The sequence below is a fragment of the Camellia sinensis genome, chromosome 4, assembly GCF_055761805.1.
Source record: "Camellia sinensis isolate YWXY chromosome 4, ASM5576180v1, whole genome shotgun sequence".
Lineage (NCBI taxonomy): Eukaryota > Viridiplantae > Streptophyta > Magnoliopsida > Ericales > Theaceae > Camellia > Camellia sinensis.
The window spans coordinates 145,315,493-145,375,697 of NC_138964.1; the positions used below are offsets into that span (position 1 = coordinate 145,315,493).

The following is a 60,205-nucleotide window of genomic DNA, read 5'->3' on the forward strand; positions in this document are numbered from 1 at the left end:
ATTGCGCCAAACAAGCCCTTGCTTTTCAAACAACTGCTTCCAACTTTCTTAGAGTTTTCTATCAGCCTTCCATATATCTGAGTCATAGTTTTGTACTGTAAATTTTCATTCCAAAGCAGCCCTCTTGTAAGGTTTCTACATATAGACATGGTTATTATTTTATATGCAATTTTCTCCCTGTAACTTCTATTCAATTTTGCTTTGATAAACTTTTAAAACTTTTCTTATTAATTGATCATCATTTTGTTTTTCATGTAATGTGATTTCATTTCATGTTAATTCATTTCGTCTTATTTGAAGGTGAGATTTTGCTCGGTGGAGGACCTCAAAAAGGAGTATTTTACAGAATCTACAGTTCCAGCCATCTTTAGAGACTGAAGATGTTCTTTATATCATTTTTTGAAGGTACGAAAGTTTCATGAAGTAAAATACTTTTTTGTGTTTTAATTGCTTCATCGGGTAAATAATATATTTGCATATGATTGCAAGTCAATGATCTCACACCCGATCCATAGATTATTCAAGAAATATTTCATCGTGGTTACAAGAAATGATAAAGAAAAACTAGTGAACAATAATGTTCATGTCTATTGTATATTTGATCAAATGATGCACAAATATGGTATAAATTTATCGCTCATGTTCATACTGAGAATCATTTATCCCTGATTCCATGTTTAATTTATGCAGGAATTTTGGAATTAACTGAATAACTCAGTTGGGTTTTGAAAATATTGTGGAGCTTGATTTCCCGGTTCCTAAGCTGCAGAAGGGACATAAATTTGGAGCTTTGACACCAGAAACAATCTGTAACTAATGTCAAGTCTCAATGATCATCCCTTCCCCTCCATGTAGACAATAAACCTTCTTAGGAAAGAGAATGCCCAAGTTGTATAATGCAAAAAAGTTGTCTGTGCTTCAGTAATTGTGTCTTGTGTCAATTTTTAGGGTAAATTACACTGACCCCGTAGTTTTGGTATAATTATATTTTCTTTTTAATAAAGTTAAAGAGACCGGTATTAATGCAGATTGTGTGAAAATACAAGGATATACAGTGAAAATATACATTTAAGTTTAAGTGTAATTATGTCAAAATTGTGAAATTTATTTTTCCGATTTGTTCTTTTCTTTTTTTTTTCAATTTGTTTTAACTTGGAATAATAAATAAATAAAAAGAAGATAATTTTTATAAATAACAAAAAAATCATTAAAAAAATCAAATTTAATAAATAAATAAATAAACTAGCTAAGACTTTTGATTATAAAAAAAATAAAGTTTGTAATGTTCTCATGCCGTTGTGGCAAGATGGGGTGTAACTACACCTTAAAGTGTAGTGAAGAAAGCTCAGGGGTTTAAACTGATGGACTAGAGGCGATCTTTTTAAGTGATACATTTCTGTACACTAACTTTACCAACTAATCTAACTTTCTACAAAAAAGAAAATATTCCCTATGTTGTAAAAATTAGATAAATAGTGTTAGCTTTATACAAATAGCCTGTTCTGAGAATTACAAATGCTCTTTTATCAAAAAAAATAAATAAATAAATAAATAAATAAATAAATAATTAACAAAAAAAACTTCTTAACCACTCTTTCATGTAATAATAAAATTATCAAAATTATTAATTAAAATATATTTATGAGAAAATTAAAATTGTTAATTGATTTAATAATTTATTATTAAAAAAATATAATTGTTATGTAATTAAAGTTTAAAAGAATAAGATGTGATTTTTAAAATTATGAAAGAACAGTATTAAAAGAGATTATTTATAATTTATCCAAATATATATTCCAAAAGAATGGTAGTAAATGAAAGGGTGTATAAGAGCATCTCTAACCATTGTTGCTATAATGTCACTGTTATTGCTATAATTTGACAATGAATAGTGTTATTTTGTCAAATTATAGCAATGGTGCTCCAATGGTCATTTGCTGTTTTGGCAAATCTCAACCAACTTTCCCTCCAAGTTTGTAGGTGTTGTTTGGATATAATTTTTATTGTGATTTTATTTTTGTTTATTTTTTGTCTTTTGTGACATTTTTTGAACTATTTGTAAAAAAAATTATATATTTATATTATTCCCGACTAGACAAATATAAAAAAATTAAAAAAATTAAAAAATTAGAAAAAAAATTAAATATAATTCATCCCACCCAAAAACATATCACTACATATTTATTTTTGACACAAACTGGTGTTTGTTTTTTTTTTTGTTTTTAGCCAAACAGAGTACAACAGCTCTATTTGGTTTTATCACCACCGTCGACCTGTTTGTTGTTATTTTTGTTTTTTGTTTTTTTTTTTAGCCAAACAGAGCACAACGATCCTATTTGGTTTCATCACCACCGTCCACGCGTCTCTTCTCTCTCTCTCACTCTCAGTCTTTCTCTCTCTCTCTCTCTATTTGGTTTCACCATCACCTCATCTCTCTCAGTCTCCGTCTTTCTCTCTCTCTCTATTTGGTTTTACTATCACCTCCTCTCTCTCAGTCTCCGTCTCTCTCTCTCTCTCTCTCAAATATTATCTCTTCTCCTTCCATCACCGAAAGTCTCTCTCTCTACTCTCCGTTTCTCTCTTCTCCATACATCACCAGTCTCTCTTTCTGCTCTCCGTCTATCACTTTTGCCTCTCTCTGCTCTCCGTCTCTGTCTTCTCCGTCCATCACCTCCGCCTCTCTCTATTCTCTGTCTCTCTCTTCTTCGTCCATCACCAGTTCCCTTTGAATCGATCATCCATGTCTCAAAATCTCACAAACCCACCTCCAAATCTATCCCTCTCCCTCTCACTGTCGTCTACCATCATCCCTCTGTTTCTCTCACTGTATCATCTGTATCAAAGAACAGAAAGAAGATCACGTATATGTATCATCTGTGGAATCATCTGTATTAAAGAACATAAAGAAGATCATCTGTCTCTCTTCTCCCTCTCACTGTTAGGTTTTTTTTTTTTTCTTCACTATGTTCATTTTTTAATTTTTTTTTTTTAATTTTGTTTGCTTCAAATTGGTGAAACTGAAATTTGGAAAATTGAAAATTTGGTGATTCTGTATTTGGTATGTTGAAATTTGGAAAGTTGGAATATATTGTTCCATCTCTGGTAATAATTTCTCCAAAAATCTATTGTAATGGCAAATTTTTTGTTCCACTGTGTTTTTTTTTTAATTTTATATTATTGTTCCATCTCTGGTATATTATTATTTCACAATGTTTATTTCTTCCATGAAAATTTTGGAGCCAAATTCTGTTTATTTGGATGATGTGGCAAGTTTGGCAATTACCAAACTTGTTACCAATATTTGCCAAATTTGGCAGGGGTTATAGTAGTCCATTGAAGCAACATGTTTAAAATTCTTGTCAAATTTATAGTAGTCCATTGAAGTAACATGTTTAAAATTCTTGTCAAATTTTGAGTAGCTTGTCAGTGGAGATGCTCTAATATATGTAACTTATAACTAAAATATAAAATGACATAATTTTATATTTTTCGAGACATAATTACATAAAAAAATTATAACTAAATACTATACTTATCAAAATAATATCAAGGTCCACGTGACAAGGGAAGGGTGCATATGACAAGGATACGTCGTAGGATTTTCCGTAAATGAAATAGTTGTGCCTATTCTTTTGGAGATTTATGCGTATATCCTATTAAATAAATTTATTATTTAATAGATTCTATAATAATTAATGATATTTTTTATCATATATTATTAAAAAAAAGTCATTAATTATTAATTTTTAATGATAATTTATAAATTTTATCACAAAAAATATCAATAATTATAAATTTTAGTGATAATTTTAAAAAATATCACAAAAAAATTACTAATTTTTAATTTTTAGCAATAATTTTAAAAATTCATTATAAAAAAATTACTAATTATAAATTTTAACGATAATTTATAAAAATCATGATGAAAAAATCTCCAATTATTAATTTTTAACGACGTATAAAAAAATTATGGCAAAAAATTATTTTTGAAATAACAGTCGATGGGAATTGCACTTATTGGTCGTTAGATTATCTTTAGATATTACTTTTTAATTTTTAATTTTTTTTAATAAAATAAATTGAGCTGTTAAATTATGTTTAAATGAATCTTAATCATTGCAAAGAGGGAGTTAAGTGGAGATGACAAGCAGGGAATCCTTGCTCATCCTATTTTTAGCCCCCTGTGGCTTGGAAGCTACTGAACTGTATGCGAATTGAGAGAGAGAGAGATGGGGGAATCAAGGTTGTCATTGATGGTGGTCTTCCTCTTCTTCGTCTGCTTAGTGGGTGTTTCAAAGGCGATCGAATCGCCACAGTACACGGCAGTTCACAAGGAATCTGAATTCGAGATCAGAATCTACAGAGACTCCGCTTGGATGTCCGCTTCTGCTAACGAGATCTCCTTCGAAAAGGCCACCAAAGATGGCTTTCACAGGTTGGTAGCTTAGCTACTCCTTGTTTGTTTCTTTCCCTTCCCCACAAGAATACCCTCCAAAAATTATTCAAATAAAACTGAAGCTGTTCAATTTATTGACTTTATTATGGATTTTGCGTAAATCATAAATTTTGTTACTCAACTAAACCCAACCCAACCCAACCCAAGCCGGAAAGGGAAATTTTCTCGGTAACGAAATAGGCTCCAAGGGAGAATAAGTTTTACAACAATCATAATACCATGAAATGAAGATAAAAATCAAAGCTTTTGGTTCAGAAATGGTGCGAAGGAATTTGGCTTTTATCGGCCACAACAATTGTTAAAATGAAGCCTGTTAAATCAGAGGTTGATTGTGATAGAAAACTTTGCTGAGTATAAACTGAAAACCATTAAGGATTCAATTCTATACATGAAAATTATACGAATTTCTACGAACAATTCTCCTTGCTTTGTTTTTGCTCCGCTCGTGCGTGGCACTGCTTGCTCACAGAGCGGCATACCAAAAAAAGAGTATATAAATATCTTGATCCATGATAGTATGAAAATCGCTTTTGAGAAAAAGAAATCTTGAATAGAAGACCTTGATCTTCAAGTTTTTTATTTGTCTAAGATTTTCAAACCACTTCTTTCTCTAGGCGAGCCTTCTTGTGGTGACAACTTGAGTTTTTGTGATGGAGAGTGTGGTTTGGGACCTTATACTATTTATACTAGTATTCTTCCCATTAAAGAATCTATTCATTCAATGAATTTCATTAAATAGATTAATATATCTTTTACATTCATAATACATAATTCATCTTCTATATTAATGAACTCATTAGATAGATTTATGTATTTTCTACATTCATAATAGATACACAATACATTGACACTATCTCTATTAGTCTTCTATACATTATGTATATATAGGTGCATTCATCAATGATTAGTCACCATCTAATTGATGTACATATATCTTACTTAATGAAATGAATCTAATATAATTATGTATAAGCAACATCAAGCCATATTTAGGAAAAATTCTTATAGATTGTAGATGTCCATGTAAATTATTGTTGGAAATGGTGGAAAAATTCTGGTAAAATCAGAATTTTTTCTCAAGTTTGGTCTATTTTTTAGGTAGGCCCCGAGTATCGATTTACTCGGGTCAAAGTGGTAACGTGTTCTATGCCGCGTTGTGATTCACGTGGTATATTTGGTTGCTCAAAACCATTACTGAGTGAATGGGAAATTGAAGCCAAAGTGTGCTCCATGGAAATGGAGTTATGGTGGAAATTCCTTAAAGTTGTAAATTGGCTTGTCCCACATTGATTTGGTGGGAAGTTTTGAAAGGGTTTATAAGGCTTAGAGTGAGATACTTGGGGTGTGCCCCAAGGGGTACCCAAGTGTTTTAGAGGGAGAGGTTATGGGCAAAATGGGCTAGACCCATTGGACCCAAAAATCACCACGTGCGCGCCGCCGTCCGGTCGAGTGGGCTTGGGCGCTGGTGTGTGGTTGGGTTGAGCTTCTAATCTTTTTAGGCCAAAAACATTTGAATTTAATTTTATTTTTTATTAAAATAAAATCCAGAATTCAAATTAAACTGGTTTGGATTTATTGTTCATCCAAACAGGGCCCTTCCCGTTTTCAAACAGAATTAAACTGTTTTGGATTTATTGTTCATCCAAACAGAGCCCTTCCCGTTTTCAAACAGAATTAAACTGTTTTGGATTTATTGCTCATCCAAACAGAGCCCTTTCCGTTTCTATCTGTTTGAATAAACAGATTCAAATCTGTTTAAATTTGAATCTAACAGGTTTCATACCTGTTCAATTCAAAACCAAAAACCACCTTTACATCTATAAATAGACTAGCCTCCCATTTGGATTTTACTCAAATTTTTCGTACTCCATCCTCTGCAAATTATATTCTTCATCTTGCTGCATTTTATTTCCGAAAGAAAGAGTGTAAACACTTAGTGTGTTCGTAAGGCAAACAATTTGTAGTGCTGCTATTGTTTGTGGTAAGATCATTTCATCCTAGGAGATAGACGTCCAAATTCTGAGAGCACCGTGGAGAGGACGAATCTGTCTTAAGGACACAGTGTTAAACACTGGACTTGATCAGAAAAGTTATTCAAATAAATTAACCAAGTAAGTTGTTTAATTTTATTCTGTTTTTATTTATTTATTTAATCAGATTTTATTTTTATTTTTATTTTTGTAACAAAATAAAATCTGTGGTTTTATTTATTTATTTTTATTTCGAGTTTGATTTTTGTAATCAAACAAATTCTCTCCTTTTCTCTATTTCTTTTATTCTTGTTGTTGTTTTGTACACAACAGAATTTAATCTTTTTTTAAATACAGTGAAGATTGTCCAACAATCTTAAGACAGACTCTTCTTTTTGGGTATCTTCATTGTATTTAATTTTCTGTGTTTTCAAATTAATATTCTGGTTGGAAAAATAAATAGTGATTTATGCTATTTGACAGATAGTAGTAATATACTGTCTCTTTTCTTTGACAACAACTAGTAGTACGATACTGGTGTCATTAACAATTCAGAATATTATTTGGTATTACAGAAAATTCTTGTAATATTTTATTTTTCTAGTTTTAGTAACAAGGAAAATAAAATTATTTTGTTGTTATAATTTATTTTCTGGTTTTAGTAACTAGAAAATTAATTTTGTGTTTTAATTTTGTGTTATAATTATTTTGTGTTTTAATTTTTTCTCATTTTTGTAATCAGAGATTATGGCTACTACAACTGAAACTGCATCTGGCAGCGGTACTCCTATTGTTACACCTACATCGGTCCCTATCCAGAACCATGTTCATGTACCAATCAATCATGGAGAAAAACCGAAAAAATTTAATGGTACCGAGTTTAAGAGATGGCAGCAGAAGATGCTGTTCTATCTTACAACTCTTAATTTGGCCCGGTTTCTCCATGAAGAGGCTCCAGCACTTAAAGAGGGTGAAAGTGATCGGCAAGTTGTTGCCGCTGTAGATGCTTGGAAACATTCAGATTTCTTGTGCAGAAACTACATCCTAAATGGCCTTGACAATATGTTGTATAATGTATACAGTCCTCTGAAAACAGCAAAAGAATTGTGGAATTCTTTGGAGAAGAAATACAAGACAGAAGATGCCGGCACGAAGAAATTTGTCGTCGGTAAATTTCTGAATTTTGTTATGGTAGACTCCCAAACGGTAATATCTCAAGTTCAAAGTTTTCAAATAATTTTGCATGATATTCATTCAGAAGGTATGTCTCTTAGCGAGTCATTCCAAGTCGCTGCTTTAGTGGAAAAGTTACCACCGGCTTGGAAAGATTTCAAAAATTATTTAAAACATAAACGCAAAGAGATGACTATGGATGAATTGATTGTAAGATTAAGAATTGAAGAAGATAACCGAAAGGCTGAAAAGAGGAATGGAAAAAATCTCATTGAGTCCAAGGCTAATGTGGTTGAACAAGTTTATAAACCACATAACAAAAAGAGGAAGTTTACTGGAGATGGTCCTAAACAAGGCGATAGTAGCAAGAAGTTCAAAGGAAAATGCTATAACTGTGGCAAAACTGGACATCGAGCTTCTGACTGCCGCCGCCTTAAGAAGGATCATGGAAGTACAAGTAAGAAGACCACCAATCAGGCCAATGTAACAGAATTGGATTACATCTCTGACGGAGTGAATGACATCAACCTCTCTGTTGTGGTGTCTGAGGCTAACTTGGTTGGAAATCCCAAAGAGTGGTGGGTTGACACTGGAGCAACTCGTCACATTTGTGCGGACAAGAAGATGTTCACTACCTACAATGAGGCTGCAAATGGTGAACAACTTTTCATGGAAAATTCTTCTACTTCTACTGTGGCTGGACAAGGGAAAGTGATCTTAAAGATGACATCAGGAAACGAACTGACCCTCAACAACGTACTGCATGTACCTGACATCCGGAAGAATTTAGTTTCTGGGTCTTTGTTAAGTAAAAATGGTTTTAGGCTTGTATTTGAGTCTGATAAATTTGTATTAACAAAGAGTGGTATGTATGTTGGTAAGAGATACATGAGTGATGGTCTCTTTAAGTTGAATGTAATGACAGTTGTACCGAAAGTTGCTATGAATAAGAATAACACATCTTTTGTTTATATTCTTGAGTCAAATTTATGGCATGGTAGATTAGGACATGTGAATTTTGATGCTTTGCGTAGATTAATTGGTTTAGATCATATACCAAAGTTTGAAAATAATCCTAATCATAAATGTGAAATTTGTGTAGAAGCGAAACTAACTAAGGCTCCATTTAAATCGGTTGAAAGAAAAACCGAACTTCTAGAATTAATTCATACTGATGTATGTGATTTAAAATTTATTCAAACTAGAGGAGGCAAAAAGTATTTCATAACATTTATCGATGATTGCACAAGATATTGTTATGCTTATTTACTTAGAAGTAAAGATGAAGCCTTAGAAATGTTTAAACTCTACAAAACAGAAGTTGAAAATCAACTTGGTAAAACCATTAAAATGGTTAGAAGTGATAGGGGTGGTGAATATGATGCACCATTAAATGAATTTTGTGCACAACATGGCATTATTCACCAAACTACAGTCCCTTATTCTCCACAGCAAAATTGAATTGCTGAAAGGAAGAATAGAACCCTAAAAGAAATGATGAATGTCATGTTACTAAGTTCAGGCTTACCACAGAACTTGTGGGGGAAAGCAATATTGTCTGCTAATTTTGTTCTTAATAGAATACCCCACAAGAAAACCAACAGCACTCCTTATGAATTGTGGAAAGGTCGATCGCCTTCCTACAAATACTTAAAAGTGTGGGGGTGTTTGGCAAAAGTTGAAGTTCCTATTCCTAAAAAGACTAAGATTGGACCAAAAACAATAGACTGTGTGTTTATTGGTTATGCTCAGAATATTAGTGCATATCGGTATCTGACTTATAAATCAGAAATACCTGATCTAAATGTGAACACTATTATAGAGTCAAGGAATGCTGTGTTTTTTGAACATGTCTTTCCTTACAAGAAAGGATAGGAATTAAGTTCACAGAAAAGAACTTATGATTGTACACAAAGTCAAGAGACTAATGACAATCAAACAAAAGAGACTAGTAATAGTCTCGACCAACAGGATTTAACTAATGATGAACCAAGACGAAGTAAGAGAGCAAGAACATCAAAATCCTTTGGTCCAGATTTTCTGACATACTTGTTAGAAAATGAACCTCAAAGCTTTAAGGCAGCAATGACAGGTCCTGAAGCGCCTTTGTGGAAAGAGGCTGTTAATAATGAAATTGAATCCATTATGCAAAATCATACTTGGGAATTGGTGGATCTTCCACCAGGTTCTAAACCTCTTGGATATAAATGGATATTCAAGAAAAAAATGAAAGCAGATGGTTCAATTGACAAGTATAAAGCAAGACTTGTTGTTAAAGGTTACAGACAAAAGGAAGGTCTGGACTATTTTGACACATATTCCCCTGTGACAAGAATAACATCCATTCGCATGCTTATTTCTATAGCAGCGTTGTTTAATTTAGAAATACATCAAATGGATGTTAAGACAGGTTTCTTAAACGGTGATCTAAATGAAGAGATCTATATGGAACAACCCGAAGGGTTTGTAGTATCAGGGCAAGAAAAGAAAGTTTGTCGACTTGTAAAATCCCTTTATGGATTAAAACAAGCACCTAAGCAATGGCATGAAAAATTTGATCATGCAATGCTTACTAATGGGTTTAAGATAAACGAATGTGACAAATGCGTCTATGTTAAAAACACTGACCAAGGATATGTCATAGTTTGTCTTTATGTGGATGACATGCTTATTATTGGAAGCAGTCAAAACATGATCAAATCAATTAAGCAAATGCTTAACAAAAGATTTGATATGAAAGATATGGGGGTCGCAGATGTTATATTAGGAATGAAAATTACTAAAACATCTGACGGATGTGCATTATCTCAATCACATTATATTGAGAAAATTCTTGGTAAATTTATCAAGGATGATTTGAATTTAGCTAGAACACCTGTAGACATCAGTCTTTATTTATCGAAAAATAAAGGTGATGCAGTGTCTCAGTTAAAATACTCCCAAATCATTGGAAGCCTGATGTACCTAATGAATTGTACTCGTCCTGATATAGCTTATGCTATCAGTAAATTGAGTAGGTACACTAGTAATCCCGGAGAAGACCATTGGAAAGCGATCATTCGGGTTCTTAGATATCTAAGATTCACCCGTGATTATGGTTTGAACTTTACTCGATATCCAGCAGTACTTGAAGGTTATTGTGATGCAAATTGGATATCGGATACTAAAGATTCAAAATCCACTAGTGGATATGTCTTTACTTTAGGAGGCGCTACTATTTCTTGGAAATCTACCAAACAAACATGCATCGCACGATCCACAATGGAATCCGAGTTCATTGCTTTGGACAAAGCAGGAGAAGAAGCAGAATGGCTTCGTCACTTCTTAGAAGACATTCCAATGTGGCCAAAACCTGTGCCAGCTATTTGCATTCATTGTGATAGTCAATCTGCAATAGGCAGGGCACAGAATCATATGTATAATGGTAAGTCACGACATATTCGTCGTCGACATAATACCGTAAGGCAATTGTTGTCAAACGGAATAATCTCAATAGATTATATAAAATCTAAAGGCCCCGTTTGTTTCGTTGGATATAAAATAGAGGATATAATATGATGTGGGATTTAGTCAGGATATATAATGAATAGGATATAAATATTGGATAGTATATCCCCCAAGTCATGTTTGTTGACTTGATATATAAGATTGGATATATGTTATGCATGTTTGTTTTACAAAATATATTGTGGGATATAACAAGTAATTTCCAAGATTGCCCTCATAATATTATATTATATTAAATTAAATTAAATAATATTATATTATATTAAATTCAAAATTTATATTAAATTAAATAAAATAATATTATATTAAATTAAATTAAATTAAATAATATTATATTATATTATATTATATTATATTCAAAATTTGTATTAAATTAAATAATATTATATTAAATTAAATTAAATTCAATAATATTTATATTAAATTAAATTCAATAATTATATTATATTAAATTAAATAATATTATATTATATTAAATTAAATTCAATAATATTTATATTAAATTAAATTCAATAATTATATTATATTAAATTCAAAATTTTATATTAAATTATATTATATTAAATTCAATTCAATAATATTATATTAACTTAAATTAAATTAAATTATATTATATTATATTATATTATAGTCAAAATTTGTATTAAATTAAATAATATTATATTAAAGTAAATTAAATTCAATAATATTTATATTAAATTAAATTCAATAATTATATTATATTAAATTAAATAAAATTATATTATATTAAATTCAAAATTTTATATTAAATTATATTATATTAAATTAAATTCAATAATATTATATTATATTAAATTCAAAATTTGTATTAAATTATATTATATTAAATTAAATTAAATAATATAATATAATATTATATTATATTAAATTCAATAATATTTATATTATATTAAATTCAATAATATTAAATTAAATTCAATAATTATATTATATTAAATTCAAAAAAAAATATTAAATTATATTATGTTAGATAGAAAAAAGAGTGAATTGGACTTTTTACATCATATCCCCACCAAGGGGATATGATATAACGGGGGGGGTGTGGTATTGTATATCCTCCACTTTTGGGGGATATACAATCCCACCGGATATTATATCCCCTTCAAAAAAAAATTGCAAACATGGGATATATGGACCCCACCGGATATAATATCCAATCCCAATCTTTATATCCCCCAATCAAACAGGGCCAAAGAGAATATTGCGGATCCGTTAACAAAAGGTTTGACAAAAGAGCTAGTGTATAGTTCATCGAAGGGAATGGGATTAAAGCCTATTACATAAGAGTCGTCATAATGGTAACCCTACTTATATGACTGGAGATCCCAAGAACTAAGTTCAAAGGGACAACTAAGTTATGTATGGCTCACCAGAAATCACCAAGGGATTAAAAATTCCCTACTCATTCCTATGGTGAGAGTGATATCTGCAACATATGTTGTATGCAGGGGTATAAGGATAAGCTTTGCTTTTAATGATTACTTATATCTTGATTAAGGTATAAAATCAAGACGAGTATAAGGAGATACTCACAACAAGAATCACCTATATGAGTGTCGAACTGGGGCCGTTTCTATGAGAATGAAGAGGCTAAATTTTCTAGACACACTTATGAAAACCAGGCGCGTTCAAGGCCAAAATGAACACAACAGTGAGAACCACGATGTGTTAGAAGATATTTTGTGTGAAATCTATTGTCTTGGCTTACACAAACGGTTGAACAATTCAAGGCATCGCGTCCATTGGTTAGCCAGTAAGTCCGATAGGTTATCACTAGGGAAGGTTCAAGGCCGAAAACTACCTATCCTGATGCAAAATATTTTCGACTTATACTCTTTCGTTAAAGTCTGCATATTGTTGCATTTCCGTTGTCATCAAATTCCATTCATGTGGGGGATTGTTGGAAATGGTGGAAAAATTCTGGGTAAAACCAGAATTTTTTCTCAAGTTTGGTCTATTTTTTAGGTGGGCCCCGAGCATCGATTTACTCGGGTCAAAGTGGTAACGCGTTCTATGCCGCGCTGTGATTCACGTGGTATATTTGGTTGCTCAAAACCATTACCGAGTGAATGGGAAATTGAAGCCAAAGTGTGCTCCATGGAAATTGAGTTATGGTGGAAATTCCTTAAAGTTGTAAATTGGCTTGTCCCACATTGATTTGGTGGGAAGTTTTGAAAGGGTTTATAAGGCTTAGGGTGAGATACTTGGGGTGTGCCCCAAGGGGTACCCAAGTGTTTTAGAGGGAGAGGTTATGGGGAAAATGGGCTAGACCCATTGGACCCAAAAATCACCACGCGCGCCGCCGCCGTCCGTCCGGTCGGGCGGGCTAGGCTGGGCCTGGGCGCTGGTGCGTGGTGTGTGGTTGGGTTGGGCTTCTAATCTTTTTGGGCCAAAAACATTTGAATTTAATTTTATTTTTTATTAAAATAAAATCCAGAATTCAAATTAAACTGGTTTGGATTTATTGTTCATCCAAACAGGGCCCTTCCCGTTTTCAAACAGAATTAAACTGTTTTGGATTTATTGTTCATTCAAATAGAGCCCTTCCCGTTTTCAAACAGAATTAAACTATTTTGGATTTATTGTTCATCCAAACAGAGCCCTTCCCGTTTCTATCTGTTTGAATAAACAAATTCAAATCTGTTTAAATTTGAATCTAACAGGTTTCATACCTGTTCAATTCAAAACCAAAGCCACCTTTACATCTATAAATAGACTAGCCTCCCATTTGGATTTTACTCAAATTTTTCGTACTCCATCCTCTGCAAATTATATTCTTCATCTTGCTGCATTTTATTTCCGAAAGAAAGAGTGTAAACACTTAGTGTGTTTGTAAGGCAAACAATTTGTAGTGCTGCTATTGTTTGTGGTAAGATCATTTCATCCTGGGAGATAGACGTCCAAATTCTGAAAGCACCGTGGAGAGGACGAATCTGTCTTAAGGACACAGTGTTAAACACTGGACTTGATCAGAAAAGTTATTCAAATAAATTAACCAAGTAAGTTGTTTAATTTTATTCTGTTTTTTAATTTTATTCTGTTTTTATTTATTTATTTAATCAGATTTTATTTTTGTTTTTGTAACAAAATAAAATCTGTGGTTTTATTTATTTATTTTTATTTCGAGTTTGATTTTTGTAATCAAACAAATTCTCTCATTTTCTCTATTTCTTTTATTCTTGTTGTTGTTTTGTACACAATAGAATTTAATCTTTTTTTAAATACAGTGAAGATTGTCCAACAATTAGTAGATGCTAAATATTCATGTGAAGATGTGAAAATCAATGTGTAATTTTAATCAGTGATGTATGGATCCTGGTGTCGTCTATTCCATTAGACTCAGAAATGATACATTGGAAGAACATTGATTATTCTCCATTCTCCAATTGCAAGAAGATTGTAGGAAAAAGGAAAGGGGGGAATGGGCGATGTGTGCAATGCTTTAGGAACTTTTGCTTGTTGGGATAGAGGGTGTCCTAGGTGAGGTAATATGAAGGATTCAGATGTTGCTCCGTTATGCCTTATTTGGTACATTTGGAGGGAGAGGAACTGTAGATGTTTTAAGGGGAATGAGAGTTCGATTTGTGCTTTGACATGAGCAACGTTGGCATCCCCCTCTCTCTCTCTCTCTCTCTCTCTCTTTGTTGTTGTTGTCGTCTCGTCGTCAGCTTAGGGATGATTCTCCCTATGGATATATAGACAGTTTTGGATATATTTTGTTTTGCATTTTGGTATACCTTCTGTATACAAGGTCGCGTGGTGCGTACCCTTCTGTGTCTTTAACTATAATATACTCTTAGGTATGAAATAAAAAAAAAATTAAAAACAAAAAGAAAGGGTGAAATTGGTATCTTTCCACCTCATCACCATCCCTTTGAAGCATTTATTCTTTGTTACCTTCTCTCTGAATTCAGTAATGGTAATCGAACTTCTTTAGAACATTTACTTTCTCTGTCTTGCAGGTTGTTCCAGTACATCCAAGGAGCGAATTTGAACTTCTCTCGGATTTCAATGACAGCACCCGTATTAACAAGCATTGTCCCTGGAGCCGGGCCCCTACACTCATCCGCCTACTTTGTCAGACTATACTTACCCGTCAAGTTCCAGTCCACTCCGCCACTTCCTCTCCCTGAACTGAACCTTAAACCCGATTCATGGTCCAGTCGCTGCATTGCCGTCAGAAAGTTCTCTGGATTCGCAAAGGATGGTAACATTGTGAAACAGGCCGAGAAGCTGTCGATCAGCCTGAGCAGGTCTCCTTGGGCGGACTCAATTTCTTCCAGAAGTGAATATGCTTATTCGATTGCACAGTACAACTCTCCCTTCAAGTTAATTGGCCGCGTAAATGAAGTTTGGGTGGAATTGAATGAATCTGCATTAGATGGATGCAAATCTAGTGGAGTAGCAACATACTGAAGTATGGGTGATTTGGTGGGTATGGTTATGTAAGTTTCTCATTGTGTATGAAGAAGCTATATATAGAATGTTACTTCATGTTTTCATACCTGCATCTCAATGTAAATTTGTAAGTTCTCAAATTTGAACAGTACCTTGAACAACTTCATGTTGTTTTCTTTTTATGTAATGGTCTTCCACTTCTGTTCGGTTTGTACTACCATGATGTGCCTATGAACTGGATTGGAATTTTTGGTTTAGTTTTTGAAAATTGTTTTTGTATTTTGAATTTTTCATGTTTTGTCTTTAACAAACATTTATATATATATGTATATATATTAAATCCTCCTAACCTAGATGGACCTTTCTTCTCTTTTCTTTTCTTTGCTTTCTTTTCATTGCTTTTCTTTCTTTATTTTTATAGTGATTTTCTGAAGATTTTTTATACAATGTTCCATTTTTCAAGTACATTTAGGTCAGGTGAATAAAAAGTGAAAAAAAATTAACTAAAACAAACACCATTTATACAAGCAAACTCAAACAATCACCATATGAGTTGATCTCTCTGTCAAAACCGTTTTAAAATTTCTCAAACTTTTCATCAACCACTCCCACATGATCCTTTTAACAATCACCGCTTAAAAAGAATATGTAAACTATGACTGTACAGGAAAAAAAAAATAGGTTTCTTACATTACATCTACCGCAAAAATCAGTTAGGGCAGCGTTTTGGAAAAATGTAAGATGGTAAAGACGGCCCAACAGCAACAACCTTCTTACTCGGCATAGGCAGCTTGACTTGACTACGATAAACTAAAAAAAACAAGAAAACAAGAAAAATAAAAAGAAAGACAGTCGACGAAATTACCCCCATATTCTTTAAAGTTAAAATGTTTGTCTGAGCTCTAGAAGAACCGAGCCACAAGAAACCCCCGTCTACCAGTGCAGCTCCTAATGTCCAAGAAACGTCTCCAGGGCCAAAAATTATCTCCTTATCAGTAAGACACAGAGCATCTTCAATAAGTGATGCCATATAGGGCACGTGGAAACAATATTGTGCAGCATAATTTTGGCTTTTAGATGTACTGCTCAGGTCAGCCCATGATCTTGAACATAGCTCCTGGCCTTTTTCCCAAATCTTTGTCAAATTTGCTCTTGGGTTCAAATTTAGTGTAGTGTAAACAGCAAAAAATCCAGATAAAGCGTGGAAACGTGGAATGGATTGGGTGATCATTGTCAAATTGAGCACGTTACTGCCTGCAGAAGAGAAGAGGAAAGTTAAAAACCAACATTCCTGTATAGTCAACTACTGTTTTTACATTCTCCTAAATTAAGGCAAAACATTATAAAGTAGCTGCAACAAGCATTAAAAGTCCAGCAATAAAAATGTCAAACCTATGGTGGAATAAAATAGGTAACATACAGTGATCATAGACCATTGTCATATGCTTGGCCTCAATTTACAGTGACGATGCCTTAGTACAGACCACAAATAAGAGTAGCTTAAGAACATTAATTTACATTTTCATTGATACATAAGAACACAAAATATCGAAACCTAACATCTAATGTATGACTATAACCAGTAAAACATCAATTTGTAGTCATAACAGAAAACAATGAAGGCTTAGCCTGTCTTAGTTGTGGCTACAAGTAATGTTGTAGTTCTTCTGCCTACCTTAGTGGCCATTCTATAGTAATTTGTCTCATGTCATATCCAGTATGTTATACAGAAGTCTAACATTTACTACCAGTCTAGCCTACACTAACTCCTTGCTTCTATCTGGAAACTATAGAACTATAGCCCTATTTTGATTGCTGTTGCATTTTACTAAATAACATGTTTTACTTCTGCAAATTGACTCTCCTGGGAATTCACCTAAGGTGTTTTTTCATAAGAAAAAAAGGAGCATGAGTATCCAAGCTTATCAATGGACATGCCTACATATTGTGCATGTACAAAGGACTCGTGATTCAGATGACACACAACCTTTATAATGGAAGAAGTCAAAAGATCACATACTCAATAATCAATATACATCAAAATATAAGAGAGAGAGCCATTTTCTAAATCTTAGAACCTAACTTTTGCTGTAATCAGACCTGAAGCAATAAAATGTCGTTTTCTGCATTGCATCACCAATTTATTTTGTGGGAATAGAAAATAAATATATATATTTTTTAAAGTAAAGATGTCTAAAATGCAGAGTGTTTTAACAACTGAATACCAAAGCAATAGTAATGGAAAACAAAAAACGAAAAAATAAAACACGGAACTGACCATTTAAAGAAGCACAGCTTGCTTCGCACTTTGAACCATCTGTTAGCAATGACCAATCTGAACCACTTGAATTAACGGCAGCAGCCCTTGCGAGTACTTTGCACCGCTCCCAATTCGGCTCACCAACCAAAAATATTGAATTTAACTCATTTCTCTGCACTTGACTATGCAAACTTTCTGAGTCAGACGGACTTAGCCCAAAGCAACCTTTGCAAGTATAATTTTGCACAAAATTGGAACTCAGACAAGGATGACTGACTTCAAATGTACCCCATGAACCTTGTCTGAGTGCCTGCGAATGACTGAGCATAACAACTGTCCTATCAAACGCCTCATTTAAACCAAAAGCAGACCATGAGGAAGCAAAAATCAGATGTTCAAGGGATCCAATCTTTGATCTCAGAAAGCATTCATCTTCTTTCAACTCATCTATTTCTGCCACCACCTGTAACGAGGAACCCCCTAAATCAAGAAGTCCCAAAGTGGGCAACCTCGTGGAATTGTTAAAAATCCCCAATTTATAGTTCAAAGCAACCCAACCATAATAAGCTTCCTCTTTCCCACTCAAAACCCTAATCCAACTTTTCCTATACATAAATGCGTGTTCCTTCACAACAGCCTCGATATCCTCCAAAACCCACCTAGCATCCTCACTCGGCAACCTCCTTAGCCCGGCAGTAGCTAGAACATAAATAGGAGTATCCCTATGCCTTTCAAAAGGAACCCATTGTTCTGCCCATAGAATCAATGGCTTCAACGCCGTTCTAACCCCAGAAGAATTCCCAACAAATTTATCTAACCCAGGTTCGGTTTGTATGCAGTGATACTGACAACTGCCTTTCCTTGAATGACTATTAGTCGAATTGTCCGGATAAGCATTGATCAAAATAGGCAATTCTCTATCACTAAAACCACTTTTTATCATCCACTCATACACACTCACTCGTGTGCCCGTGCTACCACAATCTACAACCACAGTAAAATATGATCTTTTCAATCCAAATCGAGTCTTCCATGGTTTTGAACTAACATACACACCAACCAATAACAACAATAGAATGATTAAAAGGGTCAGGCCAATTTTCAATGCTCTGTGCTTGTAAATGAAACCCATAATTGGAAGTCTAGATTTTGAAGGTGATCTGGGTTCCATTGCCAAACTAACAACATGAAGCAATTGGGAATTTTTGCAACTAGTTTTGAATCAATCACTTCAAAGAATTGCACCAATCAAAGAATGAATATATATATATATATACAGTAGATTTGACCAATTTTTGAGTTAATTCACATGAATGATTATAAAAATGACCCTTTTAGATTTGATTAACGCAACAGAGAACGTTGAAGTGAAATCCGCTTACCCCTTTCTTCTCCAATACCATGTGCATCCGAATACTACTCCATTGCCGTACTCTCTCTCTCTCTCTCTCTCTCTCTCTCTCTGCATGTGTGTGTATAGGAGCGAGCGAAAGGGAAGATTGTGAAGATCAACTGGATTCACTGCGTGGGCACAATACAGATCTACAGCTGAGGGATATAGAATTAGCTCCGGTAAACGACGCCGTTGCCATTTGTATGTTCCTTCCATGAATTTTGTAGACGGCCATTTATATTTTGACCTCTCATTTTTGTATCCCATTTATAACTTTTAAAATCTTTATAATTTTTTTTCTCCACCCAAATAATATCAAAATTATTCTTATAAAAACATTTTACTCATTCAATTAAATACATATCCCTACATCTCAAAAAAATCTCTCTTTCAAAAATCCTAACAAAACTCACAAAAAAAAAAAAAAGAGCCAAGTGTGATTACTGTTTGTGTCGCCTCATCATTTACTTCGGTTTAACCATTATCACAGTTAGTATGCTCTCTTTCTCTGTGTTGCCTCATCATTTTCTTCGGTGATTAATGTTCGATTACCTATTTCTGAACAAATAATAAATGCTCAATTACTAGTTCCCGAACAAATAAATAATATTCAGGCATGTATTCCTGAATTTCGATCATATGTTTGGGAGTTCAGTTCTGAAAAAATTATGAACATATATTTATTATCTTTGCCATCTTTTTAAGAAACTTATCCTTATAAAGTAAATCTCCTCTTAGTTAAGAACATCATCAAAGCTATAAAACCACATCTAAATTTTATGTTGTACTCCACTCGTCTCATGGAGTTGTGATTGCCGAAAAAACTTTCACTCGTTGTCATTGCCAGAGAAATGTAAGTAATCAAATGATTGCTACCGTTACCACTAGAATATTGCCACTAAAGGGTTTTTAAGATTTTGAGGGTGGATAAGTTTTGAAGGAGATATTTGGGGAAGATAGATGGATAGTGATGGAGGAGGGTGCTCTCATAAACCCTAATTCATGATGCAGGGGATGTGTGGGTTTAATTGTGAGATGATGTATCAAAAAATTAATGATGTCCTTTTTAGTAATTTTATTTGAGATTATTCTTGTAATAAAAAAAGTTACAAATTGAGGGATCCAAAATAATTTATGAGATGCTAATAGCAGTACTCATTTTGTAACACCCACCCACAATTCTTTGGAAATTTGTACCGAGCATAGCCCTAATGACACTAACTACCTTTGTTGCCACTGATGATATCATTTCCTTCTGTCTCTGTCACTACCTTTCCAGTCCTCACTTTCTCTGGCTCTTATCGTCTCTCACCAATCTCTTCCCTTAATTGTCACTCCCTTCTTAAAGTCTAACTCCACATTCCCATCATCATGACTCGGCATTTTTATACATAGATTTTTTAGAATATTGAAGGAAAAAAAAACAAAAGTTTTTAAATATAAAGTTTATAGAGGATAAAAAATAACAACAAAAGAGATGAAGAGGCTGGGTTGTGAAAGGTAAGAAATATGGGATTGTCGTGGTTATATGATAAGAAGATAAATAGTTATAGTGGTTCTATGAAAAGGGAAAGGGGTTGTAGTCGTTCTAGAGAGACAGAATGGCAGTAAGAGTAGAAAAGGACTATGATGATGAGAGAGGGATCATACTAGAAAGAGATAAAAAGAAAGATCACGGTTGTGAAGGATGGAGGGGGGGCTCACGCGGTAAAGGCTAGTAAGGAGGTGGTGGTAGCTTGGGGTGGCAACAATTAACAACAAAAATAACAAGCAACGACTAGATTTGTACAAAAACAAAACAACAAAAAAAAGGTGTGGGCCATTGCCCAGATAATAATTACTTTGATGGACAAAAATTTTAGATATCGTAATTGAAAAAATGGCATGTGTTGAGAGAAAATGTAATGTGCAATACAAGCTTCTAATTTCTTGAAAGTCTTACCTTCTTTTTTTTTTTTAATAAAATTTTATCGTAATTTTACCCTCATAAAAATTCATCTAAACCCTACTTTAATATCCTCTACCTTAACCATGAGACATCATGCATTATCTTCGACCGTCACATTTGGCCCATTTTCTCTTCAATTGTCACTACTTATTCATTTTTAACAATCACATTATTCTCGACTCTTTTTGCTTCGCTCTTTCAATCTACCAACACCACACCAATCCTTCTCAAACCACCGTGACTCCACCGTCCCGATCCTCACCACTCTCTATTGATCATCTAATTACTACCCAGCCAACCAAACCAAGCCTTGAGTCTCATCAAATGGGATCGGCTACATGACTCTTTCTTCTCCACGCGACTCTATCAAAAGCAAATTCGTTAGTCAAATTAAATAGATCTATATCTCTATTTACAACGCTAACCAACGTTAATCTAGGCCTACCCGGTCCCCTAACACTTTCATCTATCGTCACTGCATCGCATCTCTTCACTACTATCTCTATTGATCTCCGTTGAATATGACCAAACATCTAAATTGATTCTTTCTTAACTTATCTTCTATCGATGTCACTCCTACCCATTCCCGAATACACTCATTCATAATTCTGTCTTGTCTAGTTTTGTCACACATCCACCTTAGCATCCTCATCTCGGCAACACTCATCTTATCTACATGTTATTTCTTAGTTGCCTAACACTCCGTTCCATACAACAATGTTGGTCTAATAGCCTTTCTATAGAACTTACCTCTTAGTCTAGTGGATATTTGTTTATCGCACAACACCCCATATGCACCTCTCCACTTAAAGCCATCCTGCCTTAATCCTATAGGCTACATCTACGTCAATCTCCTTCGCTGTTGTGATAATCGACCCTAAATAACGAAAATGTTTACTCTTAGGCAATTTTTGGTTCTCAATCTTCACTTCTTCTCTACTTTTATTGTTACTGTTACTAAATTTACACTCCATGTATTTTGTCTTAGTTTTATTTATCCGGAATCCTTTAGATTCAAGTGTTTTTCTCAAAATCTCTAACTTTGTGTCAACTCCTCCTCTATTCTCATCCATTAACACGATATCATCTGCAAAAAGCATGCACCATGGCATGTCATCTTGAATATTTCTTGTCAACTCATCCATAACTAACACAAAAATATAAGGACTTAAAGTAGATTCTCGGTATAACCTACAGTGATAGGAAATTCATTTGTCTCTTCACCAGGTAATCTAACAGTGATCACCACTCTTTCATACACGTCCCTAATCACATCAATGTAACCTTTTGTCACTTATTTATTCTCTAACACCCATAATATTATATCCCGAGGCACTCTATCATATATTTTCTCAAGATCGATAAACACCATATGAATGTCTCTTTTCTTTTTTTTATACTTTTCTATTACTCTCCTCAACTGATAGATCACTTCCATTGTTGACTTACCAGGCATAAATCTAAATTGATTCTCTAACACCTCTGTCATATCTCGCAATCGGTATTCCATTACCATCTCCCATACTTTCATTATATGACACATTAGCTTGATTCATCTATAGTTGTTGCAATTATAGGCATCTTCTTTATTCTTATATACTGGCACTAAAATACTATTCATTCACTCATCCGACATGTTCCTAGTCAACAACATTTTACTAAACAACCTAGTCAACTAAGCAACCCATTTTTTATCCAAACACTTCCAAGCTTCAGTAAAGATATCATCGGGTCCTAAAGCCTTATTTGATTTCATTTTCTTAAGTGCAATCTTCATTTGAAAGTTCCTAATCCTACGATAGAATCTATAGTCTTTGACGTACCTCCATGTTCCTCATTTAATAGTTTCTCAAAATAGTTCTTTTATTTTTCCTTAATCTCTTCATCCTTCATCAATACCTTAGAATCCTCACTATTGATGCACTTAACTTAATTAAAATATATTATTTTTCTCTCTTGTATCTTAGCAAGTTTGTATATCTTCTTGCCTCCTTCTTTATTATCTAGTCGAGTGAATAGGTCATTATAAGCTTTCAACTTAGCATCTCTCATTATTTTTTTGACCTCCTTATTAGCCAATCTATAGCTCTCAAGGTTTTTCTTAGTTCTATCATTCTGTCATTTTTAAAACACTATTTTTTTGTCTTAACTACCGCTTGAACCTCTTTCCTTTACCACCAAGTTTCTCCAGAGCTAAGTCCCGTTCCTTTTGACTCTCCAAGCACTTCCCCTGAGATTCTCCTCATACAATTGGCCATCAAGTTTCACATAGTGTTATCATCATCTTCTAAGTCCCAAACACCTTCCTTATCCATTCTATTTTAAAATATTTATAGTTTATCCCCTTTTAGGTCCCACTATCTCGTCCTACAACGCCCACCATCCTTCATAGCTTGCTATTGCCCTTTAAAACATAAATCTAGTACCAAAATCATATGTTGAGAGGTCAGGCTCTCTCTATGAATCACCTTACAATCACTGCATTTTAGGTGGTCCACTTTTCTCACTATAAAGTAATCTACTTGTCTCTTAACTGACTCACTCTTAAAGGTTATCAAATGTTCTTCCATCTTCGTATACATAGTATTGGCTACCGCTAGGTCACAAGCCAACGCAAAATCTAAGATACTTTCTCCAGCCTCATTTCTATCATCAAAACCGTATCCACTATATACCCTTTCATGGCCTAGTTTATCTATGCCTACATGGCCATTGAAATCTCCACCTATAACTAGGTACTCTCCTACGGGTATCTCCTGTAAGATCTCATCCATTTGCTCAAAAAAATTCTTTTTCGTCTGATCATCTAATCCTATTTGAGGGACGTATGCACTAATAACGTTCACTATATTCCCTCAAATAACTAGTTTAACTAACATAATCCTATCCCCTTTTCTAATGGTTGCCATTACATTTTTCACAAGACCCTTGGCAACTATGATTCCTATCCCATTCCTGCGTCTATTATTACCACTATAATACAGTTTAAAACTGATATCCTCAATTTCCTGAGCTTTTCACCTGTCCATTTAGTTTCTTGTACACATACTACACTAACTCTCATCCTAATCATAACATTTACCAATCCCATCGTCTTACCAATTAAAGTTCCTATATTCCAAGTGGCTACCCTAAATCTATAGTCTTGGACTAGCTTATTTACCCGCGCTCGTCCAGAAAAACACGATAACTTTTGCTCATTTTTCACCGCACCCGAGCATCGATGCGGCGCCCCTTGCTCATTTTTCGAAACACTCGGAGGTAGGCGCAACACGTCACTTGAGGGGAATAACTTAGCATTTAATCGATCCAAAGTAGAATTCATTGTCATAAGGGATCTGAGCGATTTTTTTTTACGTATTGACTGCCTACTACCTAACACACAACCCTTCTCATTTACCTAGGCTTGAGACTGATAGAGTTGTTAACCACCCGACAGTGTTGATCATCTAATTACTAGGCTCCGTTTGGTTGTGTTTTGTAAACGTGATTCCACACCTATATTCACACATGATGTTTAATAGGAGTTTTGGAATCGCGTTTTCAAAACTCTGCAGAGAGCTCTGTTTCAGCCGTGCTTTTCAGATTTTTTTTTTTTGTAAATTTTGCCTAACCGGTCGTCCGGCCGATTGACCGGAATATTAATTTTTATTTTTTTCAATTGATATGTTAATTTTTATATAATCGAAAAAAATATTTTTTTAAAATTTTTAAATTTTTTATGTGTTTTAAAATAATTTTGAGTTGTATATTTAGTTATGAGTTGTAAATTTTTATATCAAATACCAAATGTCACATCAATAGTTTCCTACTCAAATCAAAACTCTTTTTAAAATTATTTTCAAAACTCCTTACTAAACAAATTTTCTATACTTAAACCATAATTCCAAACTTTACAAACTCAAAATATAACTCATTCTCTTAAATCATAATTACAAAACTCTACCAAACGCAACTTCCATTTTTAATATTTTCCCATTTATGATAGGTGTATTCTCTTAACAACAATGATTCATCCTACTAAAAACATCACCACTAATAGCACTAATGCATTAAAAAAGTAAAAAAAAAAAAAAATACAACTTCAAGACTAAAACATCACATCATTAATGGCGGGACCCACTACTACCTAATTAGTGGGAGCACTAATTAGTACTCCCAAGCATTTTTCTTCTCTTAAACAGAAGGCAATACAATTTTTTTTTTTTTTTTGAATATTAAAAAAAAAGAAAGAAAAAGAGAAAGTTGGCGTGTAAACGTCAATTGTCACGCGCGTGAGCCGTGAAGAAAAAATCACAGGCAGTGAGTGAGAGAGAGAGAGAGAGAGAGAGAGGGGGGGCGGTGAACCTCTCTCTTATGATTTAAAGGTATGTTGGGTTTGGGTTTGGGTCCGATCACTCTCTGCCCCTCTCTCTCTCTCTCTCTCTCTCTATCTGTGTTCGACTCTCCGATCCCGTCTCATCATCATCGCCACCATCACTACCTATAAATACCCTTCACACCCACCCACCCACCCACCCTCATCTCTGTCTCTCTCTCTCTCTCTTGCTTCGCTTCTTCGTACAAAGAAACATAGATCGGAACATTCTCTTCGCTTATAGATCATAATCTTTCTCTCCTGGTAATCATCTACTCTCTCTCTCTCTCTGTGTGTGTCTATATAAATTGTATGAAAATATATATGTCGTTGCTTTATAACTGAAAAAATGTTGGATTCTAGGGTTTGGAAGAACACAAGGAGGGCACGATTTGATAAACCTAGAAACAGAGAATAAAATTAGTACCTAGGGTTCGCAACGTAACGCATACATACACGTAACAGAGATATTGTATAGATTTGAACCGATAAAGTGCGTCTTTTGGTGTTGTTTTCAATTTGAATTATGTAGGTGATGGAATTCTGTATTCTGTATTATGGGTGTAGTACCAAAGTTTGTATTTTCTTGGTGAATCATATATGGGTTTGTTTGGTGAGTGAACAATATGCTTCAATTTCTGCATCTAATGAATTTCTGTCATGAATTATTGGCAATTTACATGCCTGGTGCCATTGGTCATGGTTTGTTAATTATGTTGGGTTTTGTATGTGATTTACTACTATACGTGGAAGTATATCTTGATTTAGTCACTTCATTTAACAATTTATTAAGTTGAGGCCTTGATAGGCGCTTAGTGCCTTGGGCAATATGGGTGCATTTAGCTTGCCTTTTGTTTTTACTACACTAGGGGCATTATTTGTGTGAAAGTGAGAGGTGGTTGAAGTTTGACTCAATCATCAAAATTGCAAGTATGTAGCAGAAATAAACTATTTTTCTCCTTTTAGGTTGGGGGATGGGAGACTATGGAATGACGAGAGGAGTATGAGAGACTAATGAAAGTTGAGATGTCGTTTACACAGGGAAATATTAGAGGGGCTGTTATTTCTCTTGAGATGTATGTGGTATTTTTGATATAGAGTTTGAATTGTGCATGTGTTTATCACATTAAACTCTTTTGTCCCTATTAGATGAAGTTTGGTAGTGATTATTATCGTTGGATAGTCAGAGAGGGATTAGGAAAGCTTCATAAATCTTGAGTCGGGTTTGAGGTGGGGTTGGTTCTAATTTTATATTTTCATGCCATGCCTTGCTTGATGCGCACTTCTATGTCTCTTACTATTTTGGGAAAAGATGGAGTGAGGGAAGAGGTCCATAGTTGATTGTATTTAATTGTGGCTTGATCAGTTCATAACTTATTTTCCACTGCTTCTCCAATTTCTATTATACAACAATATTGGCACCAAAAATATTATTGGAAGAGTAGAAATAAGGTTAGGGGAGATGGAAAACGAATTTATTTATGTATTTTGTTTCTTTTGATGGGGAGCACAGTGGAATTGGTTGAAGAATTTTTGAGGATTAATATTTTATTTGATTTATGTTTTATTTTGGGAGTAATTATATAGTTTGTTTATTTTGGGATTTGATTTCTATTTCTATATTTTTATATTAAGAACCTCATGGGTAACCTACAAATACTAAGCTTATTGTTGTTAGTAGACAACTTGAGACTAATTTATGAATTGCTTTAAATTTCTGCAAGGTAGTTTATTTTGGTAATTTAAATATTTGCATTCTATGGATTTTATTATGGTACAACTTGAAATATTAGGTCCTTATAGTATTTTTTGCTAGGGGCAAGCTTGGGAATCATGGTCTTGGCCTAACATTGGGCTGGGCCAGGCTTGAGCCACTCTTTATTAGAAGTGCAAGTTTGGCCCTAACCCACATGGGCATAGCTCATGTCTCCCTAGCTCATGTCTCCCTAGTCTTAGCCTAGCTTAAGCAGCAATATTTTGAGTTTCCTAGTGTCGTTCTACATGCTTGTAACTTGTCTTAATGATTTTTTAGAATTATTGATCTTGGCTTAATCCCATATAGACCAGTAAACTCTATTTTTAGGCTTCATAGAATTTTAAAAAAATTTATAAAACTTATTTTATTTATTTATTGACATATTTGTCCAACTGACTTTCTAAAACCTTGAAACCATTTAGAATTGAACAAAATTGTAAATCTACTAAAACTAAATCACTAGGCACATTGCAAATATTCTTCGTCAAAATGTCCCTTCTTGTGGAATTTGCTATGTAAAAATATGTTTATGCATGGCCTAAGATGTTAATGATGTTGGACTAAAATAATCTATTACAAGCAAAAAAAAGTTCTCTCTCTCTCTCTAGAAAGCTTCTCTCTCTAGAAAACAAAACCCAGTTTGGTTCAGCCAAGGGAGGAGGTTGCCGCCGGCTTCCTTCCCCCCTCTTCTCCGTCTTGCTTCCTTTTTTCTTTTCCCTCCTTGGCTTTAGCTTCGTTTCTTCTTCTGCTTCTTCTTCTTCTTCCCTCTCTTTCCTTGTTTTCAGTTTCGGCAATAAGTTTGATGTCCTTTTTCATCGGAATAGTGGTCTACTTTTATTGGGTCGAAGTGTGGTGGTATTAGGAGTTGTAGCTAGAATAAGGGAGGTCGGCTCGGTGTAGCAACGGTGCAAGTGCCGGTGTGATGGTGTGGATAAGGTGGGTTCCGTATGGCGATGGTGTTTAAAGCGTCAAAGGTGTAATGCTCGGTGGGGGTGGAGACTTGTGGGTTGCAGGTCAGGTGGTTTCAGTAGTGGAATTTGTAGTGGAGGGTCACGGGTTGGTTGTGGTGGAGTGCTAGGTGTGGGGTTGTTGCAGTGGAGTGTTAGGTGCAGTGGAGGGTCGTAAGGGTGTTAGGTGCAGCGTAGTGTTGCAGGGTGGTTGCGGCAGAGTGTTGCAAGGTGTGATTTTGCGGTGGGTTTTGTAGCAGTGGGTTTGGTGCAGCAAAGTGTTGTAGGGGTGGTTTGGTAGGCAATGGTGTTCGGTAGGCAATGCATGTTGAAGGTGTTCGTGGTGGCGCGTGAAATTGTTTGCTCGTGTGAAGGTGTAGATCGTGTGCAGATCGTGTGCAGAAGGGGTGTGGTAGGGAGCATTGGAAATGTTAGTCTGCAGGGTGGCGTGGGTGACAAGAAAAGTAGTCTAGAAAATGGTGTTTTGGAATTTTCAAACTTTTTGTAGTTAATATCTTTTTAGCTACTTTTATGTTTTTTATTTTTTGTTTTTTTGCTTTGTTTATTGTTTTCAAATATTAAAAATCTCGTGAGGCGGAGGGGTAGGTTGTGAGTTTATGACTAGCAGTACTAGGAGAGTTTTTTCACTTTCCGAATCTCCCTCAATGTATTCTACTTCCTTGTACCTTGAATTTCATGTTTATAATAAAATTTTTACTTTGTTGATTAAAAAACAAACAAACAAATTGATGTTGGACTCAATTTGTTTTTGTTGATGTTAAGACTCAATTTGTGTTTGGTGGCTGTAATTTTCTTTTTGTTGATTGAGTTTACAAATGCTTTTTCTATACAGGCTCTGTAAAAATTGTTTGGATGACCTTGGGACTACATTTTAAGAATGACTTCAAGTATGTTGGCTGGAGAGAAAAGGTATGAAATATTTTTCATTGTTACATTCTTTGCTATCCTTTCTTGATGTGTAGTAGCTCAATTTAAAAATTAAAAGCATACCACTAAAATAGATGAAAGGTGCAATTTCGCAGAAGTAGGTCTTCTGTAAATTGAAGACAACGTCCATTATCCATGTTTTAGTTACATGACTCATTTTGCAACCGATTTGGAGTTCAGATATATTTGGCACTAGAACATTGTGAAACAAAGGGGCAGCAGGGAAAATATTAGTAGTAATGGTTTGCAGAGCCTTGAATTTGACTTTAATGCTGTGAAAGGGAAAGCATATTACTCAAACCAAAGGAAAGTGGAAAATTCCAGAAGGATCGCTTAGATTACTATGGTGATAATCTTCACCGTCAGATTATTTAAGCCAGAATGTTGTTTAGGAATGTTTAATGGTTTAGTATTCCTAGGGACAGCAACAAGGCTGATATGGGATGGGCAAACCCTCCCTGGATCATGGACTGTCCCAATCTTGATGAGTGGTGAAAACAAAAGGGGGTGGGCAGATTCCAATGGGAAATCAATTTATATGTAAAAGCATATAATTTTAGACTATATAAATGACTTGCTACCTATAAATTATTTAGGAGCTTTGGCTTTGAATTGTCGGTTAGATACTGATGGTAAAGCATTGATGTAGGAGAAACATTCAATGTTTGGTTTGATTTTTACGTGAATATGGAGTTCACGGCTCCATACCTCAGGAAGGAATTTTGTATTTATCACATATTCCATAAGTATACTCCATTCATGTTGAAAACTAATGGGGATTCTAAGCTAAACCTATCTACATAATATTTTAGATTATTCTATCTTCACAAACCCAAAAAATACAAGCAATTTTCATTTTCACACTGCTTATATGTCTTTAGAGATCGTTTTTGGCAGTCTTATACGTGCATGTTTGGCAACTTAAATTTCTGTTTCTCGTGTTCTTCAAATTTGGTCGCTGGGATGGATGGGTCAGCTGCTGGTGGTGCCATATGGAAGTGTGGCTAGATGGAAAATGTGGCCATGTTCACGTTAACAAAATCTGATCAAGTTTGGTTTTGGGTGGGTTTTGTTTGTAAATAAGCTGTTGATCGACCTGCGATTATGTACAAATACCACAAGTGCTCTGTGCTTTCCAAACTAAACCTTAAGCTAGATAGCTGCCTGAGTTTAGTGTTGCATGCTTTACTGTCCTATGTCCCTATTCTCTTGTTGCTTCATTTTTTTGTTTTTGTTAGTGAAATGTTTTGATAGTAATTTCTTTTCCTTTGCCATGTTTTTGTTAGGTAAGGTAGGGACACTCGAACTTTAGTTTGTTTATTAGGGTGATGTGACCTAAGCAGCTGGGGTATCATTTTTTTGCTTATTATTAGGTTTTTTTGTAGTGTTTTTCTTTTTCACATTGGAAACTTATTCCAAGTGTTCGTTAACTACATTATTATTAAACAAATCCATTCATGTGTGCATTTGGTGCAATTTATGAATGTATTGTAGAAGCCTAGATGTCTTAAGATATTTTCAATTCCTACATTAAGTATACATGTCAATGGATCAATACTTTTTCTTACTGTAACCTCTATGATTTTTGTTTATTTGTTTTTACCGTAATCAAAGATATTAGAATTTTATTTTTCTTGTCTTCCTTCACAAAGAATTCTGAATTGCAGCCTGATGGATTAGCTACATCACATGTGGTTTAAGATTGCCGAGAATACTCTTAGTTCTGTTTTTGTGTTGATTTTTCTTGCTTCATACTAATTTAGGTAGTATGTATAATTATGCAACATCATTGACAGCATATGTGAGGGTAATGAGTTTACCATTGTCCATCTATCGTGATGGTGGATCTTCTCATCTCATTCTGACATGGGTTAGTTTTTCATGAACCATGTTAACCTTGTTGTGGCAATATATTTCCACTCTTTTTAGTTGTGGTGTTCTCTAGGGCACATCAAAGATTGTGTCTGTTACTGTGTTTGCCTTCTTTTCTTTCTATAATTCCTCTACAAGATCTGCCTAGATATTTTCTGTATCAGAGATTTATTATGTTGGGCCTCCATTTGGTTATGGACAGACCATTCTCTCTGTGGATGTCTAATTGGGGAGTTAATGTTTCTACATGCAAATGTCTACTAGCATGATCTTGTTTCAAATTTACTTATTAAAAGGAAAATCATGATCTTGTTCCAATTTTAATTATGTATTTTTTTTTGTTTTAAATAATTTCTAGTAGTTGGCATATATATTATTGAGGGCTACGACGTTCTGATTTTTTTTATATTATGTGGTTGTTGAATTGTGAGTTTTTACCTGTGTCTTCCAAGTGTATGCAAGATGGATTTCAGTACACCTATTGTGCATATACATATTTTAGTGTCTATTAGAGGAGTCATGTGTTGGTTTCCTCCATCTTCTAATGTAATTCTGTTCAAGTATTGTAAAAAACTATGTTTTTTATTTTTTAAATTATGCTATTTCATAGTTTGTGGACAGCTTTATATGCGTTAACGTTGTTCGGTCATTGTTGCAGGTGGGCGTCCTCCACCAGAAGAGGTGGAATGACTGTTTTGGGAAAAGTTGCTGTTCCAAAACCTTTAAACTTACCCAGCCAAAGGTATCTAGCTTGCTGCTTAATTATTTCCATTTTCCTATGTTAATTATGGGGGTTCTCTCTCTGAAATTCTGTTCAATGTTGTTTCAAGGTTAGAAAATCATGGTCTGGACCCAAGTGTGGAAATTGTTCCCAAGTGAGTAATACACAGTCTTGGTGATATATACTCTCTCTCTCTCACTCACTCACACACACACACACACACACACACGTGCATGTGCAAGCACTTGGAGACATGCACACCTTTTTATGATCTTTCCTCTATCTATACTTAAAATGATTTCTCTCTCTCTCTCTCTCTCTCTCTCTCTCTCTCTCTCTCTCTCAGAGAAGTAGAACCAGTAATAATAAATTGATCAGACCACTCGTTTTTTTTATAGATTTTTAAAATTTAAAATTTTTGATAGGGGTACCCTTAGCTGGGGAAGTCGATCATCATCCTCTGCATCAAATGCATGGGGTTCTTCCGCTTTGTCCCCAAATACTGATGGTGGGACCAGTTCTCCAAGTTATCTCAGTGGTCGCCCTTCTTCTGGAGGTGGTACTAGGCCATCAACTGCTGGTAGTGACAGGATGCACGAACCTACTCCTAATGCATGGGGACAAAATTCTAGGCCATCATCAGCTTCTGGGGTATTGACATCAAATCAAACAGCTCTGGCATCACGTCCTCGCAGTGCAGAGACAAGGCCTGGTAGCTCACAGTTATCTCGGTTTGCTGAACCCTCATCTGATAATTCAGTTGCATGGGGTCCAACTGGTGTCTCAGAGAAATTGGTAGGATGGCATAACTAAGTTCAGCATTAAATATTCATGTTATAAATTTTTAGTTAAAAAAATATTTATTGTCTTGCTTCTAGTTATTAAAAAAATTGCTGCAATACATTGTCTCAAATCTTATTTATATGAATGATTAGATTTCTTAGTTGGAGCTGCCTTTTTTCATTTTTAACCCTTTTTGTGTTTATAGTAGTTATCCTGTTGAGGTTGCTGCATTATCTCTTGGCAACTTGACCTAACATATTATGTATGCAGGGAGTGGCAACCTCCAAGAAGGATGGGTTCTCTCTGAGTTCTGGAGACTTTCCGACACTTGGTTCAGAAAAAGACAATTCTGGAAAGAGTCCTGACTCACAAGGTGACAGTGCTTGCATATAAGAACTTCTATGTCAGTTGTCTTCTGTTTGATACTTCTCTTACAGTTCTCCACTTCTATTACATTTGTTTTTGGTTGCCACTGTGATTGATGCATTACATCATTTTTCTACTAGGTCGGTACTCTCTACAATGATCAGAGTAGTCATCTCTTTTTTGTATTTTTCTCAAGTTTGGGTCTTGATAGTTCCATACCTTGCTTGGTTCGAGTCTTGTCACTGTTGGTCTCAAATGAAGACTGCCGGTTTGATGTACGTTTTTATTGTCTAAATAAATGATGTCAGATGACTTTGGAATTAAGAATCTGAGGGTCTGTCTGAGATGTGCAGGGTTGTCTTCAGGCAACTATGAGGGAACCGGGAAGTTGTTTAATTATAGTTCTTATTGTTCTTGCATTACTTAGCTAATGTTAAATTTAGTCTTACTTGTGTGACTTCCCATTTCTGAATTTTCATGCTTAGTAGGGCTCATTTGCTATTTTGGATTAAATATGAAAATCACACTGGTTATGTTGACAATATGTTGGGTGTGGGTATGTCTTCATTGCTTCCTTTCATGGTGAAAATATTGCAGTTTTCCTCCCATATCACCGTCATATATCATTTAATGATATCTCAACAATCCTTGTTAATATCCTTTTGCTAATTGGTTTTGAATAAGTGGAGAACATTTTTCTTGTTGAATCATTACACTGCCAGGCATAAGGACTAGGTTGGGTAATGTATTACTAGTAATGCTGCTGCTAGTTAGTTTCTGACAAAATATTATTTTATATTTTCTTTTTCTTTTTTTGGTTTGTTTGTTTTTCCTTTGGAGAAAGCAATAATAGTTTTTGTGTGTTTGTTTAGGTTTTGAAATTTAATTAATTGTTGTGTTTTTGAAGAAAAAAATTTATGATCAATTGTTGTTTTCTTAGTATTGTACACCTCACTGTGTGGTGAGGTGTACAAGACTAATTGGGCTCCACAAACTCAACAGATATATCCATTAATATTCCCATGCTTTCTTACATGCATATGGAGGCTGATGTTGATGTATTATTATTCCTTGGTCATGCTAATAAAAACGGAGCATTGCTTAGGTTTTCTGATAATCTACATGCGATAATCAGTTGGCACAATGAATTATCGCTTTCTTACATTTAGTGCCTCAATGAATTTGAAATCCTTCTATTAATTGGTTCTTGTTTTTCAACTTCATGCGAGTGTTGGCATTTTATAGCTAACTGTTGAGTAGTTTCTGGTTTGAATTTTATGTGCACATTATTGATTGTGTGATCAACTATTTATGACAGACCATGGCTCTTATAGTCGTCCTGGCTCGTCTTCTGGCAGAGCAGCCTCTGGAAAGGAGAAGAGTGTTACTTCTTCAGTTGGTTTGTGCACATGAATTTAACTCTTCCGTTTATTCTAGAAAGATGGTTTCATGAGTATTTCTATTTGATGTGACATGCAGCTTTTCATTTTATCATCGATTTTTATGTCATTTCAGGTGATATTTCTGTAAATGCAAATGTCAGCAGTGGAAATGTGAGTACTTGGAGGAGAGATGGTTCCCATCATGTTGAGGATGGGGTCCAGCCTACTATGGAGAAGTGGAAGGGGGATCCCTCACCCTACCTAAATCCTAATTTTCCACCTCATCACTTCGATGCTTGGCGTGGTCCTCCAATAAATCCTCCTCCGCCTGGTGTTTGGTATGGAGGACCTCCACGAGGTCCTCCTTATGGACCCCCACTTGCTCCTGGTGGCTTTCCAATTGAACCATTTCCTTACTATCACCCTCAAATTCCACCTCCTCCTTTAGCAAACTCACAGCCAATTCCTCCTCCAGGGGCTGGACCAAGAGGACACCATCCTAAAAATGGAGACTTACACAGACCCCACATTCCTGATGCTTACATCCGTCCAGATATGCCAATTAGGCCTGGTTTCTACCCTGGACCCATGGCCTATGAGGGCTATTTTCGCCCCCCAATGGGCTACTGCAATTCTAATGAACGGGATATTCCATTTATGGGAATGGTAGCTCCCCCCGCTGTTTATAACAGGTACCCTGGTGAAAATCCTACTGATCCTGGCAATAATCATGCTAGAGCCAGTATGCATGGCTCCATGGGAAAACCATCGGCTTCAGAACATGCGGAGTCTGGTCATCCTGATGATACACGAGGACCATACAAAGTTCTTAAGAAGCCACACAATGAATGGGATGAAAAACGGGCAGAAGACAAACGGGAGCACGGTGTACCAGCCAATGCCCAGTATCTTGAGAAGGGGGATCAACCAAGAACGTCATTGCCGAAAAACGAGTGGGGATTGGAAGACAGAGAAGACGAAGAGAATTATTCAGGAAAAAGAACTTTTGGTGGAGATGCGCGTTCTCGAAATTTCGACAATCGAGGAACTTCCTCTTCAGATTCTGTCAAAGTTAAGTTGCCTGAAAGTCGGGGCAAGGCAAAGACCATTGATGATGTTACGGTAACCAAGTCAGAAACTGCAGCATCCACTTTTCCACAAGTACCTCCTCAAATAGTTCCATCTACTCCAAAAGACCCAACGTTGATACAAAAGATTGAAGGTCTAAATGCTAAAGCTCGGACTTCTGATGGATGGCCTGATACTGCATCCATTCCTTGTAGGGAAGAGCAAAAGAGTAGGTTACAAGTTGATGCTATGGCCTCTCGTTCTGCCAGTGAAACAGGTACTGCTTTTGAAAGAACTCACTCCCATGAAGTGGATATTTCTACAGCACATAAGGCCCTTCAGCCAACAGCTTCTAGTGGGGCAGCCATTTTAAGGTTTGTGATTATTGTGCTAAAACTTTCACCGTATCTGTTATTTTCTGTGTTTGGGAAGGATTCATTTTGTAAATTTGCAGGAAAGCTAGTCATGGTGTGCAAGGTCGACTTGACCATCGCGGTAAAAGGTTCAACAACACTCATGATGCTGGTGGATTACGAAAGAAACCTCTGGCTGCTGAGTCCGTCTGTGAAGTTTCAGCTGTAAATTCAGAACCCAGTTTTGATGTTCATGTACAAGACCACCTCACATCTGTGGAGGCGACTGAGAAGCCTGGGATCAACCCTCAAGGGAAGGATGAAGGAGAATCTTTGACACCTGTGTTAGATGAGAGTGATTCCCAGGCACAGGTAAGTAATATGTGTGTGTGTGTGTGTGTGTTGGTACCAGCTAGTTTTATGTATATCTACTATGTACAACACTAATTTTTTTAAAATGTTTTTTCAACAGCGTGCTAAGATGCGGGAGATAGCAAAGCAACGTGCTAAACAACTACAGGAGGAGGAGGAGGAACGGATAAGAGAGCAGAAGGCAAAGGCTCTTGCAAAATTGGAAGAGCTGAATCGGCGTACTCAAACAATGGATGGTTCAACTCAGAAGTTGGAAAAAGGTCCACCTAGTGGTCCTATTCAGCAAGAGCAAGAACCCGTGACCACTGAAGTAGTAGTTATGGTTGCTAGCAAATCTCAAACTGTAAGCTCACCATTGGTTTCTAATCCTAATGCTCAGATTAGAGAGAGCAATACCGTCGGAATTGGAGAATCTACTGTTATGTCCGAAGATACACGCCTGGAGACATCGGACAATGTGCATGCAGAATCTGTTGTTTCACATGATCAGCTTTTGCATTTGCAACAGGATTCTCATACCGCTGGTGCAGCCAACCATAAAGCTGCTCGACAAGGAAGTGAAGGTAGTGTTTCCAGGCATAAGCGCATGGGCTATAAACAAAAGCAGAATGCTCCATTGGGAAAGAATTTGATTGATAAATCAGTTCCGATCAGTTCAACTGAGGCACCAAAAGATGAGACTCATGTAGCTGTTAATGATGTTGCTGGTGAGGTTGGATCAACTGAGCCAATCCTACCCATGAACTCAAATATCACGGCTGAGTCCTCAGCACATCAGAGGAGGAAAAACAGCAGGAGCAGCAAAAACAAGCATAAGTTGGATGATGTGTCATCTGTTGCCGCTTTACCACTACCAGTATCAAAAGAAACTAATGCTGCAAAAGTTTCCACTGAAAGTGGAAAGCCAAAGGCTTCTGAGTTGGAGTTGGACCCTAGCTCAGTTCAGTCAAGGACTGGTGCTAAGGAAGCAATTCCACCTTCAGAGCTGCCTGTGTCTGTGCCTAGTGAAGAAGCGGGTGGTAGAATAAATAGCCAGTGGAAACCTCAGTACAATCGCCGGATGCCAAGAAACCAACAAGCTAATAGAACAGCGGAGAAATCATATAGCAGCGATGCTGTTGTGTGGGCGCCTGTGCGGTCACAGAACAAAACCGAGGTTATGGACGAAGCCGGAAAGAAAACTGTACCCGACACTGTTAATGCAGCAGCAAAGAGCGATAATTCAGTGCAGAATAATATGAAAAGCAAGAGGGCAGAGATAGAGAGATACGTCCCGAAGCCAGTAGCAAAGGAGCTGGCTCAGCAGGGAAGCATCCAGCAACAACCAGTGCCGTCTTCAGTCAATCAAATTACGTCAGAAGAAACTGTTGGGAGAGTAGAAAATTTTCAGAATGTTGAAGGTTCTCAACTGGGTAACTCAGTAATTGGGAATGAGTTGAGGAATGCGGATGGTAAGCAGAATAAGCAGTCAAAAGCACATGGATCGTGGCGCCAGAGGGGTTTGGAAGATGGATCGTCCTCTACTTCACACCCTTGCAAGAATGTTGAGAAATCTGTTGAACAATACCAGTCCTTGAAGCCTGATATAAATTCTTTGAAAGAGCAAACAAAGTCATCTGATGATTTTAATACTTCCGATGGGTGGGGTTTTCTCGATAATTCTGAGACAAAAGCATCTGTTATTGCATCTGCTGTTGTGAAAGATCAGGAAGTAACAGGCAGAGGAAAGCGACATCCATTTAAGGGTCATCGAAGCATTGGGAACAATCGTGATCATGATTACAGGAATGCTAATAGTGGGTACACTGATGAGATAGGTCAAACAGACACAAATATTGCTTTGAAAGAAAATCGCGGGGTTGGGGAACGAATAACGCCGCACTGGCAACCCAAATCGCAGGTGTATTCAGTTCATAGTCAACGTGGAAACCGACCCAGTAGTGGACAAAATGCTACAGTTGATGATTCACTGTCCCCGAAAAGGGTGAATCTTTCACCACAACATGACAAGGAGAGGAGGGAAACTATGGTGCAGCCTCCCATTGATCAATCTGTGTCTGAGCAGACAAATGTGGCAGAACTGCTGAGTTTAGGGCAGCATCAAGAGTCCAAGAGAGAGAGGAAAGTAGCCTCAGCAAATGTTGATACACAACATGAGCAGCAATTTGCCTCAGGATTCCGCAAGAATGGTAACCAAAACAATCGTTCTGGCAGAGGGCATGAATCTCGTGGAGATTGGAGCTCGGCTGGGCAAGATAACAGGCAACATGGTAGTACATCTTCAAACCGAGAGAGGCAGAGACACAATTCACATTATGAGTACCAGCCAATTGGACAATACAATAACAATAACAATAACAAAACCAACAATTTTGAAGGTCCAACAGATGGCTCTCACAATATGGGCTCAAGGTACAGGGAGCGAAGTCAGGGTCACTCAAGGCGTGGTGGGGGTAATTTTTATGGTCGGCAAAGCGGGACCGCCCATGTTGATGCCGGTTATGATTGATGGGAAACAAAATCTGGAACTGAGTATTTCTTTTCTTAGTGGGTCAAAAACCGTTCCTCCAAACATTGGGGTTGTTGGTTCCATTAGCGAATGATTTCAGGTATTGCTGCTAGATTAGGTCTTCATTTTGTTAAATTGTTATAGACGGTTATATAAATTGTTAAACTGATATCACACGTATCGAGCAGGGTAGGGTTGGGTCGGGGACAAGCACATGGTGCCAAAGCAAAATGTGGTGTTCATGCAAAGGTACTTTGGATGGGGTTGATTGCTTTCTCATTTCAAGATGTAACTGACCTTAATGTTACAATTTGGTCATGGCTTGTTAGCTGTGGAACCTTTTATGATTTTGTTTTTAAAATTTTTATTTTTAATGTAGCTATGTAATTAGTGGCCATCATTATCTGTGTTCCAAATATATGGAATGTTAGGGAATGGATTAAAAGGTTGTTTTGTGGTGCTTTCACTTGTGAGAGTAAATTTTTGATTATTTTCTTATTTTGGTCAGATCTGTTAGTTGCTCCTTTGTAGTTTTTGTTTTTGTTTTTGTTTTGTGCTGGTGTTTGAGAAATCAAAATTTCTCTTTCTTCTTTTCGTTCACAATTATCCCTTATCAATTGAAAGTACATGTACAACTTATATAATTAGACATACAATTCAAGTTAATATTAAGTAAAATATGTGCCGAGATAAGAAGTTATGTACTCAAATTCAAATATTACGATAAATTACACGTTTTGCAAGATCCAAGTGAAAAATAATTTTTGAATTTCTAAAAATTTAATAAAAATGCTCATAACAGTGATATTTTCGATCCTTTGATTCACAAATTAGAGTAAAAGGTGTTATGCGTTTATTTAAACCACAACAAAGTATTTTTTTTTTTTTATAAAAAAATAAAATAAAATAAAAGAATTATTTTTTATAATACTATTAGTTGAGTTTATTTTGAATAGAGAGTCATTTGACCATCTAATTACTTGCTCTCCTTTATAAAAAATTGAATAATTGGCGGTTCTGCCTCTACTACATTTATTTTCGGGTAAATTATAAATATACTCTTAAAAGTTTGTTTAAGATACATATTGTCCCTTGTAATTTAAAAAATTAGAAATATTCCATTGTCAAAATTTTTTTGTTTAACAAAATTAACTAAAAAAATAAAAATCATATCTGCTCTATATAATAATAAAATTATATAAATTATTTATTGAAATATAATTCTAACATAATTAAAAACTGTTAATTAACTTTATGATTTATTAATAAAATTAGCAATTTGTTATGAAATTAAAAATTTTAGGAAGTGGAATATAATTTTCAAAATCATAAAAAAATTTGTATTTTAAATAAATCTCAAAAAATATATTTATAATTTATCCTTTATTTTTTTTTAATTTTTCTTAAAGATGGAATTGATTTTTCTTTTTTGAGTTACTTTATCTACCCCCATCTAAAAGAAAAAAGACAGACAAAAAATACAAACTTCTGAATTTGTGATGCCCTCTTTTTAGCTTTTATAATCCACTGTTAAAAAAAAAAAAAAAAAAAAAACCCAATCAAAATGTCTCTCTTTAAAACCCTAATTTCACCATTACCTCCTCTCTCCTCGTCTTCTCTATCCAAACCCACCTCTCTCTCTCTCTCTCTCTCTCTCTCTCTCTCAATTCAATTCTACAATTGTTGTACTTCATCAATTCTTGCATATATCATCATCATTATCTCTCCATTTCTCTTCCCCTTGACAACGAGCATAGATCATAATCTCCTGTAAGTACCCACCTCTCTCTCTCTCTCTCTCTATATATATATATATATACACGCGGGCACGCGAATAAACAAGCATAAAGCACTGTAATTTGAATTCTGCTGTAATTGATTCGACTTATGTCTTGAAGTTTTGGTTATGCTTGAATTTCGAAGTCTGAATTATGATTTTTATGTCTGAATGAATTATTGATGTTTACTTCGTTGAATTTTTGTGCTCGCAGTGTTGGGTATACTTTTTAAATTTTTGGGTAAATGATTGCGACCTTACGGCAGAGATAATGGCATTGGTAACCCATCAGATGCAGGTAAACAAAGCATTGGCAATGATATTTCATTTTCTTAATTGATGTAATTTGTGAAAAGCACAGGTGTATAGAGCTTATGGGTCATTGAAAGTTCTCTTTGTTTTACGTGAAAAATTCGCATATGTTTCTATTTATGTGGGTATCGTAAACATTTATTGTCGGAGACAACATAAGTGGACACTATAGATATGATGATTGCAAATTTGCTGTTAGTTTTGGAAGAATGTGTGATTACAGGACAAGTGGTGTTGGAAACAATTTTGAGAGGAAAGTTGCATTTTTAGATCTTTTCATGTAGAGCATGTGGAAGATTACACGTGTTGAACATGTGCATTATTCTGATTTTTTGATGCAATATCGACTAACACTGAGAATGTTGAAGTGGAGATTGCACTTAAGAAGATGAAATCAAATAAGGCTTTTGGATCAGATGATATCCCTATTGAAGGTTGAAATTGTTTGGATAAAAAGGGGTTGCTTGGTTGATTAGGTTGTTTAGTAAAATTTTGTTGACTAGTAACATGCCAGATGAGTAGAGGAAGAATATTTTAGTGCCAATCTATAAAAATAAAGGGGATGTCTAGAATTGCAACAACTATAGAGGAATCAAGCTAATGTGTTATATAATGAAAGTGTGGGAGAGAGTGATAGAATGCCGATTGCGAGATATAACAGAGGTGTCATAGAATCAATTTAGGTTTATGCCTGGCAGGTCAACAATGGAAGCGATCTATCTTTTGAGGAAAGTAATAGAAAAGTATAGAGAAAAAAAAAGAGACATTCATATGGTGTTTATCGACCTTGAGAAAGCATATGATAGAGTGCTCTGGAATATAATATGGTGGGTGTTAGCGAAGAAATGAGTGACAAAAGCTTACATTGATGTGATTAGGGACATGTATGAAGGGGTGATGATCACTATTAGATCACTTATTGGAGAGACAAATGAATTTTCTATCACTGTAGGGTTACACCAAGGATCTACCTTAAATCCTTATCTTTTTGCTTTAGTTATGGATGAGTTGACGTGAAATATCTAGGTTGACATGCCATGGTGTATGCTTTTTGCAGATGATATAGTGTTAGTGGATGAGACTAGAGAAGGAGTTAATACAAAGTTGGAGATTTAGAAAAAAACTCTTGAATCTAAAGGATTCTGGGTAAGCAGAACTAAGACAGAGTACATGGAGTGTAAATTTAGTAACAGTAACAATAACAATGAAAGTAGAAGAAAAGTGAAGATTGAGAACCAAGAACTGTCTGAGAGTGAACATTTTAGTTATTTAGGGTCGATTATCACAACAGTAGGGGCGATTGATGCGGATGTGGCTCATAGGATTAAGGCGGGATGGTTTAAGTGAAGAAGTGCGTCTGGAGTCCTGTACGATAAACGAATACCCACTAGATTTAAAGGTAAGTTCTATAGAACGACTATTAGACCAACGATGTTATATGGGACGAAGTGTTAGGTAACCAAGAAACAACATGTAGATAAGATGAGTGTGGCTGAGATGAAAATACTAAGGTGGATGTGTGGCAAGACTAGACAAGACAGAATTAGGAACGAGTGTAATTGAGAACGGGTAGGAGTAGCACTGATAGAAGATAAGTTGAGAGAGAATCGATTGAGATAGTTTGGTCATATTCAACGGAGACCAACAAAAATAGTAGTGAAGAGATGCGATGCTGTAATGGTAGATGAAAGTGTTAGGGGACGGGATAGGCTTAGATTAACGTTGGTTAGCGTTGTAAATAGAGATATGGATCTATTTAATTTGACTAACAAAATGGCCTTTGATAGGGTCGCGTGGAGAAGAAGGATTTATGTAGTCGACCCCATTTGATGGGATTTAAGGCTTGGTTTGGTTTATTGAGAATATATATTATTCTATGTTAAACTATATTGTTTTATGATCAAAGTTTCCTGACTTCTTGATTGTTTTGGATTTGAATTACTAGTGCAATGATTTAATGTGGTTGAGTTGATGTGGAGGTTAAGCTTTTGAGGATAGGTGAGGTAAATGGGTGGAGCTGATAGTAGAGCAGAATGATTTTAGTAAAGAGAGTCAACATGGAAGGGGAGCTGGAAAAGGGGTTGAAGGTGATGCGTCGTGTTCCTTTGCTGTAGCCATGTGTGTGGTAGTTGTTCGCCAAAGTCTCTGGGGCTGTAGGGTGTTGCTTGTATTGGAAGCTGTAACAGTGCTGCCTGCTTTTGTGAGTGTTGTAAAGTTGGAGAGGGTTGGTAGGTTATGGACCAGGTTATGGCATGTGGCCAGGATAGTTGGATTCATGGGTCAGATGTAGCTTTGGTTTTGGATTGGAGTAAAGGTAAACAGATCAAGGGAGCCACTTTGGGCCATGTGTCTAGACCTGGTTTTAATTTCCTTAATTTCCAGCCCAGACCCATTGATTCTTTGTATTTTGAGAATCAGCATCTTTCCAAACCTAAGGCCTATTTAATATCTGTTCATCTATTTAGGGACTTACCACACGCAGGTCTCTCTTCCATGACGAGGGTCCAACCCTTACTCTTTTCCTCTTCGGCTCTTGCTTCTAGAGTGGGTTGTGGGGCTTGTTTGGCTTGGGACAATGGGACATCTTTTTATTAGCAGAACAAGAGGTGGTCTGTGTATTTGGAAGATGAAGAGAATAATCAATTTTCTAAATAATGATTTTCATGGAGAGGGGACTTTACCATTATTGAACCTCGATGAGAAGATAGATGTTGTAGAATAGGATGAGGTAGGCAGTTGTTATGTAAGGGGTTAGTGTCTGCTATTAATGTTGATTTTGCAACTAAGGAATTTGGTTGATCTCAGTTCATGCAATTTATTATTTATTAAAATTTACTTTTCATCAATCGTTGAATTGAATAAAATCAATTGAATGGGGGAATCGTTGTATAGAACACACATTTTATGTTATTCAATCACATGTATGAGTCCTAATATTTATTGAGGAGAGGTATAATATAAGTAGACCGAACAGGAATTTTAGAAAAAAGATCTTTGAGATATCATAATCATTTTTTGTTATTACTATAGATTGTATATAACATGTTTGTATACGTTTCCTATATTTATTATATTCCCTAAGTAGATTATCTTGAGCTATGCATACATTAACTTGGGCTAGACTATTTTTTTTTTTTCCTTGAATGGAGTAGGGGTTAAGAAAGAAGGTAATTTTGATTCGTTACAACAATCACTTTCGCAGCAGGGGATTGGTATAGGGAAAGGTTGGAATCCAATGGATCCAAGTCAATATGATGTTTCTTTTGATTTTAGTGCCAATGGTTTTTTAGTCCTCAAGAAGGAAGAAAAGATTTATGGTTGTGTACAGAAGTTCATTGTTACCAAGGTTTTAAAAAGCAGCCGCAACCGTTACGTAACGGTTGTGGTGGTTGCCGCCATCCGTTACGGCCGCTTTTGCAATGTGATTGAGATTTACAGGTGTATCGGTCGTAGCGGCCGCTATAGTGGTCGTAACGGCTGTAACGGCCTGTTATGCACCATTACGTAACGGTTCCGAATTGCTTCTTTTGAAAAAACACGAAAAAAAAAATAAATTGAAAATGGGGGAAGAGAGATAGAAAGATAAGAGAGAAGATGGAAGAGCAAGGGATAGAGAGAGAGAAGAGGGAAGATGAAGAACATGTTATTGATTTGTTGAAGTTATAAGACCTATATCACTCAACCATTTTGTTTGTGTGTCTATCTATATATTGTTTGAAAATAATAATAATAAGTGTGGTCATTATCTATTTGGCTTGATTAAAATATATATATATATATATATATTTAAGCTTTTATTTATTTTCTTACTTTTGTCATTGTTTATCTTATATATAATAGTTAGTGATTGATTTTTTGTATAATATAAAGTTATTAATTATTAAAATAAAATGTTAAAAACTCAGTTTATAGTGATTTAAAAATACGAAATATATTGGATCAAACTTAAAAATTTATAAAAATTGATCAATATTTATTTTAAAACCCAATAAATATGATCATGGAAAAAAAATGTGCATATCGGCAAGTTTTTTTCAAATTGTGCGAAAAATAAAAAAATTCACAGTTCCGATTACCGTAACCGTTATGCTACGGCCTTTACACCCCGCAATCGCAACCGCAACCGCGTCACCACCACCGTTACGGCGATCGCAACCGCTTTTCAGAACCTTGGTTGTTACTAATGATAAGGGTGGTAACCTGAGCAATGATCGAGTCGAGTTAATGGTTAGGAAGGTCATAGAGTTTGGTGATGAACGCAAAATGCTGGAAGAGAAGAATGAGGAGTGCGCAAGTATTAAGGACGGTAAAGCTGTTAGGGTAAAGAGCAGTGAGATCCGGAAAGCTTCCAAGAAAGAGGAAGAGGGAAATTCATCCTCAAGATAGGATAGGGAACTTAGAAGGCTTCAATGTACAGTGAATTACAGTCAACACAAGAGGAAGGGCCTTCAGTGGTGTAGAGAGATGAGAAAGATAATGGGGATCGGATTGCCATTAGATGACAGCCAATTGAAGAATATAGGGATTTTATTCTATTTTTCTTATTAGATAGTGCTTAGGCCTATATATATGGCTTGTTGTAATGGTTCCTTTGAATGAATGAATATTGAGAGATAATGGGTGTGTTTGGTTTGTTTTTGAGAGAGTAATTTTCAAAGAAATTTTTTTGGTTTGTTTGGTTGTATATTTTGAAAGTAGTTTGGGAGTTTAGGATGATTTGATATTTTGTTGTAATTGAGTAGATTTGTGTGAGAGAAAAAGTGATTGAGAAGGAGAGAAGAGAGAGAGAAAGTGATTGATTGATGTATAAGAGAGAGAAAGTGATTTTGGAAATTTTTTGAGAAAAATCACAAACCAAACAATATTTTGAATTTTTTTTTTCAAAAACAACTCTCCCAAAAACAAACCAAACAAGCCCAATATATTTCTGGAACCCTAGAGTGGTTATTGTATCATTTGTCTTCTTGGTTTTATGTCATTTTGTATTGGAGCCAAAATAGATTCATAATTTCTATTTGAACAACATGGTTTCCTTCTTGATATGACCTCATTGCTTTGAAACATCATCACTATGATTTGAATCAAATTGGCATGCTTGCCTCCTTCATATGACTTTGAAATTCCTATATCTTTAATTTGTTGTCATCCAATGCCTTTCCGATCCTATCATTTAATAGATAGATGGGGATTGAAAATACATTGGATGATAGTAAATTGAAGAATGTATGAATTTAGTGAAATTAGAAATTATGATTCAATATGATTTTGTTTCTTTATTAATAGTTTTCAATTCCTTGTTTTTCTAAACCTGAATTTTCTAATTAGATGGTGCTTATGCCAATATGTATATGACTTGTAATGGTTTTAGTTACCTTTGAATGAATAAATATTGTGAGAGAATATATTTTTTGAACCCTAGAGTGGGTATTGTGCCCTTCGTCTTCTTAGTTCTACATCAGATGGGTGTTTGGTTGAGAATTTTGTGTTACATAAAAGCTAGTTAGTGCTTTCTTAGTTTTCATGAAAGTTATTTGGATATTAATTCTTCTGTAGCTATTGACAAAGCTGGGGAGTTAAAATGGAAATCGATTTTATCGAAAGGGGGGCGAGTCTCAATGATTAAGAGTGTCCTTTCGAGCATTCTGACTTATTTTATGTCAGTTTATGTCATTCCAGTGTCTGTTGCAAAGAGGTTGGAGAAGCTACAGAGAGATTTCTTATGGGGTGGAGGGTCTGAGTCTTTCTAGTATCATCTAGTAGCTTGGGATTAGATTTGTTCTCCTAAGGTGATGGGGGGTTTAGGGATTCGGAGTTTGGTTTCATTTAATTTGGCTCTTTTGGGGAAGTGGTTATGGCGGTTTGGGGTAGAGAGGGAGAGGTTGTGGCGAAAGGTGGTAGGGGCTAAATATGGGTTGGGTAGGGGGGATTGAGTACGGAGGAGATTCGACAGTCGTATGGGTGTAGTTTGTGAAAGGGTATTTGGTTGGGCCGGGAGGAATTTTGGAACAGAGTAAGTTTTCGGGTTGGGGTGGGGGACCAAGTTCGGTTTTGGCGAGATTGGTGGTGTGGCAAGGTGTGGCAAGGGTCCTTTGGAGGTGAGGTTCTTGTTGATTTTTCGTATTGTGCTTGATCGGGAGGCGACAGTGGCTTCTTATTCCCAGGTGCAAAGGCCAGATGGTGGTGTGGACTGCGTCGTGAAGTGTAGGATTGGGAAGAGGGGCAATCTTTGGATCTGTTGGGTTTTCTGTACAGTCTTCGGTTTGGAGGGGTTGGCGAGGATTCTATGAGGTGGGAGTGCCTAAAGTCTAAAAGGGTATTTTTTGTTTCTTCTTTTTACCATAGGCTTACAGGAGGGGTTGGGGTGCCATTCCCGTGGAAGAGTGTTTGGGTGGTGGGTTGTCCGCCTAAAGTGGCCTTCTTTGTGTGGACAACAACATTAGGTCGTATTTTGACGATTGATAACTTGATTCGTCGTGGTCATATTTTGGCAAATTAGTGTTGTGGAGCTGCGGAGACGGTGGACCATCTGCTTATTTGTTGTCCGGTGGCTTTACGACTTTGGGTGTCTATAGTTGCTATCTTTGGTTTGGCTTGGGTTCAACCGGAGATAGTGGGGGCGATGTTACAAAGCTGGGTTGGGGGGCGGGTGGGAAAGAGAAGGCGGAAGGCATGGTTATTGGCTGGTCAGTGTCTTATGTGGCTAGTTTGGTTGGAGCATAATAGGAGGATTTTCTTAGGGGAGATGCATACTATGGTCTGGTTGGAGCGGCGTTTGTTTCTTGTGTTGCACAGTTGGCTGTTGTTGTCAATAGACCCGGACGTTTTGTCTTTTGTTGATTTTGTAGAGGATTCAATTTAGCATTAGTCTTCATTGTTCTTTGCCTTGATGTTTTTGTGTAGTTCTGGTTGGGTGCTTCTAGCTTTTGGCTAGTTATTGTATTCTTTGCATCATCTTGATGCTCTCTCAATAAATATTTTGCTTATTTATCAACAAAAAAAAAAAAAAATGGAGATTGATGTCAGAAGCTGAAAAAGCACCTTTTGTGAAGATGGTGCAATTTTGATGAAATTTAGTAGTTGGTATTTTTGTTGTTTTTGGGTTGTAGAAGGGGTGATACATTTATTATTATTTTTAGTTTCTTCTTCTTTTTCTCGTTCAGCACATTCTCTTACAATTTTCTCTGTAGCTAATAAAAAAGATAGTATATTTGTTATGTCTCTTAACAAAATTAACAAAAGAATATTTGAATTTGAACTTATTGAGCTTGTGCAAAAATTGTTTGCATATTATTGAATTTTTTGTATGTTTTAAGTATCAAAGCATAAAAATTATTGTTTGCTGTTGTCTTTATGCACATGCCTCACATTGTAATTTTTCTCAAAAGCAGTTATTTCCTGTCCATTCTTTTGGGTCAAGTGATCTTCATATACCGTCTCTCATATAGCCTAGTGTCATTATTTCAAAGAAGTCAAATCACACCTTCTCCCACTCCAAAACTGCTTGCCATACTAATGTCAGTGTTGCTATGCAATAGGATATATACATGTATAGCTTGTATGTATGGTGATTGGAATTCTACATTTGTGACCTTGCAATGCTTGTTGGAACCTATGCATTCATTTGACACATATGAAGCATCGACACTTCAAAACAAGTGTTGTATCCGTGTTGGATACACGGACACTTCGGGAACACGCGGACACTTCGGAGATATGTATGGGACAGACCACATGATGTGTTCCCTTATTTAATTAATTTATTTTCAGGAGACACTTTGGGGACACAATAGGGACATGTCAAGTTGTCTTTTCTCCCATTTTATTTAGTACTTTTGATGAATGTTGAATGAATATTATTATTTTTATATTTAAATACTTAATAAATCATCCATAAAAGAAGATATAAACTATAACTGTTAATTTAAAAGCACTTATATATGCTTTAAATGCTTACCTATCATTTATCAAATAATGACTCTAAATATTGAATGACTGAACAATTTGGAGGAACTTATGATTCTTAGTTGGCATTCAATTTCAGGGTTCTTATGCAACATTTCCCTCAAGTCCAGTACCATGGAACAAAGGGATAGCGTTGAAACGATTTGTAACAACACTTCACATGGTTGTAAAAACAGACAGGTTTCTTTCACTAAGGTGCAAATCTTGTTTAAGGTGAGTGGTGCCTTTTATGTTTGTCTTGTTTCCAAGTGCAAGGGATAGTTTGTTGTGGTTATTAGTGTGGTGGATAACTAAATGGATATGGGCCCATCCATATTTCTTTGGACATTTCGTTGTCTTTTCGAGGCATCATCTAGAAAGCACGGATACTTCAAAATGGGTATCATATGTATCAGACATCGACACACCGCAGGCGTGTCCACTTTTCGAACACATCATGTGGCATGCTAATTTTTTTGCAGGACATTTAGTGGACCTTTCACGGACATGTGTGTCATGTGTTGGCCACTCAAAATACATTTGTGGAGGTTTTTTTTTTAATAATAATTTTAGAAAACTGATTTGGGGTCCAGCAAAATATATAAAAACATAGAGGGGAAAAGTGGGAAAAAAAACAAAAATACACTCACACGTACACATTGATGCCTTACATATCGGTGCCTTAAATTTATATTTATATACATAGCAAATATAAATGTATAAAAATATATTTTTTGTCATGCATCTTAATGTTTTTGGAAATCTGTGCTTCTTAGGGCATCATCAGATAAAATTGTGTACAATTCAGTTATTCCTGTCCCACTAATCATTGGTTTCTGCTGTTATCAAAATAAAAAGAAAAAGGAAAAAAGAAAAAAAAAACTTTCTTACTCTTATATCTTGAACAAATTAGTCAACCTTTTTTCCAGTGTAGCAGCTCCTCTTATCCGAGGACCAAAGGCAAAATCTTTGAGGGTTTCAGCCTTTAAAGGCAATTCCCAAAATGATGAATCAGGGGGCAGAGCAAGTGGATCCAAGTCGGCCAAGAATTCCGTCAAAATCTCTTATGTACAGCATGGGAGTGAAGAAACCTTGACAGAGTCTCCAAAGATGCAGGATGTTCCGCTTTCCTGTGCCTCTGAAGCAGATGAGACAATAGCAGGATCTTCAACTATACAAAATTTGTTCAAAAATTGGTTGATGCTATTGCGCACGCAACCACCGAATGAAGTAATGGATGAAAGTTTAGAGGGACCAGACTCGGGGAAAATATCAGTAATGCAGAATGGGACACAAGAGAAAGAAAGAGGTGAGATTCTAAAGGCGGTTTGGTGCTTTTTTTGGGGTTTGGATGCGACAGTAAAGATACCGTTATTGATATTGTAAGTATAATGGTTTAAACCTGACTACCTTTCTCTCTTTTTCTCATTCTCTCCCAAATTTTTTGAAGTTCACATCTTTATTGACAGTAGGACCTTGTTATTAATTTCAAAAAAAGAAGAAAAACAAAAAAAAAGAACAACACCATTTTTCACTGTTTAACTGAAGATGTGTATTCTTTACTTGGGATCAAGGTTTTCTAACTCTCTTGTGAGTGGAATGGTCCTGTGTCTGTTTTTCCTGTAGTTAAAGTGAAAACTTCCATATTCGAGGATTGGGAATTCTTGTTTCCTATCTATTGATAATTGATTGAAGAACGACATTAGCTTTACTTGATTCTATGTCAAATGGCATGTTGCAATTAAATCTCTGTCCTGTCTATTTAATGAAATTTTAAAAAACAAATAAATTACTTTTAGGAGGAAAATAGGTTTAACGAATAGGTTTCCATGCTGTTCTGTAAGTTTTGTGGATTGTCAACATATCTAACATCCTAACTTTTTGGAGTCGAGGTTCTACTATTTTCATTATTTTTATTATTGGATGTGGATAACTTGAAACATTTATTAAACATTTTCTATGTCACTCATTAATGCTACAGATATTTTTGTTAGTTCTGATTATTGTTCTTTTATTTGCAGCGTCCCTTTTTACCTGGCAGTTAAAGTGGTTTACGGAGCTGAAGTTTCGAAGGAGTTGATGCCTTTGTGGGTTTTGGGGCCTTTGATTGTCGCTCTCTACATTAAGATTCTTCGGGGCTTATGCGCACTTTATGTTTTCACCTTCAAGCAGACGGTTAAAGTAGTAAAGAACTTACCAACCTACTACTTGGTGGCATATAGTTATATTGCTAGTGGAAAGCTTGAAGAGAACATGCGTGCTCGTTTATTGCAACCCTTGGTGGACATTAAGAACTTAGACTATAAAGAGCTATTGAAAATAAAGATGAAAAATTTGGGAGCGTGGGCGTCAGAGAAGTACTTGGATTATGTCGAATCAATATGGCCTTATTATTGCAGAACAATCAGGTTCCTTAAGAGGGCAAATCTGATATAAGTTTTGGGGATTGTAATTTCAGAGATGTTTGTGAGAGCACAAGACATTGAGATTTAAGGGCTTTTTTGGCTTTTAAATCCCCAAAGGTAGAGATTGACCCCATTTTGAGATTTGGACTGGGGTTCTTCTCATTGTCTTGAGCTGGTTGAATTCTGTAATTTTTAATTGCACTGTGGTTTTATCATCAAATGAGTTTAATGTATTTATGCATTGGAAAAGAACATAGGAATTACTAGTCTTAATTGAGGAATACCTACTACTTCTATTAGGAGTGCTGTTTATCTCGCATGTTTGGTCATTCTGGTTCTCCCTCCCCTTTGTCAACATTAGTTGAGTTTGTGCTGTGGAGCTACGATGTAGAGGTGTGCATCGGCCTATTAGCCCAACTAATCTGCCTAGCTTAGTCCTACATTTTTAGGGTTGAGAATATTATTTTGGTCGGTTAGGTTGGGTTTGAGATTCAACCTTAGTCGAGCCTGGCCTGTTAATATATATATATATATATATATAATATTGACAAATATATAAATTTTTAGTGAGAGTTTTTCAGTACAATATAACTTGAATTGGTTGATGTGTACTCTTATTAAGAGAACCGGTGAAAGAACCTTTAAATTAATCACCATCCGTCTAAATGTTAATTAGATGTAAACAAATTCTTTTTTAATAAATTGCGGTTATATTCTAAATAGATGATCTTTTGTACAAGTGACTAGTGATTAGGAATTTAAAGAGATTATTATGGGATAATTTTTTTAGAGGATTTATATTTGAGACTTTTATGGAGTGAAAATGTTTGAGCTTTAACACATAATTGATTTGTAGATGAATTAACATATTTAAATTTATTTGATAAGATTTCGCAGTAAATATAGAGTGAGATTTTTGTTATAAAATAAAATGAGAAGTGAAATTACCTTAAATTTCAAAAAATTATTGGATGCCCTTGTCATCATTTCACATCAATCACCATTTGCCATTTTTATTTTCTTTCAAAACACAAATAAAATTTATAAAATTTAGAGTCTAAATAAATAAAATCAATAACTTAGAAATAAAATAGAAAATTTGTTGATAATTTAAAAAATAATAAAAAGTGAAATTAACTTTTAATAATAAATAAAATTCTAAAAAAAAAAAAAACCAGCCTTCTCATTCACTCTCCTCTCAACTCCTAAAGGCTAAAACCCATTCCTCAAAATTTCCGAATTTCTCCATTTTCCTACACTTCACAGCTTTCTCGAGAAAATTCCTCAAATCGGTATATTTTTTGGAACTGATTATTTTAATTAATTTTTAGACATTTTATAAAATAAAAATAAAAATGTGTAAAAAAGAAAGAAAGAAAGAAAGTTTCCAAACGTGTTGTTCAAGAAAAGGTAGTTTCCAAACGTGGCCTAAGTTCCCTCCAAATCATCCGGGTTCTCCTTAAAAAGCAATTCAGGAGCAATCCTCGTGAGTCTCTACACGGACTGAATTGCTGCTGACTTTCTTCTACATAAGAAGTTCGCAGGTATTTGGCATTCGATTTCAATACCTGAAAATTGTTTGCATGCTCTCTGTTTTGTTAAGAAAAACAGTTCGTGATTATATCTGTATTTTATTAGGGTTTTCAAAGCCATATAATTTCTTAAACTTGTGCGATGGAGGTAATTGGTTTTAACTGTATATGAAATTTTCTCAGTTATCTATAGATAAATCTTCTGTTGGTTGTTTTTCTGAATTCTAAGTCCAGTTCTTTCAAATCTTTAAAGATTTGAAAATTTGGTACTCAAATTCAAATCCATACCATGTAAATGGGAAGTTGTATTTGCACATCATGATTTGTCAATGACTATTAAGGACTATCATGGTGTGTCTTGTACCAAGCTTTTTAAAAGCGACAACAACCGTTATGTACCCGTTACGGCTATTATCGCGGTGTGACTGAAATTCACATGGGTAACAGCCGTTTCGGTGTTATGTAATGGCCATAACGGTTCGTTAGACACCGTTACACCCTTTTACCATATTTGAATAGCTTTCTTTCCCCCCCCAAAAAAGAAGCTTACAAAAAGAACAAGCGATCCAAATCCAAAGAAAAAATCTTGTATGAATTTTTTTTCTATATAATTTTTTTTTATTTTTTATAAAATTAATGGCACCATTTTTATTTTATATTCCTTTCATTTAATAATGGTGAATATTTTATATTCAATTAGTTCAGATATTGGTAACAAATAATTTGTAAATATTTAAAATTAATTATTCTTAAAATCTTTAACTATTGAAGTAAAATGTAAAAAACTCATTTTATAGTGATTTGAAAATATGAAATATATTGGATCATACATAAAAATTAACAAAAATTGATCAAAATTTATTTTAAACCCCAATAAATGTGATTTTGAAAAAAAAAAATATGCATATCGATAAGTTTTCTTCAAATTGTAAAAAAAATAAAAAAAAATCACTGTTCTGGTTACTATAACCGTTACGCTACAGCCTTTACATCCCGCAACCGCTACTGCGTCATCGCAACCGTTACAGTGACCGTAATTGCTACCGCTTTTCAAAACCTTGCTTGTACCAATTTAGTTGGTCTTCGGTTCATGGATTTGGAATGTGAAAGGGAAAAGTTGTGTGAAATACAGGTGAAATATAGTTATATTTTATTCACATTTCACCTATTTTTTTCACTTTTCCTTTTCAAATCCCTACTCAAATTCATGAACCAAACACAGCGTTAAAGAACTTGAGTACACACCTCAAAATACAAAAGCTCTCTTTGTATACCATTACTTGTAAACATATAACCTACTACATTATCATTTTCCAATACTTATCATCTCCGCCATTATCATCTAACACACTTATAAGATCACTTCTCTTCTCCATTATCCAACTTCCCTAAATGCAAAAATGTTGTTGTCTTTGAAGATTTAGGGTTTAAGGTTTAAAAACATTCAAATCGATCATTTTTGAAGATTTGCACACCATGGATGACACTCATTTTGTTGCTTTGGAACAATGCAGCAATGAAAAGGTCAGTTTGCTGCTTACATTTAGTAAGTCGAAATATAGTTTTGATCGACACTCGTTCGGATAACTAGGATCGAATATTAACACAATTCTTGGATGGTTATATTCAGACAAATATTTTGTTCAAATGAATAAGGCCAGGAAACTATTAGTTGTTCATACATAAAAAACCCGAACATCTTGTATTTGTTTGGATTAAAAAAAAAAAGAAACGAACATTTATCCTTTGTTCGGATATAAATGTTTGAAACATATTAATTTTGTATGACTCTGTATTTTCGAACAGTTCTAATTTTTAATTTTTTTTCCCAAATTTTTGTAGAATGATGCATCCACCCCATGTAGTAAAGTTGGAACTGAATGTATTGTTGACTACACAAGTCAGTTTGATACTAAAGAGGTATACTCCCGTCACACATCAATATAAACAACTTTTTTGTCTTCGTATGTGTAGTAAATAATTTTTTTCCCTTTACATGTAGGTTTTCAAAAGTAAAGAAGAATTGCTTAGTTGGGTACAGGAGGTTGGTAAGAGAAATGGTTTTGTTATTCTGATCAAGACATCGGATTATGGTGGTGGTCGTAGGAGACCAAGAATATATCTTGCTTGTGAGAGAAGTGGACAATGTAGAGTTAGAAAGAAACCAAAAGTAGATTCAAAGAATATGATTTCAAAGTTAACCAGGACAAAGAAGTGTGGTTGTCCCTTTGATTTGAGGGCTCACAAATTGATGACAGGTGATGATTGGATATTGGATGTGGCATGAGGAGTGCATAACCATCCACTTGCAGAACATCTCGAGGGACATTCATATGCAGGGAGATTATTAGAGGAGAAAACTTCAATATTAGTAGATATGTCAAAGAGTATGGTTAGACTGAAAGAGATTTTGATCACCTTGAAACAAAGGGATGCCTTAAATGTCACCACAATGAAAACAATTTACAACATACATCATAAGCAACAGGTAGTAGAGATGGTTGGGAGTTCACAGATGCAATAGCTGTTGGGTGAATTGGAAAAACATAATTACATTGAGCGGCATAGGTGTGAGGAGAAAAATATGACTATCACAGACTTATTTTGGGCACATTCTGTGAGCTTGGATTTTCTTCGTTCATTTCCCCTTGTATTGATCATGGATTGCATCCATAAGACAAACAGATATGGTCTTTCGCTACTCAAGATCATAGGTGTGACATCTACAAACATGTCATTCTTTGTAGCTTTTGCGTATATCCAATTTGAGCATGTCGATAACTACATATGGGTATTAAATACACTACGTAGTCTCATGAATGACATTGCCCTCCCTGAGCTGATTGTCACTGACAAAAAACTTGCCTTGATGAATGCCATTGATAGGGTGTTTCCTACATCCAGACATTTCTTATGTTGGTGGCAAATTAGTAGGAATATATTGACAAAATGCAAGAAGATGTTTGAGACGAGATAATTCATGGAATTTTGTAGTACTCTCCTCCATTGAAGGTGAATACAATGAACACCTTGCCACAATGCTTAAGGAGTTTTGTACATATCCCGAGGCAATTGATTATGTCACACAAACTTGGTTGAATCCATACAAGGAGAAATTTGTGACGGCATGGACAGACAGTTGTATGCACTGCGGGAATGTAACATCGGACCGGTAATAATTATGTATCTTTGTCTTATCCTATTAATCATTATGATTTTGAATACTAAGACTTCCTTTTTTAATGACCTTTGTTATACACAGGGTTGAGAAAGCACATGCAAAACTGAAGAGGCAACTCTGTTCTGGCCAAGTGGATTTTGAGTGCTCTTGGACCAAAATACACAACTTGCTTGAGCTGCAGCACACTGATATTAAAGCATCATTTGAGAAGAGTTTAACAGTTGTACAACACCAATTCCGACCATCTCATTTCAGAGAGCTTCGGGGTAATATATCTATTATTGCATTGGAGATTGTCTTGGTGGAGAGCAAGCGAGCTGAGTTCACTGGCATTGATTCTTCAGCATGTGGATGTGTCATTCGACACACCCATGGATTACCTTGTGCCCACAAGATTGCCAATTACATCAGACAAGGTCGTCCAATACCAATTTATAGCATCCATTCTCATTGGCGGACACTTGAGATAGTACTAGAGTTGACTTGTGAACCAGAGTTGGAAATGATTGTGAAGTATTTCAATGACTGTGATACCACCAAGCAGTTGGAAATTCTGAAGAAGTTAGGAGAGATTGCAAATCCAGAAAGCACTTTCCTCATTGAACCTGATGTGAAGCCCAATCCACGAGGATGTCCAGCACATAAAAAGATTGATGTATCTATCCGTCGTGACCCATATGCATTTGAGATTGTTCAATCTGGACATGATAGTCACTCACCTAAGGGTACCCAGATGACTATGCTTGCTTCTGTCCAAGTAAACAAAAAACGACATTTCAAGCAGAAGGTACATATGATTGATGTTTTACTAACATTTTTTCCCTGTCCAAGTACAGAAAAAACGACCTTCCAGGTTTAGTATGCAACACTAATGCCTTGCATTCCAATATGTAGATATTTTTTTTAAAAAAAATTTCATGATGAAATTAGTAATGGAATCTTTTCGATTGTTATAGGTGTTTTTGTTGCCGGGGCATCCAGGAAATGGACCGGTAAGCATGTCCTCATTGGCAGAAGCATCATCATCGGCATCTCCCACAACATCGATGGCATCCTCTAACATAGGAGGTGTATCCTCATCCACAGCATTGTCCGCTAGATGATGCATCTGAGTACGACCGCACTCCAGACTCTCGTGACGTCAAGGATTTGTCATGGTTCAATGTTGTCTCTTTGATGCAATGAGTGGAAGTGGAACACGTTGTGAAGGTTCATCTTCCATTTTTGAGAATAAAATGAATGTCAAACAGGATGCTAGGACTTTCAACAACAAATATGAACATATGCATTAGGCAAGGTTTTTTACCCAGTAGGCAGTTTAATTGTGATGATTTATGTTTCTTAAGCCTTGTACAACAAAGGGAGATAGATTTGTTTTGTGGACGCATTTAATTATGTTGATTTTTTACGAAGAATTTATGGAGTTAGGAAAATATGTGCATGTAATCCTTACATTGGCTATGCGGTCTTTGTTAATGGTGAATTGATGATTGATTGGAAGTTTTCTAATTTAAAGGTCAAGTCTACAATTGTTTTAATTTTGATTAAGCTTTATGACCTATCAGTTTATCTTTTTCCAATTGTTGCTGATTAAAGTTGGCAAAAGTGAAAACTTTCAAACCCAGAACCAACAAATCTGCAGTACTTTTCATCTTGTGTAATTTGAGATCTTTTCATAGGTCATAGTCATGTTGTTTGAGCCAAAATCAGTTGTTCAATCCATTGCTGAAATTTCGGTTTTTTATGTTATGTTTGGGTTTTAAATTTATCATTGATTTTTTTTTTTTTTAAATTCTCTAATTTCTTTTTGAGTAAATTACAAATATACTTTTTGAGGTTTGCTTAAATACAAATTGCTCCCTATGATTTTGAAAATTACATCTCATCCCTTCAAATTTCTAATTGTATAATAAATGACCATTTTTATTAATAAATTATTAAGTTAATTAATAATTTTTATTGACGTCAGAAACATATTTTAATTAACAAATTTTATAGTTTTATTGTTGCGTTAGATAGTTCGGATTTTTTTTTGCTAATCCGATTAAATAAAAAATTATGACAAAGGAGTATTTATAATTTTCATAATGACATGGGAAATTTATATTTTAAGCTAGCCTCAAGAGATGTATTTGTAATTTATCCTTTATTTTTCTTTTTCTTTCACTTTCACTTTGCCCCCCCTTTTTTTTTTCTTATAACAAAGATTGAAGTTGGTTGAAATGCTCACAGAGGAGACTAAATTTTCAGGTATGTTTGGACTTTCAGAAATCAACAAATAACGCATGTTCAACAAAATACAACCGAACAATAACTTAATGTTCATCAAAATTGAAATGAACAAATAGGAAGTGTTCAGCTTTTTGAAGTCTGAACAAGCAAGTATCGTTCAAAATTATTTTAATTTTACAGCTGTGCATTGTGTTTATGTTCAAAAACAAAACCAAATGATATATGCTTGTTTGGATAACTAGGTTTAAACGTTTGTCGAACCAAAAAGTGAAAACAATGAAGTGAAAACCAAATACAGCAGAGTTACCAATTCACGATGATATCAATCAACCAGATGCCTCTTGAAAGTTATGGTATGTATTAAGATAATTTTAAAACTTTTAAATTATTACGTGTACTAAATAATGGTGTATACTGAGAAAAATCATAGTGTGCAAATAGAATTTCTCCATTTAAATACTTCAACCCAGATGCTAACTTAAATTCCATACTCTTGCATTCTCCTAATTTTCACTACATGAACACTTCTTAGAAGATCCCTTTTTGTGTCAACTTAAATTGTTACTCTTGCATTCTTCTAATTTTCACTGCATGAACACTTTTAAGAAGATGCCGTTTTGTATCAGGCATGCCATGCCCCGACACGGGGGCTTTTCTCATATTAAGCCAAATTACTATCTTAATTCTCAAACTAGGTCTAGTTTGGACGGAATTTTGAAACTAGGTTAAAGTGCTATTACAAATCACGCTTTCACTGTTTGAAGCAGAAAATTTGATGAATAGGGAAAGCGTTATTACAAAACACGCTTTTAATTAAGAAAGCGCGGTTACAAACCACGCTTTTAAGGTAAATTTGTTTTCTGAAGAAAACGTAGTTCCAAACTACACTTTCACTGTGCATATGAAGAAAACGTGGTTTCAAACCATGCTTTCTTAAGAAAACTTTTAAAATATATTAAAATGTGATCAAAATAAAACTTGAGTTCTCTGTAGCTCAAATGGTAATGCATTTGTTTTACCACGCCTCTGTGCAGGTTCAATCCACAGCAACTCCAAACAATTGCTACCTTTCAAATTAAATTTAACTTCTTTTTTTTTTTTTTTCCCTTCCACTCACTCTATACTTTATATATTTATTATGTAATTTTTTTATCAAAAAAAAGTAAAATGTTTGTTTGGTTAACTAAATTTTTTTTCTATAAAATATAATTTTTTTTTCAAAATGTCAACATAATTGTTTAAAAAGTATTCAGTGTATTTGGTTTGAGTTTTTTGAATTTAGTTATTTGAAAACTGAGTTTTTTGATTTTCATATTTTTTTGTTTTTAGTGAATATTTTTAAAATTTTAAACATTTTTTTTCTTTTTTTAGATGCACCTTAGTTAGATGTATCTAAAAAGTAAAAAATTTGTGAAAAAATATTTTTAAAAATTAATAAATACATAAAAATACAAAAAATATATTGAATTTTTTTTTTGTATTTTTAGTATTTTTTCAGCAAAATATTAATTTTTTCAGCAAAATGTACTCAAAAAAATATGCACAGTGAAAGCGTACTCAAAAAATATTTTTTCAGCAAAATGTACGCTTTTAAAATGTACTAAAATATTTTAAAAGCGTACATTTTAGTACATTTTAAAAGCGTACATTTTGCTGAAAAAATTAATATTTTGCTAAAAAAATACTAAAAATACAAAAATATTTTTTCAATACATTTTTTGTATTTTTATGTATTTATTAATTTTTTAAAATATTTTTTCATAATTTTTTTACTTTTTAGATACATCTAACTAAGGTGCATCTAAAAAAGTAAAAAAAAAAATGTTTAAAATTTTAAAAATATTCACTAAAAACAAAAAAATACGAAAATCAAAAAACTCAGTTTTCAAATAACTAAATCTAAAAAACTCAAACCAAATACACTGAATACTTTTTAAACAATTATATTGACATTTTGAAAAAAATTGTATTTTATAGAAAAAAAATTTAGTTAACCAAACAAACATTTTACTTTTTTTTAATAAAAAAATTACATAATAAATATATAAAGTATAGAGTGAGTGGAAGGGGGAAAAAAAAAAAGAGTTGAATTTAATTTGAAAGGTAACAACTGTTTGGAGTTGCTGTAGATTGAACCTGCGCAGAGGCGTGACAAAACAAATGCACTACCATTTGAGCTACAGAGAACTCAAGTTTTATTTTGATCACATTTTAATATATTTTAAAAGTTCTCTTAACAAAGCGTGGTTTGAAACAACATTTTCT

The 60,205-nt window shown here is 34.9% G+C and overlaps 7 protein-coding genes across 12 annotated transcripts in view; 6 read left to right on the top strand and 1 right to left on the bottom strand.

Annotated features, from left to right (window-relative positions):
• The window catches only part of LOC114263406 (Sec14p-like phosphatidylinositol transfer family protein), a 7,944-nt gene extending 6,917 nt beyond the window's left edge, over positions 1-1,027 (top strand). For both annotated transcript variants that reach the window (XM_028203932.2, XM_028203934.2), the window contains 2 exons: positions 301-405; positions 691-1,027. In XM_028203932.2, coding sequence (XP_028059733.1) covers positions 301-378 — 78 coding nt within the window. In that variant the 3' untranslated portion in view covers positions 379-405; positions 691-1,027. The remainder of the gene's footprint in view (positions 1-300; positions 406-690) is intronic.
• A 3,075-nt stretch (positions 1,028-4,102) lies between these two features.
• On the top strand, positions 4,103-15,742 carry LOC114263408 (uncharacterized). Its single transcript, XM_028203939.2, has 2 exons — positions 4,103-4,435; positions 15,090-15,742. Exons 1-2 carry the CDS (start codon positions 4,230-4,232, stop codon positions 15,541-15,543), a joined length of 660 nt encoding a protein of 219 aa, XP_028059740.2. The 5' UTR covers positions 4,103-4,229; the 3' UTR covers positions 15,544-15,742.
• A 332-nt stretch (positions 15,743-16,074) lies between these two features.
• On the bottom strand, positions 16,075-19,412 carry LOC114263407 (putative apyrase 7). 2 transcript variants are annotated; one of them, XM_028203937.2, is made up of 3 exons: positions 19,168-19,412; positions 17,804-18,828; positions 16,075-16,779 (listed from the first exon to the last, which is right to left on the bottom strand). In XM_028203937.2, the coding sequence occupies exons 1-3, from the start codon at positions 19,392-19,394 to the stop codon at positions 16,235-16,237; spliced, it is 1,797 nt and encodes a 598-aa protein (XP_028059738.2). In that variant the 5' UTR covers positions 19,395-19,412; the 3' UTR covers positions 16,075-16,234. The 2 variants fall into 2 exon arrangements, with proteins under 2 accessions (XP_028059738.2, XP_028059739.1); XM_028203938.2 differs by having other exon boundaries at positions 17,804-18,769; positions 19,168-19,318.
• Positions 19,413-25,387: 5,975 nt separating this feature from the next.
• MOS1 (modifier of snc1) lies at positions 25,388-39,067 on the top strand. 3 transcript variants are annotated; one of them, XR_003629613.2, is made up of 11 exons: positions 25,388-25,747; positions 29,040-29,116; positions 31,665-31,748; positions 31,837-31,881; positions 32,153-32,522; positions 32,781-32,883; positions 34,195-34,275; positions 34,392-35,700; positions 35,781-36,051; positions 36,152-38,660; positions 38,749-39,067. XR_003629613.2 is itself a non-coding variant. In XM_028203940.2 (10 exons), the coding sequence occupies exons 2-10, from the start codon at positions 29,085-29,087 to the stop codon at positions 38,558-38,560; spliced, it is 4,704 nt and encodes a 1,567-aa protein (XP_028059741.2). In that variant the 5' UTR covers positions 25,388-25,747; positions 29,040-29,084; the 3' UTR covers positions 38,561-39,067. The 3 variants fall into 3 exon arrangements, 1 of the variants encoding a protein (XP_028059741.2); XR_003629614.2 differs by having other exon boundaries at positions 38,754-39,067; XM_028203940.2 differs by having other exon boundaries at positions 36,152-39,067.
• Positions 39,068-39,996: 929 nt separating this feature from the next.
• LOC114263411 (uncharacterized) lies at positions 39,997-51,294 on the top strand. Its single transcript, XM_028203941.2, has 5 exons — positions 39,997-40,330; positions 40,552-40,635; positions 48,691-48,824; positions 49,520-49,972; positions 50,612-51,294. Exons 2-5 carry the CDS (start codon positions 40,609-40,611, stop codon positions 51,024-51,026), a joined length of 1,029 nt encoding a protein of 342 aa, XP_028059742.1. The 5' UTR covers positions 39,997-40,330; positions 40,552-40,608; the 3' UTR covers positions 51,027-51,294.
• Positions 51,295-52,429: 1,135 nt separating this feature from the next.
• LOC114263451 (uncharacterized) lies at positions 52,430-57,217 on the top strand. 2 transcript variants are annotated; one of them, XM_082866426.1, is made up of 5 exons: positions 52,430-52,539; positions 54,370-54,447; positions 54,530-55,699; positions 55,790-56,561; positions 56,665-57,217. In XM_082866426.1, exons 3-5 carry the CDS (start codon positions 55,566-55,568, stop codon positions 56,809-56,811), a joined length of 1,053 nt encoding a protein of 350 aa, XP_082722552.1. In that variant the 5' UTR covers positions 52,430-52,539; positions 54,370-54,447; positions 54,530-55,565; the 3' UTR covers positions 56,812-57,217. The 2 variants fall into 2 exon arrangements, with proteins under 2 accessions (XP_082722552.1, XP_082722553.1); XM_082866427.1 differs by having other exon boundaries at positions 55,790-56,495.
• LOC114263370 (uncharacterized) lies at positions 54,004-54,814 on the top strand. The gene is made up of 3 exons (XM_028203885.2): positions 54,004-54,051; positions 54,370-54,447; positions 54,530-54,814. Exons 1-3 carry the CDS (start codon positions 54,004-54,006, stop codon positions 54,812-54,814), a joined length of 411 nt encoding a protein of 136 aa, XP_028059686.2.
• Positions 57,218-60,205: the final 2,988 nt, after the last annotated feature.

Coding starts and splice junctions, on each gene's coding strand:
- MOS1 (XM_028203940.2), top strand. CDS start 29,085: ATGACTTCAAGTATGTTGGCTGGAGAGAAAAG. Junction 34,276..34,391: donor GAGTGTTACTTCTTCAGTTG/GTTTGTGCACAT, acceptor ATGTCATTTCAG/GTGATATTTCTGTAAATGCA. Junction 35,701..35,780: donor AGTGGGGCAGCCATTTTAAG/GTTTGTGATTAT, acceptor GTAAATTTGCAG/GAAAGCTAGTCATGGTGTGC.
- LOC114263407 (XM_028203937.2), bottom strand. CDS start 19,394: ATGGAAGGAACATACAAATGGCAACGGCGTCGTTTACCGGAGCTAATT. Junction 18,829..19,167: donor TGGTATTGGAGAAGAAAGGG/GTAAGCGGATTT, acceptor TGTGTATGTTAG/TTCAAAACCATGGAAGACTC. Junction 16,780..17,803: donor AAGCTGTGCTTCTTTAAATG/GTCAGTTCCGTG, acceptor TCTCTTCTGCAG/GCAGTAACGTGCTCAATTTG.
- LOC114263408 (XM_028203939.2), top strand. CDS start 4,230: ATGGGGGAATCAAGGTTGTCATTGATGGTGGTCTTCCTCTTCTTCGTC. Junction 4,436..15,089: donor ACCAAAGATGGCTTTCACAG/GTTGGTAGCTTA, acceptor TCTGTCTTGCAG/GTTGTTCCAGTACATCCAAG.
- LOC114263411 (XM_028203941.2), top strand. CDS start 40,609: ATGGCATTGGTAACCCATCAGATGCAG. Junction 40,636..48,690: donor TGGTAACCCATCAGATGCAG/GTAAACAAAGCA, acceptor ATTCAATTTCAG/GGTTCTTATGCAACATTTCC. Junction 49,973..50,611: donor AAGATACCGTTATTGATATT/GTAAGTATAATG, acceptor TTTTATTTGCAG/CGTCCCTTTTTACCTGGCAG.
- LOC114263370 (XM_028203885.2), top strand. CDS start 54,004: ATGGATGACACTCATTTTGTTGCTTTGGAACAATGCAGCAATGAAAAG. Junction 54,052..54,369: donor AACAATGCAGCAATGAAAAG/GTCAGTTTGCTG, acceptor AAATTTTTGTAG/AATGATGCATCCACCCCATG. Junction 54,448..54,529: donor GTCAGTTTGATACTAAAGAG/GTATACTCCCGT, acceptor CTTTACATGTAG/GTTTTCAAAAGTAAAGAAGA.
- LOC114263451 (XM_082866426.1), top strand. CDS start 55,566: ATGCTTAAGGAGTTTTGTACATATCCCGAGGCAATTGATTATGTCACA. Junction 55,700..55,789: donor GGGAATGTAACATCGGACCG/GTAATAATTATG, acceptor TGTTATACACAG/GGTTGAGAAAGCACATGCAA. Junction 56,562..56,664: donor CAGAAAAAACGACCTTCCAG/GTTTAGTATGCA, acceptor CGATTGTTATAG/GTGTTTTTGTTGCCGGGGCA.